At 38.3% G+C, this 72,089-nt stretch overlaps 1 protein-coding gene across 2 annotated transcripts; it reads left to right on the top strand.

Moving 5' to 3' along the window:
• Positions 1–40,601: 40,601 nt before the first annotated feature.
• Positions 40,602–71,319, top strand: TRMT9B (tRNA methyltransferase 9B (putative)). Of its 2 annotated transcripts, none has more exons than XM_032186788.1 (4): positions 40,602–40,660; positions 63,176–63,330; positions 66,567–66,740; positions 70,043–71,319. In XM_032186788.1, the coding sequence occupies exons 2-4, from the start codon at positions 63,177–63,179 to the stop codon at positions 71,074–71,076; spliced, it is 1,362 nt and encodes a 453-aa protein (XP_032042679.1). In that variant the 5' UTR covers positions 40,602–40,660; position 63,176; the 3' UTR covers positions 71,077–71,319. The 2 variants fall into 2 exon arrangements, with proteins under 2 accessions (XP_032042679.1, XP_032042678.1); XM_032186787.1 differs by lacking the exon at positions 40,602–40,660 and adding an exon at positions 48,247–48,302.
• Positions 71,320–72,089: the final 770 nt, after the last annotated feature.

Below are 72,089 nucleotides of genomic sequence, written 5' to 3'. Positions count from 1 at the left end.
ATTTATACCAATTATTTAGCTGTGAGAGCATGCAGGACCTTAAGATAGCTAAATAAAGCATGAAAATACTGAGTCATCTTCATCCAATCACTCAGAGATGTATTACTGCCCAAAATAGCACACGCTCATAGCTGCATTTGGTATTCAGCATGAAATTCAGAAGAATTCAGCTATCAGAACACCTGATACAATTGATGCTAATTTTTATTGATTTCCATTATTTTTTTTCTTTTTTTTTTTTTTTTTTTAAATATCCTTTGTGCTCTCTGTTTCAGAGCTCAGTAACTTTGCTGTAAGAGGAGCAGGTTAGATTCTCATCTGGTTGCCACTACAATATTCTGCAGTTGCTTAAGCACTAAAGCAGTTTCAGAGTTTTCAGGCTTCTTTCATTGCCACAGAGAATAATATTTTGCTTCATGCTTTGCCATTTGTCTGCTTCTTCATATTAAATCCAAAATGGATCTAACCTGCTATGGGTTTTTGTCTCTCTTTTTTTTTAAAAAATATATTTTGGGGGGTTTGCTTTTTGTTTGTTTGTTTTTGTTGTTCTTATAAGTGAACGATTTTTTTAATCAATTAGATTTTCAGCCAATTATGTCACGTATTGCATAAGATCTACGCTCTCAGTTGTTTGATTATCAGGGGAAGCAAAATTGCTGTTGATCAAGCAGTGGGAATTCTGTAAATGCTTTGTGAGTTTAATAATGATCTGAAAGTAATTCCAGTTGGTCTTTTGGCACTTGAGTTGCTTTGGAATGCAGCCAGTATTTCAGAGCTTCAATGACCACGAGCAATTCAGTGCTGCAGGCCATTTTTAGGATTTAAAAATTACTGTGGGTGGTTCGCTCATCTGTCTCAATATTCAGGGATATACCATGTCCTGAACATTTTCCTACAACATCATAAAAACTAGAGACATTAACAGCAGCTTTTTAACATTGATTCAAGTTCATGTTGGTGGGCAGAGCAAAGGGAGGCATTCTCTGCTAGATTAGAACTTTTACCAAAAAGTTTCTGGGACATTTTGTCTTTCTGCAAATATACTTCTTATTAAAAATGATATTTCATCAGTAATTGCCTTGTTTACCCACTACTAGTGCAGCCCCCAAGGTAATTTGGCACTAGGCAGCTCTCCATCTTGAAGGCAGTACGCATTGGATCAGGGCATGGTGAGTTTAAACCAATGAAATAAGCTAATGAAATATAACCAATGGGAAATGGCATGTGGTAAAGCAAACATGTTTGTTTCTTGGAGATTATATTTGTCTTCCACTAAAATATAAACAAAATCCTGTCATGGGAATACTGATGCTATTGGTACGTCATTATTTCCAGTTTCAATTAAAAACAGTTTCTGATAGTGACAGGAGCAATCCTGCTTTTAGTTGAATACCTTTCTTGATATACTGCTCTATTCATTTCCATTCAGCTCTTTCTAGGGAATGTAGACAAATGCTGGCATAGTTAGGAGTAAAATCCGTATTATATTTATCCCAGTCCTTTTAGGAGGCTGTGCCAAGGGACACTAAAAGAGGGAGAAGCCTTTAGCAGTTCATTTACCTTCTCCAGGTTATACACTTGGCTACTTCTGATGTTTTAAGAAAGGCAATCTTCTTGGGCAACAGCTTGAAGTTTGGAATGCAATCTACATTGAGGTTGCTGTATTTTCTTTCTATAGTTCAGAGGGTATTTACTAGATCTAGAGCATAAGAAGCCAGCCTTGGGTTCTACAGCTTGCTAATTTTGACGCCATACCTGAGAGAATCAGAGCCATCAGAAATAAAAGGCAGGAGAGCACAGGGATGTGCCATTGTCTCCTGATTGCTTCCACTTCCTCCCAGGTTGGTCTTTTCTCACGTAAGACTTTGGGTGAGGCTGGACCAGAAGTGAGGGTTTGGGAAGAAAACCCAACAAGGAAAAATAAAAACAAGCAACAAGAAATATGTCTGGGGTTCTCTTTTTAAGTTAAGCATTCCAGTAAGTCCTTAGGCCCTGGGTTAACAGAGATGCACTGATTCAATTATCTGAAGTCACTAGTTGTCAGTTGTTTATTGAGGAGTCTTTCTGAGCAGACCAAGTGAAAATATTTATGATTAATACCTACTCTTTGTAATTACCACTTATAGCAATCAATTGTTTTCTGTCAGCTTGATACAGGAATTTGAAGACACCCGTTTTGTCTTTTCTATCTGGCAGACTATACATGCATTTTGCCCCATATATATCTGAATGGCAAAACTGTTTCCTTTTTTCATAGAGGTGGTAGAACAGCCCTTTGATGAACATGCTGGTCGTATGCTTCAGTGCAATCATGGAGTGGTGTCCCTGTTGTTGCTTCAGCTACCACTGGATTCATTACTCAGTGCGAATTAATCCACATTTATTCTCCAAATTGCTCTGTTGTTAAAAGCTGGAATCTTTCTATGCATAAAATTTCTAATTCCCCTTTTGATTTCCCAGCAAATTGGCTGAAGCAAGTAAATGGAATAAAAGGAGATGAAGGAAAAAATGTAGAAGCAATAAGAGGTTGTGTGTGAAATTGTAGATCCTCAAATTCATCATCTGTGCTTGACTTTTTTTAGCTCAAGCCCAAGCATTAGATTGCATGGAACATTAGAAGGACAGTAATTATGGATATGGTATGAAGAAACCCCAAACTGGAATATCAGTAAGTGATTTGTAAACAGGGATAGAAGTTGTCCTCAGCTCTGCTATAACCAGCCTTGCTCTGTAAGAAAAAAACTTCAGAAAAAGCAAATGAAGATGAATAGTAGTTAATGCTTTATTTATTTATTATTTTTTCTTTCCCTTAAGGACATCCCAATATTCCTGATAATTACAAACAGTAATCGTTTTGTCAGCAAAACTGTCATAGGGGTTTTAGAAACATGGAAGTGAACATTGTCAGGATTAAAAACATTATGGAAAAAAAAAAAAAAGGAAGTTAATAGTAAATTATTTAGTTAATAGTAAATTATTTTGATCATGAAAATATTTAGATGTAAACTGTGTTACAAGTAGATACCTGAGTCAATATATGTATTTGCTGTCTTGTACAGAATATTTGCAATCAAGCTGGCTTTTGGCCTCTTTGCATGGAAAGCTGTGGCTCAGATCTTTCTGTTGAGTCTTTGTGCCTCTGCCTGGTTTTGATCTTCATATTTTTTTTTAGCATAGCTAAAATTAATTGATAGACTTGTTGCTTTATTAAGCTGCCATGCATATTGTTATCTTATACCAAAGTCTATTAAAGGAGTTAACCCTGAGGGGCAACATCTACAAATTCCACGTCAAACCAGTAGCAAGAAAGGTGAGGTTGAGTCAACTGACATAGAAATAGTTAAAATTTTCTAGCATATTCATTTACGGTGAAGGTGATTTTGTTGCACTTAGAAATGACTTATATCATTTTTCCAGTTTTGGAATTGCAAATGTAACCTCAATTCGGATTTCTGCACTATCCTTCTATTTTTGGCATGTTTACATAAAACTGAGCTAGCTCAGGAGCATATATAAAATATAGACATACCCAGAAAAGCAGAGCTGCTTCTGTTATTCTTGTTGAAATTTTATATAAAAGAAGTTTTTGTGTTTATATATATATATATACATGTATATTATGTATTACATTTTGCATTAACTTATTTTACAAAATATACTGAAAATTGCAATCAACGAAGCTATTCATTAAAGATGTTACAGAACTGCTTTTGCATTAATGAAAAGTTGAAGATCATCTCTTATAGCTAAAGTATATTTAAATATAGGTTCTTATTCAAAACACGCTATTCTCTGATGAAAATAAGGTTCCTCTATGTATTATGTGCTTAACCTGGATGCAAAAACCAAGAAAATAAAAGGCTGGTGCATCAAACGGTATCAGCTATCCTTTATTTTGAAGCAAAATTCTGGTCCACATGGGTTGTCTCTGTCAGGAAAAACATGAAATCATATTTGTTAAAGGCAATCCCCCCATTTATTGACAAAGAATTAGAGGGGGGAAAAAAGCATAGCTGTTTCCTTACTTACAAGAAGAAAAACTCATTTTTAAGCATACCAAGAATTTCAGTCAACACTTAAGTTAAAGAACATCATTTCTTATGGTAATCCTATGACAGCACAGTTTTAACAGTAATCCTTTTCTGGTGGGAAACCCCCCCAAAGGGTTCTTGCCCTTCTGTACAATTCCCCACCCTCTTTTTTTTGAAGCTGTGTACATGGTTTACAACGAAGATGCAGATAGGAATGAGCAGCTGGGGGCAGCAGAAACAAGGCAGGAATGGAATTGCAGCCTGAGTGCTTTTTATAAGTTCATTGTGATGTTACTTTCCCCTTATACTTCTAAAGCTTTGTTTTTTTTTAATACCTTCCTCTCACCAGAGAAGGTATTCATGATATTACATATATCCAGAAAAGGTCCCCTTAATTTAATGAGATTTTACATAACCTACCTGTTATCTAAAATCCTCTTTTATTCAGGACCTATTCCTCTCTGCAAGAATTACCATTGCCTTTCACAGAAAATGCCATTTCCCAGTAGAGATGACAGTGTTCCAGTACCTACTGTTCAGACTCATTGATCTGCCAGAACAGAGCATCTTTCATATCCCAGTGTACCTGAAAAATCAAACTCATTCATATCAGAGCAGGAAAAATCAGGTTTTGAATAGGTAACATGATGACAGATGGATAAAGATTCATATCTCTGGAAGAAAGGCTGTGTTGTCTAAGTCAAAAATAGCGAATACGGTGTTAATGGTGATTTCCATTAGTCAGGACTGTTCACATCCATGTCAAAAAAAGTTCTCCCTGGATCTGACTGCTACATGCAGTGTACCTCTGGGCACATTTTTTTATTTTTTTAGTTTGTGCTTTTTCTGCTGAAAATGCATGCTGTCAGGTAAGGGTTATGTTGTGGCTGCTGGAGTGATATACTTGTAAGATGATACCAGGGTTATGGACAGCATGCAAGGAGTATGGGATGTGAGGGTAGTGGTGTTTGGGGTCTACTGAGGATGAGTCTGTTGGGATACTGTTGGAGGACTGTGCATGGAAGACAGAGGCAACCCTGGTGTCATCTTGTCCATAAAACATTTAGGTTAAAGTCCTTGGAAAAAATACCTCTGGACTGCATGCAGTCATTCCCTTAGAGGAACTAGTTTATTTGCTCCAAATGAGACCCTAGGCAGAAGTCAGATGCATGCAGTATGAGTAATCAAGGGACAAGCTGAGAGCTTGTCTCATTTGATGATTTAAATGAACTCCATGTATTCCTCTGATTATCTGGTATGCATGTATTTCAACTGTGAGAAATATCTCTAATCTTTTCTTAATCTGTGGGTGCAAGGGATGATTAATAAAGAACACCTGACAAAATAACAGATAACTTAATGAAGACTAGGATATTAAAAATATGCTCATGGAATATTCAGAAAGATCAGAAGCTCATTTTCTTCATAATGCTATTAGGCACTGAAAGGAAAACAATACATTTTGCATTGAAGTATCATACTGGCTCATTGCAGCATGAATAAAAAACAATTGGATTTGCAGCAAGGTTACTGAACTGCTGGCCTATGAACTGTCCAACCTGAATGATGAATTTGTCTCAGGCACAACTTGATATATCGTGAAGTAATATCATGATGTAATATATCATGATGTAATATGGCAACTTGACATACTCATAATTATAGCTGAATCATATTAAGCTATGACAACATTCAGTACCATATATAGTATGTATCTGTAGTAGAGTAGGACAAAAATATTAAGTATAAGCATGAAAAAATCAGTTTTAACACAGCATTTTAATTTTATTTCATAGGAAACATTGAGAGTACTGAGATTTGTTCTGAAATGGAATGAGGTCTGATTTTTGATGTGCCTTTGTTTCCTGTGAAGTGGAAATTTGAAGTGCTGATCAGCTCTATTTTTAGGGGAACTTTGTAACTGATTAGATCTCAGACTAATTGGTGGATCTTGTTTTCAAAGATCCAGGAAGGGAAGCTGTCACTTTGAGTTCCTGAAATTAGTTTCTGTATGCGTAATGCTGTTTGTACACCTTCGTAGTCAATCTAGTCTTAAGTCAATCATCTTAACATATATGTAAATTTGTTGATTTTTGTTGATTTTTTTTCCTCGATCATAAATGTTCCATACATTGCTTTCTTCATTACTTTTCCACTTAGCATAATCTGTACGTGAGAAACCATGCTAAAACTGAAGTTCTCAGTGGAGTCAGAATCTTGAGCAATTGGTTGGGTGTAGTGATTTTAGATACCTGTGTAGTGTACAAGCATATACACAACTAGCTGAAAATTATTCTGCTAAAACCTTCTGTTCTAAATGATTTACGTGATTAGCCTGCACACGATTTTCAAGGTTTGACCTTTCAGCTGCAGCTTAGATAATTATATTGACAAAGATTGTTAAAGATGTGACTGTGCAGTTTCCTTTATTCTAGACAATGTCAGAAAGAGTTAGGAGATTCATGCTTACCTGCTTTCAAATTCTTATTAAGTGAAATGTAAATCTAACAAATTTTCCAATTAGGATTTCAAATTATAATTTAACTTTTCCTCTAACATAAAATGATAACAGTACCTCAGTCTAGTAAAGTACAGGCATGAGTATTTTTGCATTAGTTCATAGGCTTACCTATGCTAATTTTATTATTGCTTGAATGAGTAATAAGAACCTCCCCCCGCCCAAAAAAAAAAAAAAAAAAAAAAAAGTTCTGTGTGAAATACATCCAATGGAAATAGAACTTGGAAATATTTACACAGTATTATATATATATACATATATATAAATATATATATATGTATAAGGTCAGTGTGCTGAGAATTTATTAACTGTCACTTGTTGCCAGCAGAGGACACTTTTTCATCTCCCCCAGGCCAAATCAGCCAACTCTATGTCTTCATCCGACAAGCCAGCAATGTGTCCAGACTCTAGAATTATCTATGATAATATATCTATGGTAATATGTTTTACTCTACAAAGACAGCCTAGTAAAAAATTCTGCCGGTTATTTGATCTCAAGATCCATGCTCTATATTTGTCCTTTGAAACCTTTTAGAGAACGTGTCAGTTGGTTAAAGACTTGGAAGTGCATAAGTACATCCATTTTTCATACATAGTAAACTCTTGCCAGGAAAATTTAATAAAGTAATTTGGCTACTGCTGAAGCAAAAGAATGTTGGTTATGTTGGACGCACTCAGCAGATCTAGCCAACATACAATGCTGGCAGCTGGTTCTTTTTCTAGATAAACAGAAGATTTAGACTTAAATGTTTAAATGATCTATATATGCCTGCATTTATGAAAAAACAAACAAACAAACAAACAAAAAAACATGAGCAGCAGGTGACATTCTAATTTTCTTGTTTATCTGCTTATCAATTTTAGGTGTCATCATCCGTTGATTAAAAAGAAACTGATCCCCATAATAAATTACAAGGTGTATTAGTTTTTTGTTGTTGTTTTGTTTTTTTCTTATTATTTGCATTCTAATCATTCCAGATTTTCATCTGCAATGGCAGAACTGCATTATAGAAAATTCCTATCACATAGAATTCTGTAGCAAATACTTTTCCACTAGATAATATTAACTTGTAAGAACAAAAGCTTGTTCTGAAAGAGTATGGTTCTGCTGAATTGTTTTAGACCTCTTTAATGTTCAGTTTCTTTACAATATTACTGCTTTGAAAAGTGTTTTAATCTTAACTATAATGAAAAATGGTCAAGACTCAGGGGAACTGACAAAATTCTCAGTTTAAAATTTGGATTGACCTAATCTAATTGCCTATTATGGAGACTGGTAAAAAGAGGAAAGAGGGAGGGATTTTTATCATTCCATTTCAGTTTGAAGATTTATTTTGGCATCAAAAATACCTTCAGGATTGGCTTTAGGTTTCCAAGTGAGAAACAGAACTAACTGTATACCTTGCTGGCCAGTGAAACTGTCAATTAAAGTATTGCCACAGCCATTTTTCACTTTTGGCCATTATTCTTGCATCTCTAGAGTGATAATTTGATTGAGGAATGCCATATGTGAATGTTTTCTATGAAGCCTTGTCATGATGGTCCAGTAGAATCACGGCACTTAGTACATGTAAGGGCCATGAACAATGTAGAGGTGAGGTATATGTTTAGACCTACCAAATTTTCATAGCTGTTGTAAGTGTTAGTCAGATATTTAGGTGATATTAATGAACAGCTGTGTTGACTTCTTGGAACATATTGGCACTAAGTGAATATCTCAGAGGATAACAGTATTTTGAAATTCCATTGACCATTTTCAGAAATAACTTATAAACAGCTTTTTCTGATCTAGCCTAAATTTCTCAAGGAAGCTGCATCAAAACTGAGATCAGATTTTGAATAACTTCTGGAATATATCAGCATGGGTATTTGTAGAATGGGAAATGAGGATTAAGAAATTATATAGATATATGTGCATTGTCATTACAAGATAGGAATGTGTGGAGGTAGAATGGTATTGTGATTTTCAAGTTTTTCTATGCTATGTCTTTTGTAGATAGCTATAAAAATAATAATAATAAAATTAAAAAAAAAACAACCACACACAAATGGTGATTTTGTATTTTCCCTTTTCCCTCTAGTGCAGGGATGAAAAGAGCCCAGCTTAGAAGTCAAATGTTGTAAATTACATCTAGCTGATACAATAAATGGCAAATTAATGTCATGTATCCAGACTTCACTAAAATGTAATTATCTATGCATTTGTAATTCATATAGCAGTTTGTTTTTAAAAGTTGTGACAATGAAACTAGCTTATCAAATCTAAGTGTGGTCTTTCAGGTAATTTGATGCATTTTTATGACCCTCTTTTTTCGTATTGGTGGTTCTCTATAATAAGAATTTTGATATTATTACTGGAATTTCCAATCCATTCAAGTACATTTGATTTTTATTATGTAATTTATTGATACAATCTTGAGATGCTTTAGATTGTAATCCTTGACATGCTAGAAAAGCAGGTCATCAAATATAAATCTTTTGTAAGGCAGGAAGATGAAAAAGATACCCAATCAAGGTAAAAAAAAGTGAAATGGCCTTAGAGAAAGCTTCCTGAGAGAAGCTGCTGAGCCTCTGCTTTGTTAGGCTTTGTTTTCTTCCGTGTTTTTTTTTTTTTTTTTCTTCCCAATTAAATTTCGGCAGGCTAATAAGATTAAAGCCTTATTTAACATTTTACATGTGCAATCTTCACCTATTTTAGGTCAGATGATAACATTCATTTAGTGAAATGCCCAGTAGGTTGTCAGGTTAGTTATTTAAGTGCTAACTTGGTAATATCCAGATTATTAAAATAATTTCTTTCCAACGATCAAATAACCATGATAGATTTAAGTAACCTTTAAACAGTTTGTCAAGCTGGCATTTTTAATTGCTCAGCGAGCAGTTGGATTGATATGGAAGCACACTGTGCAAGTTTTCAGAAAAGACTGATGTCATTGACATAATTTCTCACTCCTTCAATTGCTGGAATATGGTGAGCACAGTGAGGTGAGTACTTGTTTGAGCAGCTGCTGCCAATAATGTGCTTGTCTGAATGCTGTGCTAGCTGCTGGAAGTTCTGTAATCATATTACCACAGTATGTGCTTTTCTTGGGACGCGAGGAAGCTTTAAAGTCTTAAGCTCAGATCCAGGAGTATTCTGTTTGCTCTTACAAACAGACTTTGTCTCTGGTTGGGCTACATTCAGTGTAGGGGTTATTCGGAAAGCAAAACCTGGCATGATATTTTCACCACATCCTTTCCAATCCAGGTTCAGAAATGGTTCTCATTAATGTAGGAATTGTCCATACAAGAGAAGTTCAGAGTTGCCTGTCCATGCTCTTTTTTTGCATGGAGGGAGAGCTTCCCTTTATGTACAAGAGTAGCTTGAATGCATGGAGCTCTGCTTTGGGGTGAATGATGAGCCAGATGAGAGTTTACGGGTCAGGATTAAGGACAGAGCAACATGGGTGACAGTGTGGTGACTGGCTCCTAGAAAACACCTAATCAGGTAGGAGTAGTTGAGGACCTTCTTTAGACAACTGGAAGGAGCTGCATGTTTGCAGGTCCTCTGATATCTACTTGATTTTTTTTTAATTCTGTAATAGTTTTGCTACTGAAGAAGAGTAGCATGCCTGTGTACAGTCACATGAGCTGTAAATGACTCTTAAACTCAGTAAGGTGTTTAAATATGGCTATTGCCTGCTTCACTATTCTGGAACTAGAACACATTTTCTGACTCAGGCCTTTTGCCTAACACTCTCTGTTGGGAGAGAAATAGTAACCAACTTCATGTGCAAAGTCTTCCAGAGTAGTGTTTGAATCCTTAGCCGCCTCAGGAGCCCCAGTCTCACCCATGGTATTTCAGAGTTCTTGTTTAATTCTCAGAAGGGCAGTGTAGTAGTATGCAAACTAACTTCTCAGCTACAACTGCTTTCCTCTCTAAGAACTGGAAAATATCAAAGAAAAAAAATCCAGTCTGATAATGCTCCTTTTGGATCTGTCTGCAAATTTTTCATTGGCAGGATTATTTCTTAATGGCAATTCTATAAAGCTTGATCAATGGAAAAAATACACTTCAAATACATATTCTCCCTTTCTTACAGAGGTAATGATAGTTCATGTGAGAGCTTAGTCCTCTTGTATGGTCCAGTTAAGAAAATCCAACAGGGATGGAAAGAAGCAAAATTAGAGGTGAAATTACTTGCCCTAATTTGTAGATCCAGATTCTCCCACTGAATGAAACTCTTCTTTCAAGTCAAGAGCTGTATCTGTTTTCATCTTTTTTTTTTTTTTTTTTTTTTTTTTCCCAGCCATATGTTCCGTGGGTAATTAAAACCAAGTGAAGATTGTGGGTGAAGCTTTTAGGTATCTTTGGGAAAGGCATTGTTATAGAGGCCTGACTCTACAAAACAGAAATGATTTTCTGAAAAAAAAAACATGTATCACGTTGTAGAAATTATTGTCTTCCCTGCACAGCTTTGAGTTAATTGAGCATACATGTATCAGCAACAGTGTTATACAAATGTTTCATTAAAGAAAATAGAACTGCAAATGCAACCTTATTTTTTCTCTTTTGGAGAACTTACTCATATTTCAGTTTTGTTTTGATTTAAATACTTTTCTTCAGAAGCATGTCAGATGGAATTAAACTAGTCACCAGCTCTATACGCTTCACTTCGTGTTTGTAACACCTCAAGTTAAGCCAGCCTAGCTTTTTTTTTCTCATTCTATTCATTCGCAAAAACTGCTACATTCATAATTTATGGGAGAAGGCTGTTTCTCAAAGCGCAGCCAGTGAGAGGAAGTTTTACAGTGTGAAATGCTTATGTGGTGATGTCAAAACATGAAATAACCTCAGAACTTCTGGCATAGATTAAATTTAAATATAACTCAGCATGACTGAAAATCTTCTCAGTGTCCTAGATTTGCACTTTAGGTTTCAATTTATACTAGGCGTGAGTAAGTGTTGTTAGCTGCATGAATAATATATCGTTTTTCTTCGCCTCAGCTCATTCTCTTCACATGTTTATTCATTTATGCTGTATAAATGAACAGAAATACTCATATCAGTATTCAGTGGTATTCTGACAAGCTGCGGGATAGATCAGTTTCCTCAGGCTTAAAAAAAATAATAAAAAAAGCAAAACAGGAATACTTACCCGGAGACCATCTTTTCAAATTATCTTTATATTTTTGTTGTCATCCACATTCAATGACAGAAGCCATCTTTCATACTGCTAGATCGTTAAAATAATTTTAATATATATGTGTGTATGTATATAAAATTATATTTCTGGTGTCTTTACAAGAGAACCCAGACATCCAGAGTTTGAGACCTGAGGGTGCGTTTTTCCCTAAGGTACATAATCAGTCCACACCTTTTCAGAGCTCAATGAGTCCATAAATAACCATTGGGTCAACAGACGGAGTAAACAGGGCTGAATTTGTCTAGTTTAAATGTTAAACAAACTGCACAGCTCAGTTCGTGTTAGTTCTCTAAAATGAATTTGGGCAGAAAAACAGCTCTGTAAGTAAGTAGGTAGAGACCTACTTTTTAATTTTATCACTTCATGGGCTACTTAGGTTTTAACGTGTTAAAGTGTCACAACTTTGTATGTCAGTCATTCAAACTTGTATACAATACATAGGGTATTACTGTCTGCATGCAGATAATCGGTATGTTTCTTCCATACATTAAGGTTTAGTAATATTTAAGGTTTCTTTTTTGGCATTTCTATTGTACTGAAAGCATAAATTTCATCAGAAAAAGGCGAGAAAGGAGATTCTTAAAGATATTAGTAGTAATTATGTGCCACATGGCCATCAGCTTCTGTATGGATTTTTCCTCAGTTTCTCCGAGTCGTTAGTGTATTTCCCTCATCCCATCCCTCATTGTGGTGTATGTTACACTTTTGGTACTTAGAACTGAGAAATATCAATAACTTGCACACAGTCACACAAGAAAACGTGATAGAAAGGTGACTGAATTTGTACTACTTGAATCCAGGTTATTGCCTGGATTGTATGGTACTACCCACCAATCTTATACCTTGGTTGTGTCTTTGAAAATGATCTCTAAATTATGGCTTACTAGCCATTGGAGGCATTCAAATGAAAAAGAAGAAAAGAATCTGCTTCCTGTTTAAACTCATTCTCAGTTCCCACTTTCTGTAACTGGTATCCTACAACTACCTCAGTGGTCAAGAACGCTGTGTTTTGTTTCCTTTTTAAAAAGTTTTAAAACTGGAAAGTTTAAAACTGGAAAGTTTTAGAATTTAACCCAGAATGAAAATACAAGGAATTCTTTTATTTTCTGAAGGAGAATTTCTTTGAAATGACACAATTAACTTTTAATGGAACAACTCGGAACAATTTTTCTAAAGAAAATTTCCTGATTAGCTTTATATTCTCTCCATCTTTCTGAGACCCATATAACTTTCTTTAATCAGTAATAGAAACAAACAGCCATTCCACATTTATGAAATAGTAAGGCAATGTGAACTAGAAAGGCAAAGAGAACCCTGAGCTATTGAGAACTGTCAGTGTCTATCAGTGTAATAAGACTTTTCCAGAAATGAATAGATTTTCTATCAGTACACAGGTTTTCCATTAACACAGTACAAATAGAAGTATTGGGAATTTTCACAGAAAAATGTATTTAACAGACAAAATGACATAATACAAAGGTATTTAAGGCTTGTGTGCAATTCAGTGAAATGACCCTAAAGAATGATATATCCTGGAGCTAGAATCCCACTCAAAATTTTCCCTTTTTTCCCTGTACTTTGGAAATAACTCATCAGAAGTCAGTACTTTGCCACATGTGGATTACAGCAGAGCCATTGGGTGGCAGTAACTTCTAGTTGCTCTTAGCCAGGGTTGGATCCAAAACAAATGTTCTTAGAAAAATCAGCTTCACTAAGCTGCCTACATAAACTGCTCTATTTTCTATTCTCGTTAGCAGATGTCAGAAGTATTTCATTGCTCCTTCATCCACACACGTGCTGCCTTTCTATCAGTGTTGGCTCATACTGCACAGAGTGTGGTGAAAAACAGCTGTGTGGGATAACTGGCTGTATAATAAATGGAAATTAACTGATACTAAAATAGGAAGGTTGGACAAGCAGATTCATGAAAACAAAGGAAGACTGGCTTTCATGAAATAGTAACTGCGTGAAAATACATCTTCTGTTTAGAAAAATGGTTCTCCTGACTATCTGTTGTAGACTTACTGGAATGGAGTTTCTTCTGTAGGGCTGTAGCCTTGTCAGCCCTTTTATGACCAAGTTCCTTGACTCTCCCAATGTTTTAGTCACAAGAACATCCTTATTTTTTTTCATGAGAGCACCCACCTGGTATTCTTTCAAGTATATTTAGTCCTTAATATGCCTTCCAGGGCCCATGTATGTGTGGTGCTCATGATCTGCATTCATAAATGCTTTCACCTAGAACATCCATTCTTCTAGTACCTACCTACCTCAGCTGTCCACACAGCGTAGCTGAGAACATCTTTACGTGCACCAGTGCCCACATTCTTCCGTGTGTTGGTGCTTCCTTGTTAGTGGAGAAGAACAGGAGCATGCAGCAGTGATATCCAGAGAGGAAAGAGACTGTCTGTACTTCATATGTATGATTTTTAACAGCTTTTGTAGACTGTAATGTATCAGGATGGTAACTCAAGCATGGCAGGAGCAGATGCAATTATGTCTTAGCAGTATTTAACTATGTGATACTTAAGAGAGAACAGATGAGATAACTGTGAGAAAACAATGATAATGACATTGAATTACTATAGCAATTTATGAAATGAGTATGATAGTGGCAGTGGATAGCTATAACAAACATTAGCAGCATTAGTAACGGAGCCATTAGCAGCACAGTGCTGTGGTTATGGCAGCAAATCCCCGAGTTGTCACAATCCACTAAGGTCCTCAGTACCCCTCTCTTGGCTCTTAGGGTCCACACTCCTGACACAGGGTTCCCAGGGAAGCCCCACCTGGTATGTTGAGAAGCCTGAGTGGCTGTTCATCTCTGTAATAACTGATCTTTGATTCTGGGATCTTCAGATCCTTTTTTGCTCACCCCACCATGGTAGTCTTTAAGTTGTCTTTTTATTCCCCCTAGATTTTGTGGTTTATGATATTCTGTTTTTTGCATTCTCAGAGGGATTATTCATTATTTCTGTTGAGTTAAATCAGTTTAAGACAACTGGTCACTGTTTCCTTTGGTCAGTGCGTCCTCATCCTGCAGCTGGTTCCCTGCAGTGCTGATTCCATAAAACCACCCCTTTGCCCTCATTCTACAGCTGTCTTAACTGCAGTGTTATTGCAGTATTTTCCTCTATTTTATTAATGGTGTTAGGTCAGTAATTTGTTAAATTGATTTATTTTAGTTCAGCAACTCCTCTGTGGTTTTGTAGAAACACTAAGGTCTGGCAGTTGTGACCAACCATTTAGTTAGTTGTTTTGCCTCAAGCGATGCCAAATATATTCATGTAGGGCTAGCAAAGTTACACCGAAGCCCATCTGAACTTTTAAGTTCACCATACGTAGCTGTGATGGTTAGCAAAATTATACTGAGCCCTGTCTTGTTTCAGGGAAACCTGTCTCAGCTTGGTTGTTCCCTGTTACCTGATATGTGTTCAAGCCCCTCTCATTGCTTCCAAGTTTTTTCTGTTACATTCTGCAAAAATTCTGAGTAGGCAACAAGCTTGGGCTCAGCGTGGTGCAGAGGTCTTGCCAGAAACCGAGTAGCCTGGAACTTGCCACTCGTGGTATAAGTGGGTGTGATGGATTGGCCCCAGCTTGCCCCTCACTGCGCTCTCCCACCCCTATCAGGATGGGCTGAGAAAATAGAAAAAACAGGGACAAGAAAACTTGTTGGTCCGAATAAAGACAGGGAAATCACTTATCAACTGTTGTCATGGGCAAAGCAGACTCGACTTTGGGAATTTAACTTAATTAATTGCCAGTTAAAACAGTCAGCATGAATTCTTTTCTCCATGCATCTAACTGGTATTTTCCTTACTGAGACATGTGGCTACTGCTTTTTGTTGTTTCACTGTGCATCTCTGAGAAAAGTCTGTCTGTCTTCACTAAAACACCCATTAGGTAGTTGAGGACAGCAATGAGATCCCCCCTCAGCCTTCTCTTGAAGCTGAACAGGCACTGCTCTCGCTGCCTCTCCCTGTACGTCAGGCACTGCGGCCTGTACCTATTTTTGCTGGGCCCACTGCCAGCATTGCCAATGTCTTAACTACCAGGAATCCCCACTTGGGTGCATTACTTCAGGTGCTATCTCACAAGTGACAAATAGCGGAGGATAATTAGTTCCCTCACTTGTTGGCTACACTATTAAGGCATAGTTATTTTATTACCGTTTGCTGGAAGGGCACACTGCTCATTTCGATTCAACTTCTTGTCCACCAGGATCCCAAGTCTTTTACTGCAGAGCTGCTTTCTAGCCAACTGACCCCAAGGCTGTACTACTGCATGAGATATTCCTCTTCAGGTGAGGAACTTCCCATTTTTCATTGTTCAGCTCCACGAGGTCCTGCCAGGCCATTTCTTCAGCCTGTCAAGATCCCTCTAAATAGTGGCTATAGCTTTCAGCATATTGACTGACTGCTCTCCTCACTTTCTCTTTCCAAACTGCTTTTTTTTTTTTTTTTTTTTTTCCTTCTTCTTTTTTCTTTTTCCTTCTTTGCCCATTTTCTACATTTTTGGAGAGGATGAGACGTTAGCAACAGAGTGCCAGTTGGCCATTGTGTCAGGGAACAGTCAAGGGTACTTTTAATTGACTGATATAGGCATATCCTGGTAACTGAATGCATATCCTGTGGTAATTGAAGCCCCCCTTCCAGGGAAAACTGGATTGGGAGTGGGTCTTCTTGATGATCTTGGCATATTCAGGCATATGAATTGGCCTGAAGGCTCTGATGTTTGAGACCCCAGACAAGATGTACCCACATGGTATACTGCGTCACGCAGGTCCACAGGGATGATCCTGGCAGTGCATTTTCTGACACAAAGCTGCTTCTGCCATGGATTCAGGCGAGAATAGGTATAAGAAGGTTTCAAGACATCAGCCTGACCCACTTCTGGGACAGGGCAGATACGTTAAAGTGAGTGTGCTGCAGCACAAGATGTACTGCCAGCTCATCACTCAGGACCATGCGAGTGACGATGTGCATTTGGATATTAATGGCCCAGTAGTGGTTATTCCTCAGCTGGAGAATGATGATGGACCCACCAGTGAGTGCTGGCAATTAGGCCTCAGAAGCACTGTGCCATGGCTTTGGCCTGTACGAGGCTGGAGCTGGAGCCTGCCATAAGAGGCTTGACAGACCAGCCACCAGAGCATCCTCCAGAGCCCTGCAGAGGCACCACCACACCACCACCAGCCCAGATAAAGGAGCCTCATGTTCACACACAAATTAATAATGTAGTGAGATCACCACATATTATGTTATTAATTAATATAAACTTGTAAAGCATAAAACATTATTATATTGTTATTGCAGTAATTATCACATAGTCATAGCAGACATACGTAAACAAACAGTATATTAATTATTTTAAGTTTATAAAATCTTTCAAATCTTATTATTTTTAAATCAAAACATTGCAGGTTTGCTAATCAGGGATAAGTGCAAGTTTCTGTCTTACTCCAATGAGGAAAAACGTCTCAAAAATAATTTCGAAATGACACTACACTCCTCAGAGAATTACTTATTCATCAACCAATAATAAAAACTGCATTTCATCTTCTGAGTGCCTAAAAAGTGAAAGTGGTGTTTGCATAATATAGGAACTGGAAATCTATTGTGGAAATCAATTTGTAGTTCTGCAGCCACCGGGAGCAGTTATGTACTGCATCTGGTATACAGAAAATACTATAGATTCATAGATCTGTTGAGGAATGCAATTGATCATAATATTCCTTTTACAGGCAAGAAGTGAGCTGACCAAAGTGAAAAATAACCTTACAAATAGTAATAATAATGAAAAAACACCTCAAAACCTGGATTAGTTCAATGATCTGATTTGTCACGTCAGTCCACAAACAGTTGTTCTGGTATAGAGATTTGGGCGATGTGAGGGCACCTCACATTTGCACTGAGAGAAATAAAAAGGAATATGGATCCAGCTGGCATTTGTGCATTAATTTGTTAATTTATAATTGGGTAATATTGAGGCTCTAATTCAGCCAAATGCTCATATGTTTTACTTTTTGCTAACATCAAATAGCAGTCGCTTTGGGTTCATTTCACTTTTATGTATATGAATATCTTCAAAGTATGCTCTTTATGTTTTGATGAAAATGTTTTTTAAAAGATGATTTTTCTGCTGTCATGCTTTAGACAGAAAGACAGAATAGCATTGTGCCAAAGCAAAAATATGATTGAGCAGTAAATCTTTTTTGATCAAATTGAAAAATACCAAATGAACCAATATCACATAGGACAAAAAGGAAAAAAAAAAAAAAAAAGCAAAAAAAAAAAAAACTGTTTTCAAATGTTTCTGTTTTAATGAATGGTGGACTCTAGAGGAGCAGATGTTAATATTTTGCAGCTATTTAATGTACCAGTAATAATTTGTAAGCATTAGGTTATACCTTTCTTTCATTGACACTCATCAAACATCTCTCATTTATTAGCTTATACATTCTTCAGAAGAGGATGTGTTTGGTCCTTGCCTAGCACAAAAGGGCTCTTGATCTTAATTAGGCCCTTTGGCTTCTATGGCAATCTGATTTATTAGGGAACAATAGCCTACAAGGCTGTTAAGAATATCAGCATGGACATTTAAAAATGTCATTGATGTCAGTTAATGTTCAGCATGGAAGACTATTATTAGTATGAAGTTAGAAACAAAAGTAGCAAGATGATATTAAGCTTACAAAATGCACTTTGCTTTGGTGGGTAAAGATTTGAATAACATCAAATTACAGTCTGGATTCTCCTGATAACATATTTGTTAGCAACTTAGTAGAAGAATGTGTGTGTCTAATGTCACTTCTGTTTATCCTTTTCATCACCAGTGACCTGCAAACTCCAAACATATAATCCTTTAGGGCATTCACATTTCAGAATGAAATAATTCTTGATGTATGGAGTCACAGTGATCTGCTTGAGATTTTTCAGCATTCTTTCGCTGTCATAGTGGTAAAATTTCTTCTGATATTGAGAACAGTAATAATCTGCCTGGTAGTTATTATTAAAAGCAGAAAGCAAACTTTTGTAAGAATTATTTTTTCTTACTACCACCTATTCCAGTTTAGAGATTTAATTAGTCTCTTTGTGAAAATTATTTTCACTATAAAGTACATAATCACAATTCTTCTATGAACAATTCTGAGCTCAGGATGGCCAGGGTGATACATGTAGCAGGAAACTGATCAATATTACTTATGCTTTTTTAGCATCTTCTGCATCATATACTTTCTTCTTTTGTGTCCAGAGTAAAGTGGAAGGAAATAAAATATTTGTGCAATTGCCAGATTGCTAATCAGGACTGACCTACATAGGTTGTGTAAGGTCCCCCATGAGCTTCCTGCTTGTTTGCTACAGCCATTGTCCAGCATTCAGCTTTCAGCCAAGAATGGAGTCAACTGACCCAAGAAATTTTGATAGCAGGTATAGTCAGGGTTGTTGTCAACTACTCTCCGCTCTTTAAGGCTACATCTGGTGTTTTAGAAACTATTATTCAGACAAAGGCAAAATGTTGTCCTTCCATTTATGTGAGCAGCCAAATCCAGTGCTGTTAGGTTCTTATCCTGTGTGCTTTGTTTCTTGTTCTTTAGTAACAGGAAATGTCTAAGATCATTGGCACTGCAGCAGAAAATTCAATTTGAGATGGGCAGCACAGCACTCATAAAGATCAGAGAAAGGAAGCAGCTATATATTACTTAAAGGCTAATGATTATATGTAAGCAATAATAGTAAAAAGATTGTTTTTAAATAACAGTTAATCAAATTTTATATATATATATATATATATATATGCATATGTCATGCTGCATCCTCACTTGTCACAAGCTGTTGATTGTAAAACTGTGTCCCTTTTTTAAGGTCTTGTCTACATTAAAATACTCTCAGTATTGTTTCAATTACTTCAGTGGGGCTGTACAATGCTGTTTGTTAACTCAGGCTAAAAGATTACCTTACATTAAAAATTTGCAAATCCTCCAACAACCTTCCCATCATTTTTCCAGATGGACAAAAAAGATCTCATATTGCTGACTGAACTTGCCAGTTAAGGTAATTGAGCACAACTGTGCAAAAGACCATGGGATGCCCCCATAGGACAGAAATACTGAAGCTACAGTTATTTGTGCAAGACTTTAAAGCAGGAAATCTGTTAACAGACTAGGCATATCCCAGGACTCAGGTGAAGGCATGCTCTGCAGTGTTGACAGAATCATTATTCAAATCAGGGTAATCACATTGGGCTGAATTTCCTCATGGTTGGAGGAGCTTCTTTCATCTTCTTTTTTAGTGATCTTGATATTGTCTCTCCTGGTGTGCTGTCCTTAATCCTTTTTTTTTTTTTTTCCTCCAATTTCCTTTCTCAGTTTTACTCACATCTCTTCACCTCAAATCCATCCTGAAACACACTTGTCCAGGGATCAGTTCTTTTTAGGAGAACTCTTTCCTCCAGCCTTTGACTATTCTCTTTCGTAAAGTGGCATTATATCATTTTAAGAGAATATGATGTAAATATATTGTACTACATACAATAAATGAGAAAGATCAGCTAATTGGCTGCACTTGTAGGTGCAGTGACAACACATCATTGTGCAGCCCTCTTTTCCTCCCCTCTGGCCTCTCTTTTACTTTCAAAAGTATGTGATTGTGCCCCATGCCAGCATAAATGCTGTTCTGTGATAGGTGTAGCTTGCAAAGGTAGTGTACCTATTCAATAGGAACATATTTCCATACTTAGACCTCTTCAATGACAGCAAGCCAATGCAACAAAGACTTAAATTTATGGCTAGGCATCATTTTCCCGGTTTTAAAGCAGCATTGGGTTGTGCTCAGTACTTGATTTATTTGAACTAGCTTGTTGAGGAATGCCCTGTGAAGGATAATTCCGTACTTCTTGTCCTTGTTTTGTTAAATGCATCACCCAAGGGCATATTCAGAAGTCATGTAAATTTGATGATAAGGAATTGGATTCTTTTTTTCCTTAGTGCTCCAGAAAAAGCAGCTGTGAACATAGAGATGTTATTTCTAATACAGGAAATAAAGAGGAATTTTGATCCTTATGATAAACTAACATAAAAGGAATAAAATATTGTTTAACTGGAGGTTTAGGCAGAATTCGTAACTGCAGGATCTGTATATCTGTTTAACATCGAAGGCTGTCTTGAAAATGTAAGATCCTCTTATAATGACTTTCAACATAGTGAATGAGTTGTTTCTTGTGAAAATCAGAGCCCAACAACAATGGCATTAGCCTAGCACACACCTGAGCACAGCAGCCTAGCTTGGATGTTGTAATGCTCACATACTCATGGGTTGTGTAACAATATTAACTCTGAGAGTAACTTGAAGTGTTAACTCTGAGAATAAATCACTAAAGGTGCTATTTAATTCAGTCATTTTTTTCAGTATATTCCAAGGTAATCTTCATGGAAGAGTTACAACAGAGAGGTGCACTAAGCTATGAAGCTTGGTTAACTACCCAAGCATATTGACATTTAGGACAGCTAAATGTCCCACCTAAAACATTTCCCATCTTTTCCTGGTTGTGGAATACATCCGGTAATTTTCTGATCTAATTAGCTTCCACAAGACTTGTTCTTTAACATCAAATTTTAAGAAAAGTGAAAGGGGGGATTATTAATGATCTTACTTTAAGTAGCTCTACCCATTAGAAGTATTGATGTCATATCCTCAAATTTAATTCATTATAATTTGGCACGCTTTTCAGAAAGTCGTCAGTATGTCACCGAGATTTACTTACCATTGTTTACAAACCAGTTTTATATCCTGAGAGATAAGCATAGTCCTTTCAAGGTGTTGTTTGAGACATCATATTAATATGATTAATGATAAGAGAGCTAATTAATTTTATGCATATTAGGGACATTGTAATTGTTGCCATCTCTTACATAAATTTATGTCAACATGACGGTTACACAGGCGGTATAGCAGGAAAGAGAAATGAGCTCTGTCCAAACTACTAGAGCTCATCTGAGCAATTAGATCAACAAATAATGTATTCTTGCAGGTTCAGCTTTTCTTTTCATTCATGAGGAGAAGGAAAAGAGAAGAAGCTTTAAGAGCAATGCTTTGTGTCTGAAGGATACCCGTGACATCCCGGCTTTTGCTAAGATCATTTAGGGGGATTACATGAGATATTTCCAGTGGAGCATTCAGTGGAGACCTGTCATTACTCATTGACTTTTTGACTCTGAAACAGTAACTGCCAGGTGAATGCAATATTTCAGCTTACACAGAATGGTCCAAGTGTGGAATGAGGAGACTAAATGCCAGGATCTCCTGAACACACACTTTTCTCAGCTGGGTGTTGAAGGGAACAATTAATGCGTGATGCTTGCCTGGAAGAGGAAAAAATGCCTTCTGTGCCAAGTCCAGTGTTTCCCATGATTGGAGTGTTCTTGTTAAATACATTCCTTTAGCACCTCTTATTTTGGCTTTAAGAAGTTAATGTCTTTCTCCTGCCTATATACTCAGAAAAAAAAAAAAAAAAAAGATGGTTCTCCACTGCTTGAGGAGTGATATCAGATGATAGTGTCTATAGATCAAGTCTACTGAGCTCTTCTGAGGCTGTGTAGCAAGAATCAAGGTCACAGAAACATTGGATTGCATCATTGGTTAACACTGACAATTTTTATGGCACGAAATGACAGTGCTGTTCAAGACTAATAGAGTCCCTTACAGGAGAGAAATAAAGAAAAGAAAAATAGAGTATTTTTCAAATGCCTACAACAAATACACCAAAGTCCCTAGAAACTGCCTTTTTTTGTCAACAGAGTTTCCACCAGCTGCCAATATGTCTAATGAATGATTTTCTATTACGCACACCAAAGACTGGGCTCCAGAGGTGTCCTTTTAATATTTATACAGAAATGAGTTCATTGTTTCCAAGGCAATTTCCTCTAAATCTCTGTTCAGTCTTCAGGGCCATGCCCTGTAGAATGCTTGGAAAATCCTAGCAGCAAGACTAAGTTCTCGGTGCCAGGAATCCTTTCATGGGGAAAATCTGTCCTGCTTTAGGGAAAGGTATAGAGCTCTCTTTTAGGGGTATAAAATGAGAAGAGAAAACAAACAAGCAAACAAAAAAGCACCAGATGTTGTAGGAATACAGAAAAAGTTCATTAAAATTTCTCAAGATAGAGAGAAACAATGTATTTTCACAGAATTGAATTTGAGCGGTGATATATTTATCTGTGAAGAGAAATGAAACATTCTGGATGAGGAAATTGAGATGTGAGTTGAATTGGCAATTATTCCATGTCTGCTCAAGAATAAATAAGTAAATAATGTATAAACATGCAATTAAAAAACTCCCTCCTGATTTGGGGCCAGTACTATGCTGCTGTCGAAAAGCTAATAGAATAACAGTTGTGGGAAGAGCACCAAGAAAGAAAGGACTGGCAAGTAGCCAGCTAACACATGTAGCATTTGTAGTGTTTGTGAGGAAAGACTAAAACTATCTTGTGGGCATTAATCCTAAAGCAGCTGTTACCTTGACAACGGCAGGTAATGGATGGTTGTAGTGTTCATCTCTCCAAATTCACTTTTAACTACTAATAAAAAATTAGAACATCTTGTCTTTTAAACGGTTTAATGTAGCTTCCCAAAGATTTGCTGCTCAAGTGATTAATCTGTTTTCTGTGAGTGACAGTTTTGCAAATACACATGAATTTGGGGAACCTGACACACAGCGAGCTTGTAGGTTTCTCTCTGTGGTATGGACACATTCTGGCCATGCCTGCTTGGTCAGGTGTTTCATGGCATCTTCCATAGTGCATGGCAGTAATGCTATATGGCCATGCTGCCTGGCATCCCACTGCGAGAAGGCAACCTCATCTAGCTGTGCAGCGTTTGACAACAGCATAGACACGTGAACAATGCACCAAAAAGGATGTCACATTTTAAATTGCTCCTGTCTTGTACTCAGCAGTGGCTATTTCAGTAACCTTTTTTACTGGCTGTTGTAGGTCAGCATGGTCTGGCTGGTGAGCTGTTGCCTTTCCCCCAGAGGAGATAGGGAACGGCCATTCTGGCATTTCGTGCCACCCTAAAAGCTGACCACTTTCTCCTGTTCCTGCTGGTCACCCAGCCTGTGCGGGTTTCTGGCACTACTTGTGCAGGTGTGCAGCCTAACCCAGACTTGGATAACACCTTCAAGCACTGTGAAAGAAGTCCCCAAATTGTAATTTGGGCCATGCCAATTGAGTAATTGTTTGTGCCTTACAAATGTTCTTGGTTGTTCTTAATGATGACAGGGCTTAAGTAAACATAATAGTGGAAGCTGATCCTTGAAGTAGTCTTCAATGGATTCCTGGGGAATTCAAGGTTAGCTATAATCTCCCACTGACATTGCAAACTAATATTTTCAGATATGTAGAAGTTTATAGTCAGTATATAGGCCCCTGAAAATGAACCGGACTTTCAAAGTTCCGTAGGATTTCCGTGTGTTTTTTCAGTTCATTTGTTCACTGCAAAAGCAAAAGAAGCTTGGCAATAGAGATTGGGTTTTGATAAAGAACTCATAAAGAAGGCAAGTTATACAAATAACCTTCTGGGCCTTTTAGTAGATTTTCCTTTATGGAAAATATTTGTTAAATCATATATTTATTTCTATCACACTCTAATATATATTCTGATGATTATCTTCTGTAGCACAGAGGTGTTATGTTTTCATCAGATGTACATCCAGTTACTTAGCAATAGAATTCAATGTTTTCCATATTAATAGCATTGTTGGAGAGTGAGAACAGTCCTTTGCCAGAGCTATTAAGACAGCCCTGGAAGCTGCTGCTATTTTTACATATGAGAGATAAACAGAGAAAAGTTTAATATTGATACTGAGAATTTTATTCTGATCCGTAGCACCTTATCTCTGGCTGCTGTGATGTCTGGCATAGCCTCAGGGTATGAGCTCTACAGAGCTGTTCTCAGAAAATTATGCAACCACTTGCTCAGTTCCGGTAATTCTGGCTTTTGTCCAGGATATATTAGCTTAGGTTTTGTTGTATTTTGTGTGTGTATGTGCATGCATATTTAAATTTTTGTTGTAGAAAAACTTTGGCAATTCCCCTCTTTTTACCAACGTGAGAAAAATATTCAGGGTGTAGGCCCGTGATATTATTAAAAAGCTCAAGTCTAATAAGTCTAATTCTTGGCAATGAAATGAAATTGTATAACTAAACACTACTGACATATTCACCAGCTTGTTTTGTTCCTCTAAGACTTTGCACAGCAGCAGAAAGGCTTTGATATCCTTTGTATATTTAATACCACAGCTGTTAATAGTTATAAGAACACAACGCAGGTGGGGAGGGTATCCAAAATGACCAACCAAAAATCCAGCAGTGTTTCAGGATGACCCTCAGAAGAATCAGCAGGGAAGCTGTTTCTCTCTGCCCTCCTCCTTCACTCAAGGGAGCATCTGCCTGCCACTCAGCAACTCAGCAACTTTTATCTGGTCTTCCAGGTCTACTAGCGATCTGATTTGCTTTCTTTCCTGTAGATCAGAGATTCTGACTAGATGGGCGATGCCAGTGTCTGTGGGGAGGAATGGAGAATCTGCACATATGCTGAATGTCAGCTTGAAGGCAAGTAGGACAGAAAACAGCGAGCTTTATCCTGTGTCATAGCAGGTGCTGACAAGGTTAATGCAGTTAAGTTACGTACGGTTATACACAATTAGTGATATTACATCACATCTTTAGATACAGAGCAACAGGGGCAAGATCTATTCCTCTGTGTTACAATCCAGTAGAATCTGTGTAACACTTAACAATTTCTTTTATAAGCAAAAGAATTGGGGAAGTAGTTACAGTATTCCCACTAGCCTTAATTCAAGATGGAAATAAAGAGAATTATCATCACCTACTCTGTCAGGTCACTGCAGAAGGCTCTTTGGCACTCCAGCGAGAGCAGTTCGGTTGCCAGGAGACGATAAGTTAATTTTGGAAGGTAATGCCCTCTGAGCAAGTAATGCCATCGTTCTAGATCAGAGCAGAATCTAATGCTCTGTAGTCACAAGCTTGCCTTCTAAAAGGATTTGCCCCTCTGTCTTACTGGGAATAAGCAAAGTGTGCTCCTGAATTGTCTATTGCTAGCAAAATAAAATCCTGAACAGTAAAATCTTAGGGCATTGTTAAATACTCAGCATAAAATTAATGCTCCAGCAGGCTCATTGAGGTTAGGCCATCTGTTAACTATGCAGGTACATATGTCAAAAGACAGATTGCCAAAACTACGTCCCATGACCTTAAAATAAGAGGGACACCAACAAAATGTTACAAGGACAAATTCAAGGCAAGTCTTCAACTATGTGTGTAGCATTAATTTCACAATATGGGACGTGGTAGCTAAAAGCTTTTGAGACATTAGATATTTACTGGTGCTGTAAAATGACAGGCACGTGGACTGCAGTGGTCAGCACTTGGTCAGCTCTGATGTTGAATGTTTTTGACTTACATTTAAAAATTGCATAGAAAACCTTTTGTAGGATATATGTACTTCTTGGTTTGTCTGTAGACAAATTCTGTACCTTCTTACATGTTTTTAAGCATGAGTGGGAAAATTACATGATTTTTTGATAGTCCTGAAAGTGAACAAAATTGCTTGCCTGTGTGCATGTATTTCTTTTCCTTAATCACCTCTTATTACATTCTGGACTATGGTATGCAAAGTGGTAATAGAGGAAGGGAGATCTAGAGAAGATGTAAGTGATTACTTTTTTATAAGTACAGTGCTTTTCATCTGAAAGTTCACTGTAGACAGGAAGTGCTCTTATGCAGATTTTACAGATGGGGAAACTGAGGCACAGATCAATTGCCATGAGTTGCCAAGTTACCTATCTCACAAGTGGCCTACTAATACAGCTCCCCTCCAGAGTATCAAATCCAGGATGTGGAAGGATTTCTGAAGTAAAAAGCCTCACCACTTTCATGAGATGTAGAGAAGGGGAAGGATGAGGTTCAGTCCCTCCTTGCTCTGCTCTGTTGAGCTATACAATGTAGGGGAAGGAGACAGAAGAAGGAAAAGAAGGAAAGAGAATGAGGATAATGGGAGAAAAGAGTGGCAGGAAAACAAAAAAGGCAAAACAAAGATAAATAGAAACAGGAGAATGGTTTTAAAAGGTAAAGAGGAAGAGACTATGAATTTGGGGGTTAGTGGAACAAGCAAAAATTATCTTTTGAAGTTGAACTGTAAGTCCAAAAACATTCCTTTCCTTGATTACCTGCAAGCATTGCAGGAGAACAGAGACTAACTTCCTCCTCCTCCTTATCTGCACTCCATTTTTTTCCATTTTATGCATTGATGCTCTTAGCAAAAAACAATACCTTGTATTTCAGCCTTACTTTCAGGTTACCCCATTTTCTTAAAGTTTGCTAAAAGCCTAAGGCAACACAATCTAAACCACAGTCTGCTTTTCATGTCATTCCTGCTTTTCTACAATGTGACAAAGCTGCATATTTAAAAATACCTCTCAGAATACATCTCTTCAAAGCTACTTCACCCAACTTTGTTAGTCTGCCCTGATACAATTTTTCTTCAAAATAAAATGGTTTGGGATTTCATTGGCAGTCTATAATTTCGTATAATTTCATACTGTCTTTTCAGTCTGAAAAGTGGGACAGAAATGGATCCATTGTTACTTGTAAATCAAAACATTATCAGCTGTGACAAGTTCATAAAGCAGGAGAAAAGCCTGAAATAAAATTCCGTAAGACTGAAAATCATTTTATCTATCTATTTATCTCTTTATTTATTTATTTAAATTCCAGCTATTGCTATGCTCTTCCAATGGGAAATCTTGCAGAGTTTCTAGGAAAAAAACAAACAAACAAACAAAAAAACAAACGCACACAGAAAAGAGTAGAATCAATAAGCCAATTTGGCCAAAAATCAGTGACCTTAGAGGTCACTGGACTAAATGGGAGTAAATTGAAAAAGTATTTTCATGACATAAAACTCAAAATGTAGTAATAATTGTGGTCGTGATCATCTACAAATAGGAGTTTTCATGTTGCCTGACTAAAGCCTAATAACATTGAATAGGAAAATGCAGGAAGGATGAGAGAAACAGTGACGGCTGAAGGAGTCCTAGCGTGCGGATCAGTGGAAACAGAGCCTCCTGCATCAGATACTATCTAAAGACCATCAAAGGAGATGGTCTTCTAGGAAGAAAATCTCCTCCTCAAAAGCCATGCAAAGTGAGCAGAGCAATTGCCTAAAACAGACTATGGGAGTTGCTGTGGGATGTAGGGGGAGAGAACATATGGGTAACATGAAATATATGTTTTATGGCAATTGTAGGAATGTATGAAACATCCTTGGGGTTGTTGAGGGTAAAGATTGAATGCATGGGAAGCGAGTGCTCAAGGTGGGCTGCAGAGGAACAAATGCAGTAAAGGGGAGGGAAAATGACATCTAATGGGACAGTCAAGTGGGCAGGTGCTCTGTAGGCATGTCTGACTGAGCCCTGGACTTGACCACCTCAGTCTGACCTAACTTCTCATCGATCTTATTGCAAACTGTCTCCTGCATGTGTGCGCTCTCTGTCCTGTGTGCACACACACTAGGGAGCTGCATGCTGGACCAGCCAGCGAGTAGGAGCAGGGTCTGACTGCCAGCTGCTGGGGTGGCACCAGGACCAGCAGCTGGGGGAGACTGGGATCTGGGCCTCAGGAGATGCAGTCTGAGTGCCTCCAACAGCAACCTCACGTCTGGTGGGCTGGGATAGGAGACATCCCCTGGATCACGAAGCGTACTGGCTTCAGCTACCTCTAGCAGCAACCAGTACTGAATTGGTTTTGTTCCTGTTTTGTGTTTCCTTAAGGGTAATAGACCACTCAATGTTATCATCAATGATATGCAAATCAATACTCATGAAACTAGCAGATATCACAATAATTAGTGTAAAACAGTCTTAATTATTTTCTCAAGAGGGCTATTCAAGAAAAATAAACATTTAATGTAACAAAACACAAGATAATATAGCTATGCACAAACGGTACTGACCTTCTCTAGACCATGACAGTGTGAAAAATAGTAACACTTAAAAAGATGTAGTAGAAAAGCAATACAATGAATGCTTCAATTCTGATGCTGTGGAAAAAGACTACTAGTAGTTTTGGAGTAGTAAACTAGTGCGTAAGAGTAGAGAAGTGATATGACTTCTGTGTATGACATTTGTTACTTCCCACAAAGGAAAGAGGGATTTGAATTCTGTGTAATGTGTCTTAGTCATGAACACTTCCTCCTGAAGACTATTCATACTGCAACACTTACATCCAGCCTTTCTTCCACCTACTTAATGTTGCTGAATTATGTTATCTTAGTATCCCATTGCATCTGATCTACTGCACATACATTATTTTGTTTCTTTGCCACACATTTTTGCACATTTTCAAGTAGGTAAAGTCAACAAGTCTACCTGACACGTAAAACAATTGTAAACTGATAACAGAATTACAGTGTTTACACAGGGAAAAAGTAGTGAGGCCCCAGGGAAGAACTGCAAAAATTATTTGAAAATTAGAGAAAATGTTTTATAATAGAGTAATTAAGGTACTTAAGGTAACTGAGAGGTGACTTGATTATGGCACATAACTGCCAGGAAATATCATCAGGTAGTAATACACTCTTCCAATCTAAAAAAAAAATAGCATTACAAAAGCCATCATCTGTGAACGTGAACTAAGCAAAGCTGTAATCAGATGTACGATTAGATTTCTACTAGTGTTGATGATAAACTGTTGGAAAAACTGGATGCTTCATGAAGTAGGAGACTTGTGAAACATGAGTAACTGGGCTTCCTAGAAAAGTAGAGACAGAATTATTTAGGTTGTGACATACACAAAGGTGAGATCGGATACAGACTGGTGTCTAAAGACTATGTCATAAAATATTTCTAAGGGTGTTTTAAAGGTGAACTTATTTAGGAGTGCTGATAGACACTAAGCTTACATGGACCTCCAACAAGAGTTGATGATAGACTTAGAGGTGACTTGCAAAGGATTTTGTTTTGAAATAGAACTCTTCTCTCTCTTTTTTTTTTTTTTTTTTTTTGGGGGGGGGGGGGGGGGGACGCGGGGGGAGCTTTTAAGTTGAGAATAGGGAATCACATGATAAATGATGTTACAAATTGTGCTCTGTATGAAACAATCCAATCCTAGGTTTCTGGTACAGTCTCTTGGCTAGCGCAGCTATCATCAACTCTCACATTTGAACAGAAGCCCAGGACTTGTGATACTATAACAAAATACTCATGGTGTTCTGATGTTAAAAGGATATTAGCTAAACCTCTCAGTTTTTCAGTTCTTTCCTTTCAACTCTTGTATCTCCATTATTTCTCCAACTGACAAACCCATCAGTCGGTGGCTTCCACAGAAAACTAGTTTCTAAACCTCAAATGCTGTAGATTTGCATTGCAGATGCAGTTCACTTTTGTCAGATAATGACCCTTCCAAGCTAAGATAATTTTCAGTCCTTACTTATATTTGATACAATTTCCACTACTGTTATTCAAAACATGTTTAGAAATATTGTTGATCTCATTGTAAGGGCTGTGCAGTCTGAGAGAATTTTACCAAAATGTATATTATTCTAATATACATTCTGGATATTAACCTATTTTAGAGAAAAGTTATAAACCTGACAAGTGTCAGGAAAGTCTCCAAATTCCAATCTGGTCATGGAACCATTCGTTTTACGCCAGCCAAGGACCTCTGGTAGGACTGAGTGATCCCTCAATTTAAATTGGCATTTGTCACCGACACTTGCAGTGTCCAGAAGCATTCTGTTCATTAAATTTCTCCTTGGAAATCTGCTGAAAGTGAGCTCAATCGTTAATCTGTTCACAAAAAATCAAACATTATTCTGGGTTCTACTTGATGATTTTTGTATGTATAGGTATCATCAATATTATCACACATAAAAATTAAAAACTTTCAGAGAAGCGTTGAGGATTTCAAGGATTTATGATGATTATCAAAGACTCTTAGGTACATCGATGAAAATAACTGAATCATTTTGCCAGTAAAGGAGCTGAAGACAATTAACTTTCTGTCAGCTGCAGTACAGAGAAACTGCTGTGCACTGGGTGTCTCTTGATAGTTTTTGTTATGGAATTCAAGGGCTTTTAAAGCGACAGCAGCTCAGCAACATTTATTCATCTACAGTTCAGAACATGCATTTGCATAAATTGTATTGGGTCTTATGGCAAAGGAAAAATACCTGTGGATCAGACATAGAGACTTCTTCCCTCAGAAGGTAAATTCTTAATTAACCTCACAGATGGAACAGAAGCAGTGGAAGGTCTGACGCTAGCCCACTGGTCTCAGTGCAGTTCTTTCTGCTTTACAGTGGGGTATGTAGAGATTCAGGTGCTGTATGCACAGGAGCAATTCACAGGAATCGAGACATTAGGCTTCATTTCTTCTCAGTACTTGGGGGCCTAAGGGAACCATGTGAGTATAACGAGAACAAAGACCCTAGATAATTCTGAGGTGCTTCAATATCTCCTTTCCAGAAGGTTTATTTGTTTTATTAAAGTAGATACGCTATGTAATTTAGTTGATAATAGTGGCACTGAGCCCTGAAATTAAGCAGCAGGGCTAAGGGAGGGCTTTGAGGCAAAACATTTTTCATGCTTGTAAGTAGACATCAGAAACGCCCTCTTCCTTTGAAATCTCTTAAGGATTGCCATCTAAAAGGGAATTTTATATAACTGACTAGAATATTGGGTATTTTCAAAGCTCATGTGGGAGAATTGCAGTAATGTAAGAACCACTAACTTTAATATTCTTGTATCTGTAATTATTGTGCAAGAATCACCTCTTCCCCTGAGCAGGCAGCAGTAATCATGATGTACCCCTTAGAAATAAATCAAAAGGTTTCTTAGTGAATATCACCTGCAGCAGTGGGTCTAATGACTCATTTTCACAATATTCTTATTGTCTTCTTGTAATATCATTTCTGCTTTCCAGAACAGTGAAGATAAGTCATGGAGGAATTGTCCCCTAATCATGTGAACAGCCACTCACACAGCTGCTTAACAAGGATTTTAGCAGGAGATGCTTATTCACTGTGACGTTTCACCCAATAAACTGGGATTCTGCAAAACGTACACACATGAAAATCTTCATGCACGTGGGTTGCTTCACTTGCACAGTAACTATTATTCAACAATTAGAGAGCCAAGATCACGAATGAAACTTTATATTCCTTTAAAGTTTGTAGTTTTTTTCCTCAGAGTGGGTAGTGTTGACTTCAGGGGTTTTGAAGAGGAACAGAGAGTAAATCTAAACGTTCAAAGTTTAATTCTACTCCTTCCTTAATATCTTCAAGTACAAAAAGCAGCAAAGTATCTGTTGATCTATTTTGACTTTGGAATATAGTGTTTTTCTCTAAATGCAGCATTGTGTCCATATAGTAGGACTGCAATACATTTATCAGGAGCGTAGAGTGATGTCTCAGAGAGTGGAAATGAATCTGATGCTTCCTACCCACTTCTTGAATGAAGGCGTTCTGAAGCCTGCCATAGTGTTTCATTTCAATCTGCGAGTTCCCTCCCTTTGACTGGGAGTCTTTTCTTGGATCAGTGGGAGGAAACACAGTACTGTGTGACATACACATTTCTGAGAGAGGTCATGAGAGCCTACTATCTGTGTATGAGTGAGTCTAGACACAAGCTGAAATGGGAGCTGAATCCCATAAGGTAGCCCGAGGCCATTTATATTTTTTGTCAAAGAACCTATACGTCAGAAACGTGTGACAGGAGGGAGCTGGGATGACATGATGTGTTATAACTGATTGTTATTCATTGGTAGATTGGCTTGCAGTGTATCTGTGAAAGTGCTTAAGCTGAGATAATTATCACAGGAATACAGCTGTTGTTCTGCTTTGCTTCAAGGTACAGCTCATCTGGAGCAGAGCAGATGCTTTCAGCTGGAGCAAAGCCTGAGCTGTGAGGTACAGCTGGATGCTAGCTGGCTCCATGCTAGTCAGACATCTTCTCAAAGCCAGGAGGTGTAAAACAGAGACACAAAGATGTCTTAAAACGAGCTCAGCTTGGCTCCAGTTGAGACCCTGTTGCCCCTGGGTTTCTTTACATTTTTAAAGACTGGAGAAAGTGCAGGTAAGGGACTAGGTGAGCACTGAGGCTCAAATACACAGCTGTTATATGTTTTTCTTGCTGCTTGTCTTGAGCATTGCCAAGTTTTCTTCAGGACTTTCACTAAACCCCTAGGGTATGTTGTAAACAAACCTTTGATAATAACCTGTTAGTAACTCCCAGCCAAATTCCAAAGGGAGAGAACCACAGGATTTCTTAAAATCAAAATAGTGCACAGAGTACAGGATGAAATATTGTAAAAAGCCTTTTGAATACTATAAAGAACTTTCAGATAAAATCCACAGCCAAACTGGCATCTTTCCTGCTATGACATATTTTCATAAAAGAATTGAATTGTAGTCTTCATTGCTAGTAAGATTTCAGCAGATCATCAGTTGCCAGGAAACAGGAATGTATAGCTTATACCTGAGGTATGGTATAGATCTGAGACCTAGCTCCTCATTACCTCCTGTATTTATAGCTTTCTTTACCTCATCATTCTCTAACTGAGTTTCAGAGGATTTGGGGGTACAGCCTGTTGAGACCCCTCCCCTCAGTTTCAGAAACAGTTGATGCATTTATTTAGTAGTTGTCATAATTCCTATCAAGAAGTTTTTGGTGTCCCTAAATAAGGCCATGCTGATCAATGCTGGTATGCAAAGACATGAAATATTGCAGTTAAAATCTTTTCACTGCTTCACTCCCGTGAAAATGTAGGCTATCAAGGAAAATTAGTCAGATTAGGAATTCTAACTGCTTTGGTTGAGGCAAGGCAAAGAAAATATTGGCTTGAATGGCAGATGATGAATAAGATATGATTTTCTCTTCTGTTTAAGGAAAAATAAAACATTACTCCCATTAGCCCATCAGTTCCAGGTTAGTCTCATAAAAAGGTCTAAGGACTTCCATTTATTCTGCAGTTAATTACATATTTATGTTCAAATCTTTTGGAAATTAAGAAAAAAAATAAAAAGCAAAAGGATTTATCAGGAATGTCAGTTTCTGCTCAGAGCATCTTCATCACAGTTTTTAGAATTAGATTACTTTCTCTCATGCCAAATCAATCAGGAAAGAATGAAAAAAAAATCAAAATGAGTTTGAAAAGATTTTTCATTTGAATTAGCCAGCAAGATCCTTTAAATAGCAAACCCCACACTACGTTTTTTTCTGAACTTCTTTTCATGGGACCCAATTATGTTAGATTTAAATAGCCTTCATACAATAGCTTTTTACGTTTTGAAGTACTACCAGACCAGTCAGAAACAGACAATATAATTAGCATTTTTTATTCCCTGGACTCTTAGTAAGGCTGTTACTAGCTTTGATAACATCATGGAGAATGACTCAGGTACACTGTTAGATAATTTTCCATTGTAATTATATGCATAATTTCTAGTATAAAATAAGGCAGATGATTAATGCTTCCTATTCTATTTTAAATATTTTAATATTATTATTAACCCTTTCAAATACTTTTACAGAAATGACAAAAATGAGACTAAATTATAGAACTTGAATTGCTGGATATCCATTGTAAAAAGGTGTATCTTTATCTAAGAAGCTCTAGTCAGCTTTAAGGAAGGGGAATTTTATGTAACAGAGCAAAACGAGAAATTTAGACTAATCCTCTGGCAGAGAGTGGTGTGAAATCAAGACAGAAGGCAATGTCCCTTAACAAATTGACTGGCTAAGAATACAGAGGGGTTCCTTCCTTGAGACAGATGTAGATGTCACAGTGCTCAGCACTGAAAGTCCCACTCTTTCAGACATTCATCTGTCTGATGGCATTAATAGTTCAGCCTCTGCCAAAGCTCATACATATGGTGAGATTTAAGCACATGAGAATGGCATTTGTATAAGATAGCACACATTAATTGTCTGGAGGATTTGAATTATGGGTTGTGTGGTTTCAGAAAAAGATTCTACCTTTCCTCAGGAGTTAGTTCTCCAAATATGAACTATTTGGCACTTTATCTGCACGCAACTCCTGGAAAAGCCTATTCCCTTAAAGGAATCAGAAATTCGGGGATTCAATAAAGCTGATTTTCAGTGCTCTTCTTAGCCCAGGGAGCTGCAAAGAAAGTGTCACGGATGTCTATAGAGCCTTCTGAGACTCAGAACAAAGTTACCTAGATGAGGATTTAAGTGAGCTAACTCAAGTGTTGTATGTGGTATACCTCTAAATGTGGATGTCTTTGGTAAGTCAGTTAAGACCCTTGTATTGAAATTCTACTCAAGAGGGTCAGAAAATAAGTTAGATGTTGATGTCAGAGCCATAATGGACTTGCAAATATATCAACAGGCAGGCAAGGCAGAAACAAATGGCTTGGATCCCAACAGCAGTGACAGTTCCTGAAAATGTGCCTTTGTGCATTTGTGGTAGGAGGCAGGGGCTGAAAAAAAGCATTGTGAGACAGTATAACAAGAGGTTATCCCTCGGAAAACAAGAGAGGGAGAGGAAGTTAGAACAGTCAGAGCCTAAAACCAGGCATTTTTATCTACAAGTGCAACTGAAGTTGCTTCTGTTTCCAGAAATGTTTCTGAAAACTCCTAAAGAAATGTGGGAACTTGCTAAAAGTTGAGAAAACTCACACACTGTTTTCTTGTTTTTCACTGATGCCTTTATATTTAACGAAGGTAGCTGTCTATGTTGAAATTGCTCTTGCATCTACAGATAGCTTTATAGGTGGCATCTTTATCATTAAACTGCTTTGAACAATAATGACCAAAGAAGTGATATTTCCCCAGATACCTCTTCTTCATAAACAGAAAAATCTGTTGGTCACATTTTTTCCTTTCCAACAAAAGAATGGGGTAAGCTTGCTACGCCAACAGTAATGACAGCAAAGACTGTCTTGCAGGTCAGGCAGCAGCATCCTTCTTATGGACTAGAAAAATAACCTTTGTCTAGGTGTTATGGTTGTTAGATCTTCTTATTTCAGATGGTCCTTCATAAGAAGTGTGTACGTACTGCCATAAGGTTTTCTTAAAGAGCAGAACCAGCTCTCCCGGATCTTTAAAGAGGCATGTTTTCCAAAGCCATATATTTTAGTTTATCTTGAGGTTTTAAAAGGATTTCTGTGGATCTGAGGGACAAATCAGTCAGAGATAACAAAACGAGCCTTCATGTGTTACTATAAATGGTTTATGAACCTGAGGTTTTCATGGCACATTAAAAATTCATATGAACATTAAATTTAAAATTTAAGTATCTGAACTAGCTAAAAACACTTTTTAAAGCTTGTAAACAGGCAGATATATGTCTCTCTACCTAGCAAGGGCGACTTGGGACTTGTGTCCAGATCATCAGTTGTAATATATAGTCAACTCGGAGTCTAAATTTGGTCCTTGGATAAATACCTTGATCTCTCCTTTTAATCATCCAAAGACAGAGCATGCCAGCAATTTATGTTCACTTTCAAATAGCTTGGTTTTTCCTTACTTAAACTAAATTTCTCCAGGCAGGTTTGGACTGATAGCCAGTAACAAGTTAGTCAACTAGAAAGCACTACTGAATATTAGTGGTGGTGAAATTGGACTCTTTGCTATTTTCCAGGTTTTGAAAGAAGTATCACGCAGTTGTCTTGTCCTTGATCATCTCTTTTAGTCAAATCACATTGTTTTGGTGGGGCTATATTCCTCTAACCTGACCAGGCTGCTGAGTGTTATGCATGTGTTCCAATTTAGTCCAGTAAAATAGCCTGTTAGCAGACAGCATTAGGCAATCCTGGAAGGCAAGTCATCCCAACTTTTTTAGAATGGGACTAACTGCCTTGTGGAGCTGTCTGTCTGTCTGACTCTTTATCTCTTTTCTTTCTGTAAGATGACCATGCTTTAGGTACCAAATGAACCGAGACAAATCCATGAGAGAGATCTTTTATTTTTATTTTTATTTTTTTCCCCACAGAGCAATAGAATAAGAATTTATAAAGTCTTTCTTTTGTATATTAACAAAATGTTGGTGATTAAACTGCTAGGGAAAGAATCTGCTAGTATTCTGTTAACGTTTCAATAAGTTAAAGTTATTGACAATAGAACTAGACAGAAGGCTCCATTCATCGTTTAAAACGTCTATCAAGATGGCAAATCAGATATCTTTTGATATGTGCTTATTGGATTTAGTTTGCTGAAATCACTTCTCTGAAGTTCCTGGAATGAGAAGGCTAATAAACTGAAATGCTTTGATGTTGCCAAAAGGAACAGCTCTTTAAGCATTAGCTTCGAGAATTTAGGTGGGATGGAATAAAAGACAAAGGGTTATATTTTCTTTATTGTACTTAAATTTGGAATTCTAGGGAGAGAGTCTTCCAATAAAGAGGTGTTGCAGTTTTGAAAAGCTGAGAGAAAGAAAAATGAAAATATCTACAAACAAGGCTTTCCTACAAAAGAGAGAAAGCACTAATTGATATATGTGTAATATAAATGTATATGTTTTAAATGCTCTCTGACAGACTTTGTACAAAATGTCAAATATTCAAAGATTTTAAAGTTATTTGTTTACCTGATTCCAGGTGGTAAGTAGTTGCTCCTTGTTGCAGAAGTGAGCATAATCATCATAAGTATGTGCATAAGTAGAAAGGAATGCACCCAGTTCTGTAATATAATTTTATACTTCATGGCTTGTCCTTGGCAGCCTGCTGATTTAAGGCATCCTCTGCTATGAAGGTGCAGTTTGTGCAAGAGGAAGATGCAGACAGATGGCGGTGTCAGATATTGTGCCTTGGAGAAGATGCTGTGGGTGTTACAGGACTGGTAGTTCTCCTCCTAGCTTATGAACTTGTGCTTTTCCTCTGTTGGCTTCCTCCCCATGGATCCCTGTTATCTCTGACAGGAGGCTCAGTTAGATGTGAGCACTTTCACTTACTTTTCCTTTGTGGAAGCAAGGGTAATCAGTGAAGCAGCACAACAGTAGCATATTACTGGCCAAACAGTGACCAGGTGGATAAAACTTCCTGGCAGCTAAAATCAAAATTTGCTGGCTGTATCTTCCAGTATGAAGATGTTATAAAGGTTACAGTGTTGATTAGAAAGGCATCTCCATGGTGAAAATCTTGTCCCTATCTTTCCTTATCTTTCATATCCTACAAAATTGGCAGTCTTGATCTGAGAATGGCACCGCTCTCAGGCAATCAGTAATCGCCTGTCAGGATAATGGTCGCTAAGAGCAGAAAATGTTGCATGGAGAATATGCCCACCATCCTCCCAAAAGCGTTTGTGTTTCAGACCAGTAATATTCTCCCTGAGTGAAGCAATTACTCTCAGAACCTGCTGCATTTCCTACTTGGAGTCCTGAAAATCCTCAGAAGTGAAACAGAAAACTCCTGGGGCTTGGACATGTAGTGAAGAAACCTGTTTCCATTTCCTTGTGAATATTCACCTCAGAAAGAAGCTGCCTTCATTCAGACCAACCATTCAGTCATTTTGTGATCACAGGATGATCCTATGATCTTGACAACTAATCTCCTGAAAGGTTCGTTTGCATGCTCTTCCTCCGCAAGAGACCCACTTTATTGCAAGACTCCTGAATAAGGTCACCCATGCTCATGGAAAGGCTTTAGAGTCTTTAGTATATGTTTAAAAGGGGTGAAACGCCAAACCTTCCAGTCACAGTGTTGAATCCAGCTGCTACATCAAGTAGGCAATTGGGCTGGGATGTCCACTAAACTCATCTCGAGCATCAGGTATGAGATTGGGGTGCAAGGGCACAGCAAAATAGGCAAGGGACTTTGACAGATGCTATACCCCTCATACTAATCGTATGCTTCAGAAGTGGTTCAGATGCTTAGATGATGAGTACAGGTTGAGAATCTGTTTAGAACAGGAAAACAGTGAAATGAACGAGCAAGGCATATAAAAAACAAAAACATTTTATTTGCAACAATACCAAACAGAAACTAGGCAAAATATCGTGTCTCTGGGAGAAGAGAACTGATAATTTCTGATGAATGTGTTTCCATTATTATAAATGAACAAAGGCTTTAAAGCAAACTGTGCAGAAGTACAAGTGAACTAATAATGCTGCAGTAGAGATGGCTACAGTTGTGTTAAAACCCAACAAAATCATGCTTCTACAAGTATTTAAAATTAATTTATATGTAGTATATTGAACAAAGCAAGTCAAGTTTCTAGTTGGGTGTAAGTATTTATTAAAGCAGTGGAAAAATCTCAATGGGCAACTCACGTTAGTTTGCGTGTGCAAACTTGGAGGTGGAGTCTGTTCTTGAGATTCTTACTTGGAATCAACAAAGAAAACCTTATTTATTTTTTTTTTTCATGAAAGGATAGGGCTCATAAATCTAAGCATTCTTGTATTTTGTCACCTGATCTGCTTTCTGAACTCCAACTAAACAGGTCTGAGTAGATCTCATATTGCCTAAAGAGATCTTAGGCACTCAACTGATGGTAGCAGGGCTCAGTCCAGTGGTCTAAGTTTAGTGGTCTAACTTTAATGCCATTTGTGATGACCTTGGGGATCCTGCCACAAGCTGCTGCTGTACAGTTCCTGCATTGTATTTTCCAGTCTTGTGGGGATATTTCAGGTACACAGGTCCCACTGTGCAGCCACCTGCATGGAGATTTCTTAATCTGTGAGGAAATACTTGTAGTGCAATTCGTGTAACTAAACATATCGTCAAACAGATGGCTCGGCATCATCAATATGTCTGATTTAGGCGGAAACTGTTTAATTGTCCACGTGTACAAGCAGGGATGTGCTTATCAAGTTCTAAAAAACTTCCCTGTGGGTGCAGAACTAGTGCACAGCCACATGGCAGGTATGACTGCCAGTAGTTAAACTGGTAGAAGCAAACCAAACGCTTTTTGTGTAAGCATATCCAGAGGAGGTAAATGGTGCATTCACTATTCAAACAGTGATGAAATAGCTGTGAAGATGGTGAATGGTACATGATCATCATGGTATACAAACAGAAACACTTTCTATCTGTATTAAAAAATGAAACTGGAGTTTTCTTCTTGCTACGCTGTTCTTCTATGCACAAAGCAACGTCTTTAATCTATCGCCATTTTCTCCTCCTGTTTTTCAACTAACTCATTGCTTTCCATAAGTGAGCAGCTCTCAGAGCTTTTTACCTCTCTTTAAGGCCATTAGCAATTGCCTCAGTAATATCTGCTGCATCTGGAAAGAAAATTCTATTTTATAACAAGACCTACGTGGCTTTAGTTTGTGAGGGGTGGGCATGCCTGAGCTCAAACTGAATCAGAGAAACAGGGCATAGGAATCTTTTCAAGTAAATAGGACCTAGCTCTACGTCTATACTGGCAATGAAAAAAATAAATAAAATCAAGGACCTGGGCTCAACCACTATGTTCCAATTGTCCAAACTGTTTAGGTGTTTGCATACTTTCTGCAATACTTTGGTGGATAATGGTTAGGATTTCACAGAATCATCATAGGGTCATTAAGGTTGGAATGTAGCACAGCAGATGATAGTCCTCTAACTTCTGTTCCTCCTGATACAGATCAGTCATTTCCCTTCAGATCTTTCTCACAATTCCTGTCAAAATATAGAGGTGCTAAAGTAAAGCATCCTAGTGCCCAAGAAAAATATTTTAGACATCGGTTTGGTTCGAAGATTTCTGGGGGACTACATTTTAACCACGTCTTTCTTTTCCTCATGCCAGGTGCCTATCCTGTCAATGGTCATTCTCTCCAGGCCTAGAAGCTCCAAGTGAGATCCACAGAGAATCATGTTAACTTCCCCTCCCGTCCGGTGGCATTGAGTGTAACAACATTTTGCTTCCAAAAGAGACATCTAAAAGTCTTTGGAAAGTGAGCTGTATGGGTAAGTCTAAAATGGCTGACAATTTGAATGTCTATTAAAATTCTGTTATGCATTTTGGGGGATCGTACTGGTGTTATGAACTAATAGAGACACCGGAAAGTGAACTTACAACTTTAGTGAAATAAGGGAGGTAAGTTTTCAAGGTCCGTATCTAGAATATAGACTGGGGTGTGTTATCATGGTGTTTACACCTGGAATATACACACATGAAGTTAACACAATACTTCTTTCCTAGCTGTCATGCAGTTTGGACAGGAAGGTCTAACTGGGGTGCGTTGTATATATTTTCTGCTTCTTGATGATCAGAAGGAATTCAGTGAGACTAACACCCCTACCACCACTGAAACACATTGATGGATGGGACAACAGAGCCTAATGCACTGGGTTGACATGAGCATTTTGGTTTGTTTGTTCCTGACATCTTTCAGTGGTGTCCACTGTGTAGCTGTATGTTGCTACTGCCAGCATGACATATTTGCTCTGGCTCTTAGGGAGCCAGGAGGGACTGATGGGATCTAAGGACACATGAACCTTTTGCACAGCTGTAGGGATATTTGCAATATTTTCATTAAAGCCTTGTCATTTCTGTGTGCAAGCAGTGCCATAATCATCAGGGGAAAGCAGTACTTCCAGAAGTCTCTGCATCAGTTCTGGGTTCTGGATGATACCTGGCTAGGCAGGCACAAGCTGCTGCGGGCACTCCTCAACTCCAAAATTACATGAACCCAAAACAAATACTGTATGTCATCTCTCTGGCAATAGATGTGCAGCCCTAGACAACTAAATCAAGCCCTAAAATGACTGTGGAACTGCACTGGAGATCAGGTCTGTTGTTATTGTAGACTTAAAATGACCAGTTTCAAAAGATAGATGCAGCACAATACAGTCAGCAATATCTACTGTGTGCACAATGTAATCCTGCTAGAGTTAGTTACGGTGTCTCCTTAAAACCTCAGTGATTTTAGTATGTATTGGCTAAAATGATTCTGTAGAACAATTTCCAAATCCACCATAGATGAACTAGCATATGTTCATCATATGTGATATTTTCTTGAGGAGGATAAAATCTTTTGCTTATCAAAACAATAGAATTATTCTTGAGTGCTTGTAAAAAAGCTATTTACTTTTTGCAGACAGAATTTTCTTAAAATTGGCCCAGATGGCAGGTCTGTCTATCCCACAGAAATTTTCATAGTCTATGTAAAGTCCTTCCAAATTCAGGAAAAGTCTTATATTTGTATATGGATATCCAACCTTAAAGTTTATGTACAGTAAAAGAAACGAGAACTGAGTTTTGAGAAAAAAAATAGCTTAAGTCCTTGCTATGTTCTTGCCTTGAATCTTGTTTCCATTGCATTAATATTAAGAGGCACATATGCAGCTTTTGTCCATAAGATTCAAATGGTCGATAATCTAAGTTGTCTAATTCCTATCAAAAAATTGTTATATTTTCCTGTTGGAGTGTCCCCATGAAGACCAAAGAATTACATCCTTGGCAGTAAGGAGGCAAGTATTTTTTGCATACAGCAGCAGAGGATTACTTGATGTACCAGGCTGGAGTGGTGATCCATTGTGGCTAATACCATTCTCATAATCACCACAATTTTCTAAATGAAGCAGAAGTAGTAATACAGCTACAGTTGGTGTGATGTCACAGACAACACAGAAAACCTGCTTTAATTTAATCTTAGGAATTTGTTTGCCTTGTCAGGTCAGTTTACCAAAGATTGTTTCATAATTTACCCTCAGCAACTCCAGTGTTTGCTACCAAATAGTTTTTAAGACAAACATCCACTGCTTATTTTTTTCTCAGTGGATAGTAAAATGAAAACAGACAAATTAGGTAACTTATAAAACACCATCTTTGTTCCCAGTGGTGCATTTGAACAATAAAATTCCTCATAAATGCCATATTGACAGCTTACCAGAAAAGACTTTATTTCTGTCCTGTATAATAGATAAGCAACGTTCAAAAACACTTGTTGATGGTTCTATTTCTGCAGTGTTTCAATCTTCCTCAATCTACTAAAATCACACGACAGCTGAGCCATATACACCTATTTCCAAAATGTGAGCATCATGGGCCGCACTGTATGTGAAATTGATAGCAGTCATTGTATCTTTCAAACCCAGTAATTCAGTTGTCAAAAGACCCAGATGTATTTTGTTCAAATTCTAACTAGATTTGTAATGCACCTGGTAACCTTTCAGAAACACAGAAATTTTACTTCTGCCAAAATGAGCATTAAGAATACTAATATAGGTCAAGCAGTTTGCTGTTGGTATGAGCAACAGCATAAGTAACCCATAATTTGCATCCAAAATGAATAATGAGTGGCTGCCATTGTATGATTTAAGACTCTCTAAATAAAAAAGAAAGCAACAAGGAAATACAAAAAAAAGGTTATTGAAAAGACAAAAAAAAAAAAAAAAAAAAAAAGAACAATACAGCTGAGTTGCTTTTCTTGCTTAGGTGTGATACTGAGGTGAGAGAGCAACTGTGGAAGAGAGTGGAGTCTTACATAAAGCACTGGAAAACCTGCAAGATCTGAGCAGAACAAAGATCCCTTAATCTTTTTGTGAGCACTTCAGAGCTTAATCAGTAGAGTCTGAAGCAATAATACAAAATCTGGTTTCCCACATCTCCTGGGATATCCAGTCAAAAGATTGGCAAGACCCTGTTAATAAAGGGTGTAGAGTAAAATTTGCCACCATACGTAGCTGTTTTTGTTCTCTGAATGATGTCTACCCATTGTTCTAGTTTCCTTAAGTTGTTTCTAGGTTGAAAGGCTAAAGCAGTCTGGGATGGAGGTCAACATCTAGAACTTTAAGTTGAGTTCTGGGGCTTTTTCATGAACTTTTTCTGTGTTTGGGAACAAATAATTTGATCACCTGTGACATGATGATTCTTAATACCTTAATGCAGGAAGCAGAGTTTGTTTTCCAAAGAATAGTAGGAGCATTAGAGGCCTGCAACTTCCTCGACCCAGGGAAGGACAAGGATCTGCATCTACTACAGAAGTGCACTTTTCACTCTCTCTTTGCTTTCTTTTACCTTTATTTTTCTCTGGAACTGAATTTCAATTCATATTTGAACATTCAGTGAAGTGCATTTTTATTATATGCTTCAATTCAGATCAAAATGTCAAAACACTACAGGAAAGTAATCTTTATTCTTAGCCACACAAATGCAAATGCTTGAAAAGGCTGTCCTTGTGAAATGTCACTTTTTGCAGAGGCAAGGAATTTAAGCAGAGTGTTTTGTCTTGTAAAGAGACTGTCATTGAATAGTAATTAGTCCTTATAAGGTAAATAAATCCAACTCTTCTTCCCTGCCTACCAAGTAGGATTTTATTGGTTCAGGATATTGGAATGCAGCTCAATGTCTGACAACATGCCACCCCAACATCTATGGTGTGGGGATGTCAGCAGTCCTGAAACACTTGTGTTCATCTGTGTCCAACACAGGCACAAAATTATTTCATGTTGTTTCTGATTTGCATATTTTATTAACAAATGCTCTGTCCCTTTGATACCACACACAAACACACATATACACACAAAAAAAAAACAAAAACAAAATACACCAGACCCCCCCCCCGAAATTCTCAAACTTCTGCTTCTGAAAACTGACATTACAAAACAAGGGAGAGGAAGGATGATACCAAAACAAAATTCAACAAAAAACCTGCATCGAAGCAGATGTTCTCAATATGATTGATAAAGATTTTAATTTTCTCTGTGCTCACTGTTCTTCCAAAATTTTGACTCAACTAGTTTTATAACTGGTTCAAGTCAAAACTACAATATGTATGCAGTACAACTTAACGGTGTGTAGATTTTACCCATCCTTACTGTCACTTGGCAATGTTTTCAGCTGATATTAGTGTTGTATTTGATCGATTTATGGATTTGGGGTCTGGAACTGTGCTTCCTGGAAAATAGTTAGTAGGTCTTCTTGGGTAAGATAGGACACAGTAAGTAAGGAACTGGCACCTTAAGGAGCACTGCCTTCTTATACAGATTTCTTGGATCGACTGTTGCCTTTCATATTAATTTTTTGATTAGTCTCTCTGTAACACCTGTGCAGTTGTATCTTACATCAGTCTCTGACTGTGAAACAAGAAAGGAAATTCTCTTGTGGTCAGTTCTGCTTGCTTTACCTCTTGCAACATCTATATTGAAATCACAAAGACTTGTGCTAGTAAGGTGAACATGAGCTGGCCTGTAAAGCTTGGTTATAATACTTAAGTATTAAATAATGGTACTTAGCACTTATGCAACTTAATGCTTGACAATCTTCAAAGCACTTTACAAATCTTAACCAGTTAATCCCCACAGCAACTCTGTGTGGTAGGTTATGAAGGCCACACATTGAAAATCTCCTGCAAAATGAGCTTGCCTGCATAATAAATATATGTGAAAAAAATATCTGCACAGTTATGTCCCTGAAGTCAAGAGTTTACTGGACTGTAACACAGTTACATGCTCTGCTTTCAATAAATTAGTTCTGCTTTCTTATACTCTGCATTGTGACCCAGCACACAGTATTGCCACAAATTTGATGATATTTATTATTATTAAAACTCCTGGAAGCAAATAAGCAGAGAATCATAACTTTTATCCAAGAAATCAAGTTTCTAGTGCTGATGATTGCAAAGAAAACACATGGGGAAGGGCCAGGAAGCTTCTAAATACTGAAGCTCTCAGGACAGTAAGTACCATTTTTGAAAATATGAGTCTTGTGTTATCGGGATCAACTGGCAAACTTATGCTTGTATTTAAAGCTTAAGGGAACTTAAGGCTTCAGAGACTCCACTTCATTTAGGAAACAGTATACTTTTCTAGAACAAATTTTCTTTTAATTTTCATGTGCAAGAAAAAGAATATTGGTTAGTTATTGCTTTAGTTTCTTTCAGGCCAAAAATTTCCAGTGAAGTGGAAATACTGCTTTTAGTCCACAGCAATAATGTTAACTTACTACATCTGATAATATCACAAATGCTATTGGTTCTAGTCTTTGTTAGTTCTACTGGAAAACTCTTTTAAACAACATTACAATTTGAAGATAACATTATAATTTTGTGTGAAGGTCAAATTCACCTGCCAGAGGTGTAAGTTATTAGCTCATGGCTGCATGCCAAGTATCTCCATTAAAAGTAAGCCTCTGAAAAGTGAAAAGCCTTTGTAATGCCTAGCACAGAAAGGAAGCAATGGCTTTCATTGTCGAGGCCTAGTGGCAAGAGAGCCAGATACCAACTGATTATCAATATAGCTATCAACTTACTATCTGTTGACATCAACAGAAGTTCAGCAATTTGCCAGGATGTCTACGGAGTCAGTGTGACATTATTTATAAATACAGTGTGATCCTTCCCGTCGAATACAGCAGGGAACTGAATGCCTTCCTTTTGCTTTCATCTACAACTGTCTCTGTCTGAAAAGCTGATATTTTGAGAGCTGGTACCTTGGAAGAAAGCAGCTCTATGATAATGTGTAGACTGACCTCAATTCCTTAATTTCCTTCTGGTTCAGCCTGTAAACTTTTATTTGTTTTCTACTCTGTTTCTTCCTGCCTCTGTTCTCCCTCCTTTTGTCTTCATTCCTTTTTCTGCCTTTGGAGAAAAACAACAAGTAACCTTTGAAGGAATAATTAGCAATCTCTGAGACCCCAAATTAAAAATTGTTGCCTGATGCTCTGGTAAAATGCTTAACTAAGGGTAAGAGTTTCAGGCAGATGAGGCAAAGAGATGTTTCCACATGAGAGATGACAAGGGATGAGCAGAAAAGAGACCCTAGAAAGCAAAGAAATAAATGGATGGAACACAGGAGGAGACCTAATTAGCCAGTCTCACATGCTTGCCACTACATAATTTCAAATGCTCCAAATGGAGCCTGTTCTGCAGACAAGCTCATAATTAAGTACAGAGTTGCAATGCACATGCACAAGAGGTCTGAATTAAGGTTTCGTGGGTAGCCTTCTGGCTTTTCCAACCTTTGGCCACTTAATTTAGTGACCTAAATCTTTTTTAATATAGAAAAAAATTATTTTGATGAGATCTTGTAACTGTTTAGGGAGGAGGGGTTGTTAAGGAGTGCAATTTCTTGTACAATTATAGATGCCTACTACTTCGAAGGAAAAAGTATTCTATTTTTATTCTGCATATATTTGTGTACCATGCTGAGTCCATAATACCTTTTCTTTTTCCTTTTTTTTTTTTTTCCTAAAGTGCATTAAGCTACATGACTAACATCTAATTCAAATGCATCAGAAGCAGGAAGTCTGCCAGAGTCTATAGGACCAGCAGATAATCATGGTTTTAAAGAGTGCGCAGAAAAGAATAGATCCTGAGGGGAAAGGCTGCATGAATTCACTATGGAGGAGTTTTAGGAAAGTCTACATCAGAATCTTTTTCTAAGAGGCAGTTTTTTTCAGACTGAAGAGGTTTAAAAAACAGTCAATAATTATGTCAATACATTACATGGACCAGATGGTATTCACACTTGAGGAATTTTTAGGAAACTCGGGTATGGATTTACTGGAGGTACTGAACTATGTAGCCTTTTCCTGAAATCAGCTGTGGTACCTGAAGACAGAAATGCAATAAATATGATGGCATCTTGCAAAAAGGGTCTCTGAGGAAACTGGGGAATGGCAGACCCTAATTTGTCCATACCAGTCAGTTTAGCTGACACCGCATTACAGGATAAAATTAGCAGGCATGGAACAACAGGGTGCAAGTCAACACAATCTTTGTAAAGGACAGTCATGCCTTATAAATCAGTCAAAGCTCTTTGGAGGAGCTAAGAAGGTTAACTGTGATTTAGCTGATTGCCCTGACTGTTGAATATCTTGATAGTAGAGACCAAGAGCTTAAAGGTTTCTCTGTGGCTTTGGTATATTGAATAGAATATTAGCTTCCTATGTCTTCAGTGTAGTTTTTCTCACCTTTTTCTTACGCTCTTCAACTGTTGGTGTTGGTTTTGGGTTCAGGTGGCTTGTCAAAATAAAATAATACTTCAGTACCTTCGGTACTTGGTGTGATGCTGTGCCGTGTTCCCTGCCTGTAAGAGTGGCTCGTAGTATTTTTGGGCTCCTCTCTCTGTATTTATCTGTAACCTCTTATACAGAAATTATAAGTTCCCAGGACAGGACTGTCATTGGGATCCTGGGCATGGGGCTGCAGTTCTGCGCCCCAGCGTGATGGATATGGCTAAATATCTGAAAGTATGGAGCCAACCTGCCATTTTTCAACTCCTGGAACAGGCGGCGGTGCCGGGAGAGACTCTCGGGACGGGAAAACCTTGAGGGCACTCGGAAAGGTTACCCCGAGCTTAACCTTTACCCCAGCAAGGGCTGATGGCGTGTTATCCCCGGGCGGCTTCCCCCCCGTCCCCACCTCCCTCTCCATCAGCACCACCCTCCTCCGTGCCTCTGCGGGAAGGCGCCTGGGAGATGAGACCGTAAGGAGAAGAGTTAATATCTGTTATGCCGGGGGAGGGCGGGGAAGGGGGAGCGGGGCCGTGCCGGGGGAGAGAAGCGGGGCTCCCCCAAACCCCCCCGGCCCGGCACGGCTCGGCCCGGCCCGGCCAAGCGCCGCCTCCGCGGCGGGATGCAGCCGCCGCCGCCCCGCGGGTGCAGGTAAGGAGCCGGGGCGGGGGGGGGGGGGATGCTCGGAGCACGGAGGGCAGCCTCCCCCCTCCAACCCCACAGAGACTGGCCTCGGGGTGGGAAAAAAGGGAGGATGAGGGGACCAAAAAGCAATCATAATAATAGAAAATATTTTAAAATAGATAAGAAAATAGCGCCCCGATTGCTGGCATCTCAGCTTTGGGGCGTTGAGGTGGTCCTCTGCAAACGCTGCCCGCCGAGCAGCTGGCCCACCCCGGGACGGAAGGATTTCGAGATTTAACGTACCCCCCCTCGTCCTCCATCCTCCCCATTTTAATTGAGTGGGGCCGTGGCTTGCAGGCAGTGCTAGGATCTAGCACGGCTGCTGGCGCTGAATTTGGCAGCAGCAGTTGGGAAGGGTAGTTTTCAGGAGACGTGCAGGGAATTTGCAACAGAAATAATAAGTTTCTCTGTGGTTGCCTGGTTAATTAAAAATGAAGTATGTGCTGCGAATTGGCAAACAGTCCTGAGCAATGAACTCGAGCAATCCTGCGTCTTAATAGTTTATCGTGTTCTTGTCTCCTATAATATTGGAAATACCTAAGCATTGCCTTTGTAAACCCACGAAGAGCCCTTAGAGTTCACTGTTTAAAGAATGTTTGTAAAGGGATTTTCATCCCCACCGAATGCCAGTGGGAGCAGCCAGTGCTCGGGGAGTCAGGTCATCCGCTCCTTTTCTTGTGCAAAGAAAGCAGGAGCAGAATTATTCCAACAATACTGCTGCGTTGTTGTAGTGCACAGCATGCCATTCCCTGCTGGTACAGTTGTTCGGGTGATGTGTGCTTCTGGAGTTGATGATTTTGAGCAGAAACTTGAGAAAGAGAGAGGAAAAACATGGAGCAGTCTCTGCATCAGCAACCAAAAAGGTCCTCTCGGGACTTTTTAATGCCCCGTAATGGAGCCCATGGGGGGATCGGGTTTCATTTTTGTAATTTATTTTCAGTCTAGTACATCGATATATTTATTTCAGTCATATATGCTATTTATAGAGCGCCTCTTTGAAGCAGTGCATTTTTAGTTACTGTTTCCTTTCTCACATCATGATTTTGCAGTGGATTGCACAGATATTTCAGTGGTGCTGCTGCTGTGTAACTTATGGAGATGTGCACTTTGGGCAAATTAGATACATGTAGGTAGCTGCAGCTGTGCAGTTTATTGCCTCTGGCAAGGAGACCTTCAAAAGGATAAAATATTTTTGGATATATATATAATGCTAAACTGAATTGGGTGGGAAGAAAAAACTACAAATAATTCTTCCTCATTTTCAACATCTTTCTGAGATAAAACAAACGTAAATCCACAAATGAGCTTATAAAGTCAGTTCGGAGTTTGAAATCAGCCCTGTGTGAAGGGGCAGATGACAAACACTTCCCATGCAAACATTCTGGTTTGCAGGTATTCTGCCATCCGTTCTGGATGGATGAACCAGAAGAATATGGGACGGCACAAACAGCGTAAGGCTCAGTCCTGCAAAAAGCTGCGTGCACATTCCTACCTTTAGCTATTATTAACAGGCTACCTGAGGTCAGTGAGATGATTTACAGTGCATGAGGTTAAGCAGATATCCGTGTCTTTGCAGTACCAGGACCTACATGGACATGTTTATAAGTAATGATAGATACAGAATAACCCAGCGTGGCTGAAAACCATGGCTGGAGGTCTGTATGGTTCTTTAATTTGTAAAGATTTAAGACATTGAAAAAGTCCTTCTGACTTTTATATGCTGATGGAATAATTTTCAATCATTTTTAAAATGAAAAATGAACTCCTTTTGTTTAGAAGTGCTTAGCAGTGGAGACACTGGTTCTTCATAAAACTTAATGTATGTTCCTTCATAAAAGGAGATGGAAATATCAACTGAATTACTGGGGGAAAAAAAAGAAGTCTATTGAAAAAGAAAATTAATATTTGCGTCATAACTTTATGTCATTGACTAAAATTCATGGACATAGAGTCCTGCCTGATTTGTTTTCCTGTAAAAGTTTTGATATAACACAATTGGGCTAAAGGCACATTCTGGTTTGTGTTTTGCTATTGAAAAATATTTCATTTTGAAGAAGACTTTACATTCAGATCTACATGTAATCATTTCAGAAAAGTAAATTATTTATGGACCCAAGTTCTTGTAAGAAAATATTTCTAGTGGTGTTCCAGATGATGATTTTTGTAGATACTAACTCTTCTTCTCCACCATAAAATAATTTAAAAAAAGAATGTTTTTAAGAAAAATAAAATCATTTGCATCTAGAAAGACAAATGGTATTCAAATATTTTCCTAACGGAGAACTTTAGCAGTATGTATATGAAATTTCAGCTCCCTCAGGGATCACCACAGTTTTTCCTTTCCACGCTGAACAGGAAAAAATTGTTTTGTGTAAATGCTTTTTTAACATTAGAATAGGAGGCTTAAAAATACAAAGCTATGTAAAAAGGTATCACTCATACTGTAAGGGATTTAAAATGGAACAATCTTCCAGAAAAACTCTGGTGATTTATGGAAATGAAGGATCTCATCTAGGGATTTTGCATGCTGGGATGCTAAGCCTTCACATTTCCCAGTCTCCTACAGCTTTTACTAGAAGAACCTGTGTCTGTGACATTGGCCAGACACCTTATGGGGGGTTACACCTTGACCTTATAGTAACAACAGAACACAAATTTTCTTCCTGTGGGCCTACCTCTGAGTCCTGATAGGATTAATGTTCTATCTTCAGATGTCTTTGTCCACTACATAAGCACCCAAATACTATTAGATTGTACTTAAGGTACTCTTTTATCTTGGAGCACTAGCCTTAAACTCATAAATGACACCTTTTCTTTTTCAAGAAAGCAAATATAAGTACATGACTTCTTATGACTAACAATTAGAAAAAAAAAAAAAAAAAAGAAAAAACAACTAATCAGATTTTTGAGCATTGTAGGATAACAAAAGTGTGATGCTGTTTTTGGTTTCATTCTGATGGTCATCAGCTAAGGCTGACTTAATACCTAAAGCTTTTTCTGCCTCAAGAAACTATATTTAGACAGTATAATGAATACTGAATACAAATACGGATATTTTAAGATACGAAATCATATAGTCAGTTATAATTAGCGAGCAATAATCAGTAGTAATTTATTAAAAAAAAAATCAAGAGAATCCACTTAGCAGTTCTGTAATAACTGTAATTAATTAGGCAATATTTTATATTTAATTTTAGGATCAAAGGTAACCATTGATGGCCTTAATTTGCGATCCTATTTGGTAATGTGCTGCTTATGTGCTTAATGTGCTCTTCTGTCTCTAAGATACTAGGTTTCAGCAGAACAAGTATCTCCAAGTAATTGAATGTCTCAAATCAGTTTGTAAATTGTTTTAATTTGGGAGGCTTTGTGTGTAGCACCAAGTACAATTTAAATACCAACAGTGATGAACATTATGGACAGGAAGAAAAGGAGAATTATACTGCATAAATTAAAACTAATCCATCTGGAAATACTACTCTAAATGCAAACGCAGAGTGTGCGGAAACAGAAGGAATTTAGAAGGCTATAATTCCAGAATTGTAGGATGACATGAGGAAATCAAATATTTCTGTGAATATAGTTTGGCATGAAGAATGGAGACATATGGATAGGATACAGAGAACAACAACAATACTCAGAAAAGACCACCTAGATTGATTCATCAGGAAAAGTATTAAATATTTAATGCCTGGCTAACTCCTGGTAAATAAGGGAGAGAAGGCAAGATAACTGTTTACAAGTATTTGAGAGATACAGTGACCAGGAAGAGAAAATAGCTATATTTAAAGCTTGTAAGTGGTGTAGCATGACCGGGGGAGTGAGATACTGATGCAGAGCTCTTAGGAAACAAACAAACCAACTGTAACTCAAGAGGAAATTAGTTTAATATCTCTACTAATTTAGTTGCGAAAACAACCCCTGTGTTAAAGAGTAATAAACATTGTGATGTTTTATGCCTTTCATATTTGTTTTTCTACAGCAGTTAACTGAAATCTTGCTTATAATTTGAAAAATTCAAGTTGTATACTTGCAAATATCAGTAATCGTAGACACACAGTCACAAAGCTAGATGTTGGGGCATTGCATCTCTCCCCCAAAGCTACATCTATTATATCAATGTATTTCCTGATAGGTCCTTTACTAACTTATGTTTTTAAGACCTCATTGATGGAGGCACCATGGCCCACCCAATTCAGAATCATTTCCAGTGAGTTTCAATCCTTTTCATTGTTTTAAAATCTTACCCATATTTTCCTTGCTGTAATTTAAGCCCACTATATTTCATCTACCCTTTGTTGTGAAAAACAGATTATTCCTTTCCCTCTTTGAAACAGTCCTTCTTGTATGAGAAAATGGTTTTATGTCCTCCCTTGTTCTCTTTTGTTCTGGACAAACAATTTAAAGCAACTGTCTTCCCCAGAGGTTTAATTGATTTCTGATCTCCTAGGGATTTACAATGATCTCTGATCCTTGTTCTCTTCTGCAGTATTTCCAGTGATTCCAAATCGTTCTTGCTCAAAATTGAACATAATACTCAAAGTGATACATCAGCAGTGCTAAAAGTAGTAGAAGGATTATTTTATGTAACTTGCAAGTATCTGCCCTATTTCCGCGTGTTCTGTGTGCTAGTATTCTTTTTTTTTTCTTTCTTTTTTTTTTTCTTTTTTCAACAGTATGTTGCAGAAAACACCATAACACTATCGCATGCATGGTGTTAATTCTGTGAAATGTCATAATGCCTAGATCCACTTCTGTAGAACTGCTGCCAGTCTTTCCCTCCTGCCTCCCTTAGCCTTTGCTTTTACAGTTGATTATTCTTATCTAAATGGAATACTTTGCTTTCATCTTTCTCAGTCTGTCAAAACACTTAAATTCTATCTAGTACTGTCATCCAATCCATTTGAACCCCAGTCAGTTTGGTTCATCTGCAGATGGGATGCTACTCTCTAATCTACCATGTAAAGAAATTACCGAGCAGTATTCAAAACACACTCCTGAACAGATTTGCTTAGGGTATCCTTCCAGTGTAATACTGAATTGTTGGTAACTACACTCCAAATACTCTCTTCCAACCAGTATCAAGGTATACCGCAATTTAGTCTAAACCAACTGTGCCTAATTTGTTTATGAGAATGTCATGAAACCAGGGACTTGCACCTGCTCCAAGACTGGCTAATCTGAGATTGGTGCAACCAATTCCTTAAGTACTGTTTATTAGGCTAGTTGTTTTCAAAACCCAGTTTTCAAAACCCCAAACTTCTTTTAGAAGCTCAAACCCATTCTGTTCCCATTCAAACCTAAGTTCTTTTCCCTTTGTCACTGTTGTGAACAGTATTAGTTTATTGGCAATAATTGACCTGGAAAATGAAGATGAAGGGGAATAAAGGATACTGAATACTTTGGCCTTCTTGGCATCCCTTATTAGATTTTTCTTCCCGCTAAGTAGTAGACCAAATCTTTCCAAGTCCTCCTTTCTTTTCTACTGTCTGTACAAAGAACTTCTAATTACTCTTTGTCTTCTGTGACAGTTAGTTTCTCATTCTAGACCTTAGCTTTTTTATTTTTTATATGTATATTATTCAATACTCGTTAATTTTCATTAATCTCCACATTTTGTATGATTTTGCTTGTATCTTTCATTATACTCATAAGACTAGTGGACTCTATTTCATGATCTTCATTCAAGTTGCCTTCTACCTCCACATTCATAATATTACCTCCCAATTTCAGTAAAATCTGGGAAAAAAAATCCTTTTTAATGCTTCTTCATTCTGTGTAAGACAAAGTCATATAATTTGTCTTCAAGAATTGGTTGGATGTTAGGCTTTGTGGCTTTACGTTGGTCTTTGAAGGAGTCTGGAGGTCTGGCAAAGGCTTGGCAAACACTAGGATGCAAATCAGTGTATTTGTTCAGTTCTTAATTCCATCTGCAGTGCCAGTATGTTCAGGTGTTAAGAAGAAATAGATTAACAAATAGCACATATACTGAAGTCTGTCAGCTGTTGGGCCATCTATCACTGTTGGGCCTTAGCAGATTTAAGGTTTTGGCTAGCATGATTTTCATCACGTATGACATCATAACATAAAGCCGCTCGAATTCAGCTTTGTAGGCCACATTTTAGACTATGTCAGATATGAAAAAAAAAGCAGAAACCTCTTCTATCTTATGTTATTGTCATTCAAGAAAATAAGAAGGGATAGCATTTGCAGTTAGTTTAACCGCTGCTAGTAGAGGGATGCTTAATGAACGTATTTACTGTTTTCGTGGTCCTTTCTTGTTGCTGAATCTATATGAAAAGGCTAAGGAGCAATAGATTTGCCTAGAAAATCCCATTGGTGTCTATCTTTTACAACCTATGTATTTTACAGTTAATTAATGTATACACTGATTAATAGACTTAAGTGGGTATTATACAAATTAATGTATTGGTTGTTTGCAAAAATACTCTTCAGTCCACAGTGTTTGCTATCATGGGAGAGAGAACTGGTGTGCTTTTGTTTCATAGCCAACCCCAGGCTGAGGTATATCCACAAACAAAGATTGTAAGCCAATTTGCATTTACCTTTAAAATCAGTAAAAAACCCTACAAGCTCAGAACATCATACGCTCTCCTGCAAAATTACAGTGAAGTGAAAATGCTTCCAAGTTTTACTTTCGAAGCTGTAATTCTATTACCTCTCTTCCCTCTGCTTTAACTTTCTCCTATGTTCTGTTCCCCTTACTTTGGTCTGTGGCTGTGGAAAAGCTGGAAGCAGTGCTTGGATTGCCCTAGTTAGGAGGGGCTGTTTTCTCCCCAGCTGAGGAATGTTTTATGTGCTGATGTGCCCTGGAAGGTCTGAAGATACACATCAGTGCAAATATAGCAACAGGGATTTGTGATCCCAGTAGGAATGCACCCCCTGGGCTGGGAGCTGGGGTATGCATTTTCCTGTGGTAGTAAAGATGAACAGACACGTAATGGGATTTTTGCATGAGTCTGCTCCTTCTTTCAGTGTTTTTAAATGGCAAAAGGTTCGCATTTGTGCATTGTCATCTTCACTGAATGTAACCTATCTACAGAATAGGGTTTATACGTAGTGAAATAAATCTGCTTATGATGCAACCTTTCAGCTATGTACATTATGACCCTGAATGCAAAAGTGCAAGGGGAATATTAAATGAATAGCTGATCTAAGAATAAGATGTGCAGTGAACAGTGCTAAGTCTTGACTGGAGAATAAAACTGACAGAAAATAAATGTGATAGTGAAACGTTGTCATTTTCAGTAACCTGAGCTTGAGCCATAAACTTTTCTTTAGTCCAAGATCCTGAAAGAACAGCCTGTATGCTTTCAATCTTTCATTAAGGCAAGATTCTGTCTACTTTTCAGCAAAAGAAAGTATAATAATTGTAACTTTATTTCAAATAATGATGTTATTTTAAATTCTAGGTTCACATTGAGCATTTTGAATAGCAGTGACTCTTGGTAAGCTTGGCTCTTTGTTTTTCACTTCAGAGTTTGCCATATTTTACTGGAGCAATGCTCCTGAATTAGGGCTTTAGTTCAGCAAGGTTTTAGATATATTGTATGGACTTCCCCTTGCTCTGATTTCAGGCTGTGTATTTTTGTGGGATTGTTCCAGTTCATGCATGGGTGAAATTAATTGCCAGATTTGTTAGCCTTATGTAAGAAAACTCCTACTGTATCCTTTCGCTTAACTTGAATTGCAGCTAGTTTAACTATTCACAGCAGGTTTCCTAATACTCTGTTTCATTATCCTTTATTTACTGGTAAAGTTTTTTTACATAATGATTCGTATCTGGAATCATACTCCTATTTGTTGCTTTTATTAATGAAATAGAGCACTGTCAGAACAGGTATTGTCACTGTGATTTAGTGAAAAGACTGGTAGGTCTTAAGCAAACTGTAAGTAAACTAGAAGTATTGCTCACTGTATAGACTTTACATTGCTCACTGTATGTTATCCCCATTCCGTAGGTGAGGGTAGAGAAGGCAATAGGACTAGCTCACTTTTTACCTAGCTGTTAGTATCGGTTATGCTAGTTTTGGAAAGGGGTCTGAGGGTTTTGGTCCACAGCAGTTAAACACGAGCCAGCAGTGTGTCCCAGCATCCAGGAGGATCAACCGTACCCTGGGGTGCATCCGGCCCAGCACTGCCAGTCAGGAAAGGGAAGGGATTGTCCTGCTCTGCTCTGCTCTGGTGTGGCCTCACCTTGAGCACTGTGTGCAGTTTGGGGTGCCACAGTATGAGGATATAAAACCATTAGAGAGTGTCCAAAGGAGGGCTACAAAGATGCTGAAGGGTCTAGAGGGCAAGGCGTATGAGGAGCGGCTGAGGTCCCTTGGTTTGTTCAGTCCTGAACAGAGCAGCCTGAGGGGAGGCCTCATGGCGGCCTGCAGCTCCCTCACAAGGGGAGCGGAGGGGCAGGCGCTGAGCTCTGCTCTCTGGGGACAGCGACAGGACCCGAGGGAACGGCATGGAGCTGGGGCAGGGGAGGGTCAGGCTGGGGGTTAGGGAAAGGTTCTGCACCCAGAGGGTGGTCAGGCACTGGGACAGGCTCCCCAGGGCAGTGGTCACAGCACCAAGCTGTGCTGAAGTTCAAGAAGCATTTGGGCAGTGCTCTCAGACACATGGTCTCATTTTTTGTGGTCCTGTGTAGAGCCAGGAGTTGGACTTGATGGTCCTTGTTAGTCCCTTCCAGCTCAGGATATTTTATGATTCTGTGTTTCTATAGCTGCTCTTGTTACAGCTGGAGAGCAAGGTATTGTGGGACATAGACCTGGCCCTTGTGGTTATGCTGTTCAAGACCAGTGATTAGATTATTACATCCGTAGCTGAAGATGCATGTGTAACCAAGATTTATGTTGCTGTAGCAACATGAAGAGACACAACTGTGCTGAATTTCGTAGATCTTTGAAGTAGGAAGTCTGCTAATTCAAAATGGCATTGAGAATTCCTGTTAGCATGTGAAGAATTTAACTATGAGGAGCCCTCATTAAGAGACTGAAATCTTGCCTATCTGACTCTCAAGCTGAGTTCAGTAAGTTCCTGCTGCTCATCAAAGGGTTAGAGAAAACAGGCAGTTGCAAGGGAGAAGAGAAACGAAAAGCCAATGGCTCAAATTAATCAAGAGCAATTGATTTGAAGAGAAATAGGAGTGATGCAGGGTTTGATGACTACTGTGAAAATCACAGGGTGCTTCCAAGAGGCCATTGACAAAAAGTTTGGAACATGTTCTGGGTATTGTAACTGGCCTGGCAGTAGAGGCAGTCATAGGAGGAACTGAGCTTAGCCAGTTCAAGACTTCACTGTATTATGAATCAAATTAAAATAGTGGTGCTGACATGATATGTGCTAAGGTACACGTAGGAAGACGTGAAAATCTTTGGTTTCAGTGAAACTTGAAGTGGATGAGGAGGGCTACAAGGGATTCGGAAGAAAGTAAGGTATAGAAAGCTTTGGGTAGGCTGTGGAAGAGGCAGATTTTTTGCACTGAACACTACCTCCTGCTTTTCAGCGTTAGGGCACCCCTTGAATCTGGTAGCCAGCAACTGTTTTGACCTCTTTAGACAGAGGTACTTAGTGCAGTTGGCCAAATCATTCCAAAACTGACAAAAAATATGGCATGGGGGGGTGAGGGATGGGTGTGCAGGGTGAGAATGCTGACTTTTTAACATTTTGGAAACTGGGATTATTAATTTTTGGCTGTTGTCATTTCAAGGTCACACAGTTAAATACATTTCTTACTTCAGCTGCAACAGAAAAAGTCTAAGCAACTTGACTTTTTTTGTTTGTTTGTTTGTTTGTTTGTTTTTTAAAAGCAGTACCATTGAAAAGTTAATTATCTAAAAGGTTTCAAAATGTTAATGGCAAAAGATTAAATTAGATTTCCTTGGATTCAGGGAACTCTTAGTGAGATGTGTAGCTATAAAAATATATGGTAATAGAATCATGGAATCATAGAATCATAGAATGCTCTGGGTTGGAAGGGACCTTAAAGACAATCTAATTCCACCCCCCAGCCGTGGGCAGGGACATCTTCCCCTAGACCAGGTTGCCCAAAGCCCCATGCAGCCTGGCCTTGAGCACATCCAGGAATGGAACATCCACAGCTTCTCTGGGCAGCCTGTGCCAGGGCCTCACTACCCTCTGAGTGAAGAATTTCTTCCTTATATCTAATGTAAACCTACCCTCTTTTAGTTTAAAGCCATTACCCCTTGACCTGTCACTACTTGGCCTTGTAAAAAGTCCTTCAGCTTTCCTGTAGGCTCCCTTTAGGCACTGGAAGGCTGCTATAAGGTCTCACCGGAGCCTTCTCTTTTCCAGGCTGAACAACCCCAAGCCCCTCAGCCTGACTTTACAGGAGAGGTGCTCCAGCCCTTTCATCATCTTTGTGGCCCTCTTCTGGACTTGCGCCCAACAGGTCCACACCCTTCTTGTGCTGGGAGCCCCAGAACTGAATGCAGCACTCCAGGAGGGGCCTCACAAGAACAGAGTAGAGGGGGACAATCCCCTGCCTTGCCCTACTGGCTATGCTTCTTTTAATGCAGCCCAGGATACAGCTGGCTTTCTGGGTTGCAAGCACATGTTGCTGGCTCATGTTGAGCTTGTTGTCAACCAGCACCCCCAGGTCCTTCTCCTCACGGTTGCTCTCAATCCATTCTCCTCCCAGGCTGTATATGTGCTTGGGTTTGCCCTGGCCCAAGTGCAGGACTTTGCACTTGGCCTTGTTGAACTTCATGAGGTTCACACAGGCCCACCTCTCCAGCCTGTCCAGGTCCCTCTGGATGGCATCCCTTCCCTCCTGCGTGTCAACTGCACCACACAGCTTGGTGTCATCAGCAAACTTGCTGAGTACTAACATGATGGTACTAACATGAATTCATTTTACCTCCAAGAGTCAATGGACTGCAACCTATTTACTTTCCAACATTGTTGTTAATATGCCACAGCTTCATGTGATGGAGTGGTGATCCATTTCCCTGCAAGATCAGCAATAATAAGACTACAACTTTCATCCCATTATCTCACTTCATAGATCATCCACAACAAAGGCTTGTTGTTGTCTCATGAAGAAACACAGATGAACCAGGAAGCATTAAGAGGGAAGGGAATCCTGCTCTTCATTTGTTATCCAAACAGCTTGTTTGCAGGTGTCTCATGTTTCTTAAGCTGCTTCCCCATTTTAGGGACTTGTCAAGACTTGGTGCAGTCACTGAACAGCTGGCTGCCAATTCATGGTGCCCTCACTGCCCTGAGCCCTTGGATGGGAGCATAAGCTACCACACACACACACACACACAGAGAGAGAGAGAGAACTGAGCATGAGGAAAGTATGCCCATAATTACCTTCTGCTCTTCTTCTCTTCTCTAGCTAATTGGACAGCTTCCAGGTAACGTAAGCAAGAACTGGAGCAGATGCTGAAGCAGTGGGATTTCTGGGCATCTTACATTTTCATTACCTCCTTTGTAAAACAGACTTTCTCATTTATGGTAAATGGGGCTGCGTCAGGCTGGCGGGCGGTCACCAGTGGGGTCCCTCAAGGCTCCATTTTAGGGCCGGTACTTTTCAATATTTTTATAAACAATCTGGATGTAGGAATAGAAGGTATTTTGAGCAAGTTTGCTGATGACACCAAGCTTGGAGGAGTTGTGGACTCGAATGAGGGTGTAAAGGCCTTGCAGAGGGATCTGGACAGGTTGGAGAGCTGGGCGATCACCAACCGCATGAAGTTCAATAAGAGCAAGTGCCGGGTCCTGCACCTGGGACGGGGAAACCCTGGCTGCACGTACAGACTGGGCGATGAGACGCTGGAGAGCAGCCTAGAAGAGAGGGATCTGGGGGGTCGTGGTAGACAGCAAGTTGAATATGAGCCAGCAGTGTGCCCTGGCAGCCAGGAAGGCCAACCGTGTCCTGGGGTGCATCAAGCACGGCATCGCTAGTAGGTCAAGGGAGGTGATTGTCCCGCTCTACTCTGCGCTGGTGCGGCCTCACCTCGAGTACTGTGTGCAGTTCTGGGCACCACAGTATAAAAAGGACATGAAACTGTTGGAGAGTGTCCAGAGGAGGGCTACGAAGATGGTGAAAGGCCTGGAGGGGAAGACGTACGAGGAACGGCTGAGGTCACTGGGCCTGTTCAGCCTGGAGAAGAGGAGGCTGAGGGGAGACCTCATCACAGTCTACAACTTCCTCGTAAGGGGGTGTCGAGAGGCAGGAGACCTTTTCTCCATTAACACCAGTGACAGGACCCGTGGGAACGGGGTTAAGCTGAGGCAGGGGAAATTTAGGCTGGACGTCAGGAGGGGGTTCTTCACAGAGAGGGTGGTTGCACACTGGAACAGGCTCCCCAGGGAAGTGGTCACTGCACCGAGCCTGTCTGTATTTAAGAAGAGATTGGACTGTGCACTTAGTCACATGGTCTGAACTTTTGGGTAGACCTGTGCTGTGTCAAGAGTTGGATTTGATGATCCTTAAGGGTCCCTTCCAACTCAGGATATTCTATGATTCTATGATTCTATGATTATCCTGGAAGTCACAATACAGAATTTGGATGAACTGAATATTTTCTACAACTTATGTGCAACAGAGATGTTGTCTGATATTTTTTAAGGCAAAAGAATTATAATTGCTGTTTTTGTTTTTAAAGAAAAATAGAGGTATTTTGTTTGGCTTACAAAGTTTCTGTTCAGTTCTAAGTTTCTGATGTTTTCAGTGACATCAGGCTTGTGTGAAACTTGTACAACTGCAGGCCAGGTCAGACTCCACAGATTTCTTGCCTTCTGTAAACATTAAAATGAAGAGGTTTATTGCTAGGACATTTCCCTGCTGTGCTGCAAAGTAAGTCATGTCAATGTTATGGTTTTTGACTAGAAAGTCAAACTGGCAAGTCTAATTTTATCATGTGACTTAATTACTTGCAAAATACACATTCTCATGGGGAATGAAAATTGTAATAAAAGGGTAAATGAAAAATGAAATCATTTTCATTTTTGTAGACTACTATTATCCTAAATTTATAACCAGATGATTATCTTGATAATGTTTATTAGTAATGTTATCTTGATAACATTATTTTTGATAATGTCAATATATCAAATTCTTGATAATGTTATCTTGATAGTGATTGTGTAGCTAAAAATAATAACCTCTAATGCAGTGTTGTGGATCTCTCACCTGTCCATTATATAACAGGATACTCAGTACCAGTCCCAGTGAATGAGAAAATTAAAGGCAAAAACTTAATGGGTTTGTGATTCAGTAGAAAACTGAAGTCCAGCCCACATTGGAATTTAATAAAGATATTTTAGGAAAAGTATAATATAATGTTGTATCAATGGGAAACTTCTTACTATTTTCTATGTCAAGTCCAAGATGGTTTTTCTGTTTATCTAACATATCTAAATTAAGCCTTAGTTCAGACAGCTACTTCTGTAGTTGGCATAAAGTGAAATTTCTGTAGCATTTGGAATTCAGCATGAATGGCTGAAAACATTCTCTATCACTTTATTTTTGTTTTTGTTTTTTTAACTGCAAAGTCTGAACAAACAACTTGAAGTGGAAAGATAAAAACACTTGGAAACACCAAACCACACAGTAATCACATGTGAATATAGAATAGAGCAAGGAGCATACTGGATGACAAAGGAAAACAAATCATTGTTAGTCTTTGGAATTTCTCCTTACAAGTAGAGAATTTCTGGGCAACAAAATAGAGTATATTTTGAGGTAGAGAAGAAATATAGCTGCAGGCATGAAACACCCAATCTGTTTTAAGGGTAAAATAAGAAAAAAGAATGGGCTTTAGACTCTAAGAAATAATTACCTGAAATTACTGCAAATAACCCATGCTATTTGACAACATAACTTGAAATGGCATTCTGAGAAAAGCTCTGATTGAGTAACTTATGACATGTGATATCATTTCAAGTCTATATTTCAATAATATCTTCATCTCTTGTTCAGGCTGTCAGGGTTTTTTACCCCTCAGGATGACACTGATAATGTCAGTGGGAATTTACTATTCTGTTAATGAATTTTATACACACACATGTATATATACCTATATATTGAGCTAGTAAAAGCTGAACTAATTAATCATAAAAGAAGACTGAATTGTGCCAGAAAAATAATGAAAGTAGGGATTATTAAAAGGTTGAATACAAATGCTTTGAAGAGAGAGATTCAAAGATGCTACAGCCAGAATGGACCATTGGGACTAATTCCCATTTTATAAATTAAAAAGATTGTGTTTGTTGGACAGGTGGGGGTAGGGAAATCCTGATCTTTATTTTAATTTTGTTGTTGTTGTTGTTGTTGTTGAAAAATACAACCACCTCATTACAACTAGAGAGTAGATAAACCAAAAATAATTTAGTCTTCATTTAGGGACTTTGGTTTCAGGGTACAGGCTATATTTCAAATAGCATAATAGTGTTTTGCATACCTATTCACCATAGTCATAACTGGAAAGTCTATTCTTAACTTCCTTTTCTTAATCATTCTCTGTTCCTGCTGCATTCATGCCCTTTCTTGCACCAGGTAAGCTCCTACTAGATTGGTGAAATTCCTTAGGAATATGCATGTTATTGAGTAGTACATGCAGTCATGTAATGCTCTTCAAGGCAGGAGATACATTCAAAATATTTGTTGACTTTCATGAAATAAAACCAGATTCTTTGATTAAAAAGCATTTTATAAATATGATGCCTATTAGATGGGTGTAATGATTTTATAAAAGTAAGCTTACAAGGTTATGAATTATGTATGTCTATAAAATGTAGTCTATAACACTTTCTGTTTGGCTGTATATAATCTTTCTTCATTATGTTTTCAGGATGGAACATGAGGCTACCCAGCTAGAAAAGCAGCATGTGCATAGTGTGTATGAAAATACAGCTGCTTACTTTAATGATCTGCAGAGCAAAGCATGGCCTCGTGTTAGAAACTTTCTGTTGGAGCAAGAGCCTGGCAGTCTCATTGCTGACATAGGTAAGCCGTTCCCTGGGGTAGCATGAAATATTGTCTGTAAACCTTACTAGTTTATAAATTAATCATAGGTATCCTCTAGAGCAAAAAGTATTCTAAATTTGTCTAGAGATTGTTTGAAAACCGTTTTTAAACAGTATTAGATGTCATATGCAATTTATTTTATTTCTTTGACAATGTATTGGGCAGCTAGTAAATACAATTTTACCTAAAGATTGAGCTAATCTTTAATCTACCGGTTTTCCCACAGGCTTAGCTGTCTGTCATTCTCCTGGTGCACTTTTTTTTGGAAAAAAAAAAAGACGTTAATAGCTCAGTTATTTCATATTTCAGTTTCTTTAGATCTCTCAGTACTGCTGGTCTGCACAATTTGTTGTGTCTCATTTGTTCTAAAACTTTTACTATTAAGGCTTTAACTTCAGAGAAATATTCTGACATGTTGGGTGTTAAAAATATATATATATTATATGAGAATCTTCCCATTATCCTAAGTGAGGTTTGGACACCAAAGCCTTATTTTTCTGCTATGGCCTTGTCTTCTCTACATGTTCAATTTATACCTTGATTTTCTGTTGCACTTGCAGGCATTGTAGTTGTTTCCAGGTCCTGGTGTGTTTGCTTTGTGCTTGTATTATGCATTCAGGCCTAAACAGTGCATCATTGCAAACTGGGTGCTCCTTTGCATCATTGCATTCTCCTCACTACTTAGACTAGTAAAATGTGTTTACACAGCATGGTGTACAGATGTACAAAATGAATTATGTTCCTGCCTTATCCTATCAGAGAAAAACATCTTTGAAGTTCTTACAGACCAAAATCAAAAGATAATATACAGTTTTGCTGTTGCCAAGTAGTTCTCAGAAAAACACTGGACTCCTATTATTTTGGATATGCATCTTTCATATTTCTGCACCATTTTCACAAATTACCCCAGGAAATGTCCTGTGGCATCTACTCATTCAGCAGTCAGCTTAACATGGTATTTCTCAGCCAACATTTTTTTGTCACCTCAATAAAAGTCATCTGAAGCTTTGCTGAAGTTCTTTGAGGCTTTAAAAGCAGTTATCACAGTGGTTGCTGAAAGATCACTCCATTACTGTTTCAGATGAAATAATTTAAACACATGTGATGCATCTGGACAGAAGGTAAATGCTTACAGTTGCCAGTAAAAATATTCCCATCAAGGCACACAAGGTACCTCCTTTTATGGGGTTTAATAAGACCTACAGGAATCTGACTGCAGTATTTATTTTCAGTAAGCATTTTGATGGGAGGGTTGCCTAGTGGCACTACATTTTTCAAAATGAGATGTTCAATTGATAATCTCTTCTTCTGTTTAATACCACCTTTTATTAAAATATTTTTGTTTGCTAGCTTTACATGAAGCATGATAATAGTAGCAGAATAAAATAGCATTTTGTCTAATTGTCTTATTATTGTTAATTCATGAGAATAAAGGGCAATAGTGTGATGGTTGTTTATAGCTTCATGAAGGAACCCACCCTCCTGATGACTCATTTAAAAGTGAATCTCCTGCAAATGTAGATTTTTAGAGTACCAAGAGTGTTATTTGGCTTGTATTGAATACATATATATACTGTTATTTGGCTTCATTCCAGAGCAGACCATGTACTTCAGAAAACTCACTGTTATTACAAAGCACTCCACCAAAACACATGTATTAAGCAACTGAATCTTCTAAATTAATATACATTTGACTAAATGTGTTCCTTTTACTAACTGATAATACTTTATCCTAATTTTAAAGCTTAAACTTTCTACCCAACATGCAGGGCTTCATGTTTTATTGCATATATTCCTTGATCTGTATTAATAATAATTTTTTCAATTTCTCTTAAGTGTCACTTCAAAGCATAATGATTGATTTTTGCTTTAGAAAGATGCTCTTTTTTCAACATGGAAGTGTTGTGCTGTTCTCCAGCAGTTCCTGTGCTGTCTCTCTAGATAATGGTGCACATTAACATCAACGACAGCAGCAGCGCTGCAAGAAGCAGTGATGTTTCTAAAGATAACTCCAGGCCTTTAAATTGAATTACCAATACCGAGATGGCTCTCTTTGCCAAGCTGCTACCCAGTTGCTTGGCTGTCAACTTTCAGAAATTATTCTTCACTACTGACCCATAACTGCAGCGAATGTTTCCTAATCTAATTTTGAAAAGTGCCTGTTATGCATACAGTATTGAAGAACACTCTGAAAGATTTCAATTTAGTATAGCACAGGCCCTTAGTAGACATACTTTTAGGTAGAATACATGCTGGGACTGTTCATTACATTTACATGTGTTACAATGCGTCAGAACAAAGATAGAAAGAGAAAGTGCCTGCAACATGGCAGGAGTTTTATGAATCAGTTATTTTCAAATCTGTATCTCAAGTTAAAATTTTCCTCTCTGCCTTGTGTCAGTGACAGCTGTGGTTTAGGATTTCTTGGAGACAAATCCTTTCCTCTGTTATGCAGTCACAGAGACCTTGCTGGCTGGAGATCTTGGTGGGGTTGTTAACATGGCTTATGATGGCTTCAGTGCAGAGACCTGGGTCTGGGCCAATGCATCCCCTTCTCTAGTCCTTCTCCCTGGAAGTGGGGATGTGCTGGAGGGCTACTGTGTGGGATTTAGCAGAGGCTGGGGAGGAATTGAAAGAGAGATCTATTGGAAGTCACTAAAAAGACAAAGCACACTAGCTACAGGAAATCCTCTGAACAGAAAGTAGATGGAAGCTGTAAGGACATTGAGGAAAAGGGTCATCAAACTTACCCCATCCTTACTCTTTATCAGGTGCTCATTTTTACTCATTGTTTGAAACAGGTTACCAGGCTATATAACAGCTCAGTATGCTGCTTGATACTGAGCATGGCTCTGAGCTGTGCAATAGTGGCTACGGAGAACCACTCCTTCCTCCTCTCACCTGCACTTACCTTTCTTCCCCAGAGAAATGCACATAACCTGGTGTTGCACAGGGCTGTGCAATGAGTATTTTTACTGGTGATATTGGTACTGTTACATTCCTAATGCTGTGAACATATAATAGCAGTCCAAATGAGTCCTTCAGGAGTTAGGCTAGTAGGAGCAAACACACATTTTGTTTCCCAGGAAGCCTTAGAACTAGGAAAGACAACCCACCCCCCGACCTAATCCTCATTGTTTTCGGTGCTTTGAGGGGAATAACTAGTGTGTGGAACATGTGACTTCAAATCTAGTAAAGAATATTCTTTTATTTAGGTTGTGGAACTGGAAAGTATCTCAGTGTCAACAGTCAGGTGTATACTCTCGGCTGTGATTACTGTGGACCACTGGTAGAAATTGCAAGGAAGAGAGGCGATGAAGTTCTGGTATGTGACAACCTTAACCTTCCCTTTAGGGACCAGTGCTTCAACGCAGTCATTTCCATTGGAGGTAAGACCACATGAATACATTCTGTCCCACAGCAAATCCAAATTGGTTATCTTTTATTTTTTTTTCTCCATGTATCTTCATTTCAATTAAGTTTGTTTTGAAATAATTGTCTGAGAATTGCAGCACATATAGCTGAAATGAATGTAGTAAAATTAAAAAAAAAATAGGTCCATTGCACAGATGTGCTTTTGACCAGGGAAGTATGTGGATCATTTGTTTGTTTATATGTGGTCTTGTTCACCCTGTGGATAAAAGATTTCCTTCCAGCATGCATTTTAAACAAGTAACAACTAGTATAAACATGGCTGCTGGTAGTTTAAACACATTGCATGGTCAAGATAAACTTTGGGTTCCTCTTTAGGATCTGTTTTGACCAGCAAAAGCATTGAAAGGGAGAACACTGGCTTTCTCTACAGAAGAGCTCGAAACTTATGTCAACTATTATGTATTAAGAACGCAAATTTCTCTTAGAGTAGACATGCAATGAGAATTTAGAAGTGTTCAAGTGCCTGTTTTCTGAGTGAAGAATCTCAGCATCTTGACTCCTCTGACCTATCTCATTGAAAAGAATTGCTCATAATTTGAGAAGTAAAAACTGGAAAAGAACAGATGAAGAATAGTTAGACTACTCAGTTACAGTCTACATTTTAAATTCAGTTCTTACTTAAACTCCTTTCAGACTGTTTGACTGTATCAGCAAAAATATAAAACATGAAAATTATTACTGGTAGCAATCAACAAACTACTCAATCTATGACCAAAATGTATTTTAAAATCTCTTTTTCACATATGAACAGAATTTTAAAGGGAGAAAAGAGTGGCTAATATGCAAGTGGTATTTATATAAAATTGCTTTTGTATTAACTAGTTAACCCGTGAACTCTATCCATATATTAGGTCCTGTAGCATAATTTCAGTTCTATTAGATCAGCTGACTTTCAAGGATAGCCTACTTATCTAATATTTGTACCAATAAAAGGCCTGACATGAGCCAGCAGTGCACATGTGCAGCCCAGAAGGCCAACTGCATCCTGGGCTGCATCAACAGAGGAGTGGCCAGCAGGTTGAGGGAGGTGATGTCCCCCTCTGCTCTGCCCTTCTGAGGCCCCAACTGGTGATCTTCATTCAGCTCTGGTGCCCCCAGCAAGAGCTACAAGGATGGTCAGACGGCTGAAGCACCTCTACTATGAAGAAAGGCTGAGAGAGCTGGGGATGTTCGGCCTGGAGAAGAGAAGGCTCTGGGGAGATGTCATAGCAGCTTGCAGATTTTCGGTACTTAAAGGGGACTTATTAAAAAAAAAAAAGAAAGCAACTTTTTGTTCGGTCAAATAATTCTTCATTCAGAGGGTGGTGAGGCACTGACACAGATTCCCAGAGAAGCTGTGGATGCCCAATCCCTGTCAGTGTTCAAGATCAGGTTAGATGAGGCCCTGGGCAACTTGATCATGTGGGTGGCATCCCTTCCCATGGCAGGGGGGTTGGAACTGGATGATCTTTAAGGTCGCTTCCAACCCAAACCATTCTGTGGTCCTATGATAAGATCAAAAGATGGTGTGGTATTTTTGTGCATTTAACAATAATGGATTTTAATCCCTCTTGAACAGCGACATGGTATATCTGTCTCCATCTAGTTTTAAATGAAGTTGTTTTTTTTTTGCATGGCAAATATTTGTGTGCAGAGTCAAACGCTCTTCGTGGCTTTGCTGGTATATTCCTGTTTACAGGATTTATATTTCTGTAGAAGCACCAGAATTACTAAGTAACTTTAACCATGAAGAATATTTCATCCAGTAAATGAACTGTTTAAATAGAATTTGCACAGAATCTCTTGGTTGGTTAGCACTTCCTTCTGGTGAAATAAGCTCAAATGCTTATGCTGTCAGTTTTGACCCCAGTTTACAGGAGGCTCAGTGGTGGCATACAGCCTGCCTCCATTGTGAGAGAAAGTATCAGTTCCTTTCTCCCCATCTTGTTTAAGAAATGGAAATAGTTTTTGTTTTGTTTTGTGGTAGGTTTATTTTGGTTTGTTGGTTGTCTGTTTCTTCCAAAGATCAAGAAAATATTGACAAGAGTTGGGAGGAGCTGGAAAGAAACATTAACCATACAGATACGGGAACTCTTCCCAGAGTTTTCTGTCTTGTGTTCTCAGATGCTTCTGAGGACCTAGTTAATATCAACTGCCAAGAAAGTTTTTTCCTGTCCTGTGGTAAAAAAGCTACATTTTTTTTCCCGTTGGTAACTTATCATTGTTTAGAATAAAGTCAAGGCTAGCTGAACAGTCTTTCATAACTGCAATGTTGAAATAAAGATCTTTCAACAAGTAGAATTGGCTGCTGTCAAGCAGCACATATAAAGATAATTAATTTTTCTTAATAAGTTGAGAAGTCTTCAGCTAACAACATATACAATTATTATATGTTGCTATTTGGTTACATGGAATGTTTTGTGTGTAGAATAGGCTGGTTCCAAGTCCATCTGAATCAAATTATGGAATTGGTCCATCATTGATTCAAATCAAATCTAGTACTGATGATAGAGAGACCAGCATGACCAATCTCAGTCCAGGTTAACATTTTTGAGAGTTTAGAGAGAAAACAGCTGATTTAGCTATTCACTGGTTGTTAAAATTGGTTCCTTCAGGGGAGTAAGAAGCTGTAAACAGTGTGGAAATCTTGAAAGATAGTTTCATTCCACATCACAGTGAAATTTGAAAATGTGGAAATTATTATGGAAAGAAAATTCAACTATAGTGATCAATAGTTTTATTTTGACTTTTTTTTTTTTTTTTTCTTAATACCATACCATAGTGTAAAGAAAAAATATAAATTATGATTCTCAGATACGAAAATTTAGGCCAAGACACTTTCTTCTCATTTTGTTCCCCAAAATAAACATTGTATAAAGGCAACACCTTTCTAGAGAATTAATACACTGCAAAATATTTCTAATTTATCTCACTAGTTCTTTTGAAAACCCACTGAAAACTAGTTGTTATTTTCTTTTATGGATTATACAAAAAAATAGTAACCTGTGTCTGACTTATCTCAAAACCCTACATTGTGATGACATTGATTTCCTCCTTTGGGATTTGCCTATTTTTATTCATTGAATGTAAAGGTAAAAGAGAACATTCTAGGGTAAACTTGTACCATGGTACCAATAAATTCTGCGTTGTTGCTGACTTGCAGTGGATGATGATCATGATATGACAACTAAAGTGATTAAATACATAGAGTAGGTTGAAGAAGAAAATGCTATTCCCATACTAATATTCAATACATGATGTCTTTCCTTTTTCATAGTGATCCATCATTTTTCAACTAAACAAAGAAGGATCAAAGCAATAAAGGAAATGGCAAGGGTATTGATGCCTGGAGGCCAGATGATGGTTTATGTTTGGGCTATGGAACAAAAGAATCGTCGCTTTGAGAAACAAGACGTATTTGTTCCCTGGAACAAGGCCTTGTGCTCACGGCATTTTTCAGAATCAAATCAATCTGGAGATAAGGGTGAGTTTGTGCATGCTGTGAAAAGCCAAGATATACACCCTGCAGAGCTAGTCATCTCTGATTGCAGCTACCAAACCACTCTGCAGCCAGAAACTAATTCGAAACATTCCCAAAATACGGACCATTGCTTATCCAGAGCCTGCTGCATGAAAATTTCGGAAGAAGAAAACAGATTTTACAGTGCTCTAGGAAGATCTTTCCGGTCATGGTTTTTCTCCAGATCCCTTGATGAATCAGCCATGAGGAAGCAAACTGAAAAACTGAAGCCTCTGAAGAATGAAGAATGGACAAACAGTACCATGCCCATCCAGCATTCACGGCACTGCAGTTTGGATTTAGGTCACCATGGGGCACTGTTGAAAGAACAAAGTTTAGATGATGATGATGTGTTTGTAGAAAGCTCGCCTATCAAAAAGCCACCGTGGTCACCAGCCACAGATGCACTGAAGGATTTGAGTTTAAATGGAGGACACCAAAGCGTAGCTCAAAGCAAGAGTGAAGAAGCTGCATTTATAAATGGTTCAGTGGAAGACAGGGACAACAGCTGCATTTGTAATAAAGATAATACTGTTAAGTCTAACGCCAGCAAGTTTTTCAAAAGAACTTCAACAACTGATTCCACTGATTCTGCTTTGGATTCAGCAGTATCTGTTGGGGACCAAACTGTTGACGCATTGGATACAAAAGCCTTCATGCGTTATTATCATGTTTTTCGGGAAGGGGAGCTGTGCTCTCTGATAGAAGAGAACGTGCCTGAGCTTCTGATACTTTCTTCCTGCTATGACCATGGAAACTGGTGCATTATTGCAGAGAAAAGAGGAAAATAACTGTAAAAAGAACAAAACAGAATTCAATGACTGAGGATTTTAAGCTGCTCCTTGTGTTCCTGTGATTGTGCAATCTGATGTGGAATTTGAATCCCTTGTAGTCACGTGCCATCCATTTCCTATCTATGTAACTATCTGATGGAAAGCTTGTATATAGGAATGTAAGTGGCAAACGATATTTATGTTTTGTTAAACTTTTATGAAGTTAAAACCAGAAAGTTTTATATTGCTTTTAGCAAATAATTGTGTTTTTAAATATACTTTTATATTGAAAAATAAAACTTTTTTATAAGACAAGGAAAGGATCAGGGCATCTTTTATGAGAAATAGCCTCTTCGTAGGACATTTACGCTTTGCTCTTGGAATGCTTAAAACATGTCACACTACTCCCTGTTCTTAAAGCCGTATAAATAGAGACATAGGCACATTTTAAAACACACTTGACTGTATATGCATGCTACATAACTGGGAGCAAACATTGTCCCAATGCTCAATGCTGCTTAGTTTGGAGTAGAGTTGTTAGTGGGCAAAAGCCATGTACAAAGCAAGCTCTGCATGTTCTCTTACTTGTGGTTTGTATTTTGGAGCAAATGACAGAATGGATTTTGAATGATAATTTGGACTTTTGTTTTGAAAACAATTTAATTTGCGTCTCAGGTGCAGGTTAAGTTTTGCACGTTAGCTCTCACAAATATTTTATCTTAATTTCCTTTGCTGCAGGTCTTTGCTGGTTATTTATACATAGGAGTCAGAGGGATTAGTGAGAGTAGCAGTATTCTGTAAAGGTTACAAAATATCAAATATTTGAGATACATATATCTTTTTGATAAGCCTGGGTAGCTAAGATAAATAATACTTGATAAGATTAATAAAATCCCAGTGCACATCTGGTCAACTGTCATATTTGCTCTGCTCATTCACTGACATGAGAATATATACTCAATGGTGTGTCAAATAATGTAGATAGGAGGAGGATACAAGTCAAGTTTGTATCTAAAATATAACATTTCCAA

The sequence above is a fragment of the Aythya fuligula genome, chromosome 4, assembly GCF_009819795.1.
Source record: "Aythya fuligula isolate bAytFul2 chromosome 4, bAytFul2.pri, whole genome shotgun sequence".
Lineage (NCBI taxonomy): Eukaryota > Metazoa > Chordata > Aves > Anseriformes > Anatidae > Aythya > Aythya fuligula.
Note: the sequence above shows the minus strand (reverse complement) of the source record. Positions and strands in the feature narration are given on the sequence as shown.

Coding starts and splice junctions, on each gene's coding strand:
- TRMT9B (XM_032186787.1), top strand. CDS start 48,274: ATGCAGCCGCCGCCGCCCCGCGGGTGCAG. Junction 48,303..63,175: donor CCGCCGCCCCGCGGGTGCAG/GTAAGGAGCCGG, acceptor TTATGTTTTCAG/GATGGAACATGAGGCTACCC. Junction 63,331..66,566: donor CAGTCTCATTGCTGACATAG/GTAAGCCGTTCC, acceptor TCTTTTATTTAG/GTTGTGGAACTGGAAAGTAT.